The following is a 64,794-nucleotide window of genomic DNA, read 5'->3' as shown; positions in this document are numbered from 1 at the left end:
CAAGTTTAGTGCGGGCGGGCGCCGGGCGGGCGAGCCGAGTCTGCCGGGCCCCGCGCTCGGGGGTGGGAGGACAAAGGGGTGGGGGGCCGCGCTGGGGCTGGGGGCAGGCCGGGGTGCCGGCGAGGGCAGCGCGGCAGCTGTAGGTCACGGATAATGTCACTTACGAGGAATGCCCCCTCCCCCTCCCCTACTCCCGAACAGGGGAAACTTTTGTCTTGCGAGGGAGGGGGTTAGAGGCCGGGTCCCCGCTTGGGGCAGGGTGAGGCGGCCGGACCGGTTTTCTCGGGGCTGCGAGCGGCCTGGTCTCTAACTCTCTTCCTCTCTCAGGTTCTCGGAGAGAGGAGCCTCCTCTTTGAACGCTGCCCTTTAACACCCCGGAGTGGGGAGGGGGCACCGGGACAGGACGGCAGTGTGGGGACTGGCCTCCTGGCTGTTTCCTGGATTGAGCACAGGGGTCAGCCAGGAGCCATGCAAGGCCCAGGGGAGTCAGAACCCCACCCCTGTCTCGCGCGCCCCCCCCCCGCCCCCCCACCCCCCCGCGCTCTACTCCCTCGGTAGCCTCCCAGTCATTCAGAATGGCCTCAGGCAATATTGCCCCTAGTCTTGAGATGCAGTCCGACCTGGATGTCTGTCACTTCCCAGCTCTGTGACCTTGGGCTGGTTCCTTACCTTCCCCTCACCTCAGTTTCCTCACCTGTAAAATGGGAAAAATATAGTATATTCTAGAATAAGAGTGAAATGAAAACCTGTGGTACCTCCCTAAACTGTGCCATGTTTATATTCAACAAGTATTTATTGCATGTTTACTATGTGCTAGTCACTGGGCTAATTGTTTTGCTTTGTTTTTTAATGTTTGTTTATTTTTGAGAGAGGGACAGAATAGGAACAGGAGTGGGGGCAGAGAGAGAGAGGGAGACGTAGAATCCCAAGCAGGCTCCAGGATCTGAGCTGTTAGTACAGAGCCTGACTCGGGGCTTGAACCCATGAACCAAGAGATCATGACCTGAGCCCGAGTTGGACACTTAACCAGCTGAGCTACCCAGGTGCCCCTGGGCTAATAGTTTTACATACATTATTTTATTCAGGTCTCCCACTTTACTATTAACCACATTTCACAGAGGGGTAAACTGAGGCACAGGATAGTAAAGGTGACACAGGTGAGAAGTGGTAGAACTTGGATTTGACTCCCCTCCCCTAGCCTGAGTCTCCGCCACAGGTCTCTATAAGGTCCTGCTGTGACTGAGCTCATGGTGTCATCTTCAGTTGAAATTATGAGGACACTTGTCCCCTCTCCCCATTACCTTTACCCCCAGGTGATGCTCCTTCTGCCTGGTACTGGTTCAGGGTGAGACCTTGTGCCCTGGCTTTTGTTACTGTGGGCAGCTGGAGCAGGAGGGGAGTCCAGCGGCGCCCGTGCCTGGAGCTGTGTGGTGGTCCGACTTCTGTTGCTGGCTGGCTTGGTGGCCGGAATGCTCTCCTGGTGCGGGTGGTGTAGGGAGGAGCTGGTCTCCCTGGCTTTAGCTAGGGACAGCTGGTGGCTTTGTCAACAGGCCTGTCCCCAGCACCCAGGGGAATGCAGAACCTTTCATCTCCATTCAGACCAGGTCACTTTTAGATCAGCAGGGGGCAGAGGTAGGACCTGAGAAGCCGAGCCCTTGGGGCGATGAGAGACAGAAAAGGCCAAGGGGTTTATAACTCAGGTATCCACTTGTGTGACTCATCAGCAGGGTCCTTATTGCTAAACTAACGGCTGCCCTGGGTGCTCCGGTCCCAAAGGTCCCTGGGGACAGTGATGGGGGGTGGACTTTGAGCTAGTGTCAGGATTACAGAATCCTGATGGAAAATGCATGTGTGTGTGGCGTTTCTGAGCCCAGGGCACAGCGTAGGTCCTCAGAAAACACTCTGAGTGAATATGCATTGTGACCCAGACTTCTGCCAGCTCTGTGCTGGCCCACTCTTGTGGTGAGGGTACCATCTCATGCGTGCAGATCAGGCTCTGTTTGGGGGCCTTGAATGATTGCTTTAAAAATGGAAAACAAATTGCTAGTTAATAAATGACTTCTTAAAACAATGGAGTGGGGGTAGGGAATGCAAGTTCTTGGGAGATGAAAGCTTACATGTTACTGTCCTGGCTGATCCCAGGGCTGGCCAGCACTGCGTCTGGGATATGCAGGGTCTGTAGGTTTTTGCTAGGTTCCATGAACAGGGGGCACTCCAGGGCTGACAGACCATTGGCAGTGTCTAGGAACAAGAGTGGAAATTCCACTACTAGCTGGACTTTGAGGGGACTCTGAAATGTGGGGCAATGAGTGGAGGAACTGGGTGCGTGAAAGGGACCCTGAGGGATGGGGATGACCCTTTGGCATGTGCCCAGACTGTCCTTGTCATCGTGATCAGAGCAGGAAGAGAGGCCTCTGGGAGAATCAACAGGTGAAGGCAAGGAGCCAGCAAGCAAGAAAAGATGGATAGTGAACCTCCTGTCAGTAAGGGACATGCAAGAAACAGTTTTAATTCACGAGTTGAGGATGTATGTGGTTGGGTATGAAATCATAGGCTGAGAGTTGGCCCAGGAGCCAACTGAGAAACTCTGCATCTAAGACACATAGAAATGGACTCTGGTCTCAGCAGCTCCGAGCTCTCTCTGCCCCGGGCTCTGGGAATGCTCGACCCATCTTCCATACTTTGGGACCAAAGCCAGGCCTGCAAGTCCCTAGAGATTGGGCAGACTTCTGCTGGCTTGGAATTTGGTTTTGGGTATGGCTCAAAATATCTGGACTGTTTAGAGGACTTGGACATGCTTTACATGAAATGGAACATTAGGGTAATTCGTTAAGTATGTATGGAAATTTGTCTGCGGAGTGGGGTGACGGGGAAACGAGATGGGGTGAGGTGCCACTTGTTTCTGAGCGGAGAGGCTGCTGGTCTGATGGGGGAGGGAGGATGAGGATCAGTGACGGTGAAGAGGCAGGACGTGGTCAGTGATAGATGGGCTTTGGAAGGTCTGTAGAGGGCAGAAGCTCTTCTGGTTGTTAATGTCAGCAGGGCTTCCTGGGGGAGGAAGTGTTTGTGAGGATGCAGGCTGTGGGAAGGGGGGCAGTGGAAGGCAAGGCTGGGTTGTGGGGGGTTTGCAGCATCCTGCTCCGGAGTCTGGATTTTATTCTGTAGCTGGTGGAGAGGACAGAGGGTTGTAAGCAGCTTGTTGAGTCGATGCCTGCTCCTATGTCTCGTGCCAGGCTCCTTACAGACGCCCCATTGAAATCTCACAATACCCCTGCAAAGTAGCTGCTGCCACTGGTAACCCCACCCCTGCCCCATTTTCAGATGGGGAAATGGAGGCTCAGAGGGGTTGAGTCACTTACGGAGCTGTATTGGAATGCGTGCCAGAACTGTTTTCGCCGTAGTGTGTTCCTTTCAGAAGTCATTTGGCCAAAGATGGTGGTGAGGCTGGTTGGGTTGAGACCAGCTCAGAGATGGTGCTGATTGTGGTCCTGCAGAGAGCTGACCAGAGTCTGTCTCAGGCCGTGGGACTAAGGAAAGGAGGAGGGGGAGGAGGTTGAAGGACTTTGTAGCTGCTTTGGGGATCGGGGTCATTACGGGTGACCTGACGTTTGGGGAAGGACGGTTAAGTGAGTGTCACTACTTTCAACCCCTGGCAGGGCTCTCTGTGGGCAGAGGGCATAGTCTTGTCCTGTGCCTCCTGAGGGCAGAGACAGCAGCAAGAGCAACAGGAGGCTAATGGGAATGAGATGCCTGAGGAGAGGCGAGGTCCCCATTGCTAAAGGTGTGCAGCAAGTCTGAAGAGTGGGAGAGGATGCATGTGCCAGGAGGGTCAGGCCTGGGTGACCTCTTTCAGTTCCCTTTTCTTCCGAGAATCTCAGTAGCTTGGGGGGGGAGGGTGCTCGGCCCAATTCCACCCCCTGTTTTTCTCATAGCTCTTCAGAACTGCCCCTTTCTGTGCTTCTTGAGCAGTTCCCCATACTGGCCTGGCCTGCAGTGCTCTGCCTGGGAGAGGCCTTCCCCCCGTGCAACACACTCAGCACAGCTGACCTCCCAGGAGCCCCTCGGGATGTCTGGACCAGCTGCCAGAGCTGGAGCTGCCGGGACTGTGGTTTCCCAAAGGACTGGAACCTTCTGCCTCTGTTTCCCCATCTGTGAATGGGTCTGGTCTCTCTTTCCTCAAATGTATGGAAAGCAAGCTGAATCATGAGTCAGTCTGAATCAATAGGAGTTGAAGGAAGGAGCCAATGGCTTTGAAAGTGAGGAGGGGGAGGGGCTGGGGTAGAGGCAGGGCTATCCCCCTCTTCCCTTCAGTAATGGTTAATGCAGGGTCTCCTGGTCTTGAACGGTCACCAGCAGAGGTGCTTTCTCCTGCCTGTGGGGCTGCTACGAGGTTCTGCCCGTCAGCCTCAGCTCTGAGGTTTGGAGCTTGACGGAAGGTGTGGATGTGAACGTCTAGAACTGTGCGGCCTCTGGGGTAGAGACAGTCTGCGACCAAAGGAGTCACAAGGAGACCAAATCTCTCTCTAGGTGGAGAGAGTTTATATTAAGTCCCCTCCTAGCCCTTTTTATTTCCACCTTATTTCTTGATGCAGATTGGGTTAATCTAATTTAATAACATGCATTGTAAATGAGCACTTGTTTGTTGGGAGAGTAAGGCATGGGAGGTACCCCACTGTGTGCCCCTGCCCCGTCCCCTCCCACCCCCCCACCCCCGCCTCAAGCGGAACCTGCCTGTTTTCCCTGCCCATATGTGCCCGTCCCTGCCTGCCTGCCCATCTCTGCTCATGGTGAGGATGCCGCACCCCAGTCACTTCCCCTCACCCCTCAATAGTCCCCCACCGAGGCCCAACGCCAGTGTCCTCTCTTCTATACAGTCATTCCTACTGCCACAGAGCTGACATTGTCTGCTCCCTGCTTTTGCATGGGAGGAGCCTACTACTATATGGCCCTCTCATGGGGCCCTTCACACACCTGGCTTTGAAGTCTGGTTTCTAGGGAAATGTCTCATTTCTTCTAGGCTCCAGGCTTTGGAGGCAGGGGCTGCCCGTGGCCCATTCCACTAGTGGGCGGCATTGCGGAGTGGAGTCAAAAGTCATGGGTTCGATTCCCAGCTCTGTCATCATTAGCTGTGGGATCAGACAAAATTACCTAAATCTGAAATCCCTCTAGGCATCAGCAATGAGGATTGTAACAGCCCTGTTTCGCTAGGAGAGTTGAACAGATCAGCCCTTTACCCAGAGTAAGAGTCCAGTAAGTAGCTCTTCAAAGGTAACAATGGGTATTCTTATTGGTTATACCTAGGGGGTGGTCTGTCCTTTCAGAGATGGAAGGAAGAACTCTTGGGGTTTGAGATCCTGAGCTTTCCATCTGATGGCCTGAGAAGGTTTATTCGGAAGAGGAAACTGAGGCCCAGAGAGACAGGGCAATTTGCATGGGGAGGGAGCCACCAGTCTTACCCAGGAGGCCTGACAGGATTTCTTCTGTCGCACCTGTTTTTCTTCTTCTGTCCTTTTCATCAGGTTAAGGTGCTCAAGTTCTATAAGGCCCAGTGCCCTCCCTGGTGGCCATGTTGAATGGTATCTAAAACTCACGCCAGATAAGGCAGCCTGGCTGGCAGGTCCTGGGCTGTCCTTGAGAAAAGAGCCCTGTACCCCAGACTGTGCCCGCTGTGGGCTGGAGCCTCCAGAGGCCTCCCTCCCAGCCTCCTTGTGCCCTGGGAAGGGGGACAGGATGATGGCAGGGAGAGGTGGTATGGTGAAGGTCTTGAGGCAGGTGACTAGGGCACAGACAGGGCAGAGGCTGGGAGCCAGGCTCTAGAGCCAGATGGTCTGGGCTCCGATCCTTGCTGGGTCGTTTCCTACTTGTGGCTCCTTGGGAAGCTCTTTGGTGTCTTCATCTGCACAAAGGGGATCAAACTGTCCCCATCTCACAGTGTCTGGAAAGATACTGCAGGGAAGGTGCTTACCTGCAAGCTGAGTCCGTGTGAGTTATGATTATTGTTGTAGCTGCTGATGTTGTTATTAAACGGGGACCTCATTTCATCCTCCCCAGAGCAGTAGGAAGTAGGCATTGTTCCCCCGCCCCCCGCCCCAGTAGCAGATGTGGCAGCGAAGGCTTAGTGAAGTGGTTCAGCCTGGGGAGTTCAGGCTCAGGGGATCCCTATCACGGCCTGCCAGTCTCGAGGGGCTGCTCTGGCCAGACAGAGCAAGACAGAGCACACCTATTCTGCAAGGCCCTGGAAATGAGGAACCGTAAACCAGCTCAGAGCCAGCCAGGAGGCTGGGTGGTGTGGGGAGGGGTGGAGCGGAACCCCAGCACTCACGCAGAGGCTCTGGCCTTGTTCGCACCGAGGTATGGCCATATGCGGCAGGGCGTGGGTTCTCCTCACCCCTAGGCCGGCCACGCATCGGCCTGTCTGGGCAGGTCTGGGGTGGCTGTCAGTGGAGGTCTGCTGTAATCACTGCTCTGTGGCAGCCACCTCGGGTCTACACTGCCTGCCCAGGCAGAGGCCAGGCAAGTGTCGTCATCACAGGGCCTTCCCTTATGCATCACTCACTGCCCAGGTTCCCTTCCTCCTCTCCTCAGACCATGGCACTACTGCTCACACTTTTACAGGAGCGTTAGCGCCACCTATTCATGAGAGCTCTTCCTTATTCAACCTGCAGGTTAGGTCAGTGGTTTGCAGGGTTGGCTTCTGGACTAGTAGCATTACCAGGGTATTACCTGGGAATTTGCTAGAAATGCAGATTATCTGGCCCAATCCCAGACCTACTGAATCAAAAACTGGGATGAGGGGGGAAGGAGGAGGCCAGCAGTCTGTTTTAAGAACCTACCAAGTAATGGGGCGCCTGGGTGGCTCAGTTGGCTAAGCGTCCGACTTTGGCTCTGGTCATGATCTCCTGGTCTGTGGGTTCGAGCCCCGCGTCAGGCTCCATACTGTCATAACAGCTTGGAGCCTAGAACCTACTTCAGGTTCTGTGTCTCCCTCTCTCTCTCTGCCCCTCCCCAGTTCTCATTCTGTCTGTCTCTCTTCATCTCAAAAAATAAATAAATATTAAAAATAATAATAATTAAAAAAAGAACTGCCAAGTAATGTCGTTGGATGCTAAAGTTTAAGAAAAACATGGTTAGAGGCGCCTGGGTGGTTCAGTCAGTTGAATGACCGACTTCAGCTCAGGTCATGATCCCTTGGCTCATGGGTTAGATCCCCGCGTCAGGCTCTGTGCTGACAGCTCAGAGCCTGGAGCCTGCTTTGAAGTCTGTGCCTCCCTCTCTCTCTACCCCTCCTCTGCTCATCCTCTCTCTCTCTCTCAAAAATAAACAAACAAATAAAGAAACACTTGGTTAGATAGTTAAAAAAAACCCAAAAAAAACATACTTCTCTCCTTGGGCTTTCAGCATATTCAGACACCCCGCGAGTATTGAGGAGACAGAGGAAAGCCCAGTTTTTCTTCACATTGTCTTCAAGAAACAATCGTCTTACAACAACAGCTTCCCGTCTTCAGTGGACTATCTTGTGGCACAATAATAAGGTTCAGTAGAACCCCAACATAATCACAGGAGACAGTGCTGGGCCACTTGAGGAAGGCGGGATCAGGGGACTTGAAGGGTGGGAGGGCTTTGGGGAGGCAAGGGTAGGTGCCAGGAACAAACCAGCTGTGTTCTAGGGCTGGGGCTGGGCAGAGAATGGGGGTCCTGCTCCAGAGAAGGGTCTGTGTGTGTGTGTGTGTGTGATCCCAGGGGTGGGATGTGGTCTGAGAGGGTTTGGGGGCCTTAGCTGGCACCAGTCCAGTGGTTTTCAGCATCTGAATAATTTCATTTTTATTTATTTTTATTTTTAGAGGGTAAGCACTGTGAGCGGGGGAGAGGCACAGAAGGGGAGAGAGAGAGAGGAGAGAGAGAGAGAGAGAGAGAGAGAGAGAGAGAGAGAGAGAGAGAGAATCCCAAGCTGGCTCTGCACTCAGCAGAGTCTGATGCAGAGCTCAATCTCATAACCCTGGGGTCATGAACTGAGCTGAAGTCAAGAGTCACACGCTCAACCAACTGAGCCGCCCAGGCACCCAAACTATGTCAGTGATTTTAATGAAGATGATCATATAGTTTCCACTCAGCATTTTTTGAGAGCTTGTCAGTGCTTACTAGGCGTATTCCTATAAAGTGGGCACTCAGTGTCCCCATTTTATAGATGAAGATTCTCAGGCCACACAGCCATAAGGTGATAGGTCTAGGAATTCAGTAGAATTCTATAGGGGTGCTTGGATGCATGATCTCTTTGGAAGAAGGGAAGTGAGAAATTGTCTTGGAATGTTTATGTAGCAGGCCCCACTTAGAGTGGTTTTTTTGAAGATGCAAAAATAATATCTAATATCAAATGAATGACTCCGGTTGGGGCGGGGTGATGGGCTTGTGTTGCAATGACTAGAGCCAAAGCCTCCCTGTTGGGGCCTCCACTTGCAGGCACTGTCATTCTCTCTGTCTTATGGATGGCCATGTGAGGCACACGGAGACCCACTCAGTGCTGAGTTCAAGGTCTCACAGCGAGGACAAGAGTCAAATCAGAGAAAGAAAAGTGGGTCTCTTCTGGTTCTAGGAGGAGGGGTAGGGGTGGGGGTCAAGATCAGGCCCCTAGCCTGCTGCTCTTTTCTGCCTCAGTGTCTCCAAGGTACTGCCGAGGACCTGGAGGGCTTCCCTGACACAGAGTGGGAACCCCTTCATTTCTCAGCGGTGAACCCAGGAATGGGGACTTGCCCACAGAGGGCCATACATGGCATCGTGATGGGGACAGGAACCCAGAGCAGTCTCTCTTCTGACCAGGGAAGGGTTTGTTTCCCGAAAACCATCCCTGCCCCCACCCCATCTTTGGCAGGCTGGGTAGCCATCGCCCTTGGTGGCGGGGGGGTCGGGGGGTGGCCCAGGGCAGTGATGGGGGCCGAGACGGGTGTGTCCTGGGGAGAAAGCTGCCAAGGAGAGGCGGAGCAGCTTCCAAGGGAAGAACATTGAGAAGCCCCAACCCCAGACGGAAACCCAGTGTGTTTTCTAGGTCCTGGGAGGATATTTGGAACAATGGAAGTAGGATGAGGGAAGCTGGACTATAAAAAGGGCTTCTTGATATCCTTTAAAAAAAAAATTGTCTTTAGGTTTGACTTTTGTTTCTCTGAAGGATGTTTATGTAACTTCCTGAAAGCAGGGTCCTAGGGCAGCACAAAGTTTGTCAGATGCCGCTGTTTACGTACTCAGCCGGGAGCTAGGAAGGACTTGATAGGGTGGTCTCCACATTTGACAATTGGTGGAACTGAGGCCCTGAGAGGCAGGACGGGCCTCCTTGAGGTCAAGCAATGAGACAGCAGAAAACTTGGCACCAGAACCTGGGTCTTCTGGGGCTTTGCTAGGGGCTGTCGTCCTGACCAGGGCTGTGGCTGGCATGGGAGCCAGGCAGGGGCGACAGAGGGGACCCCCTGGGAAATGCTCTGAGCTGTGGGGTTAGGGCAAGGCCAGGGCTGGTTCGTAGTGAGGTGGGCTCCCTGCATGGTGACTTGCGCAGTGGGCAGGAGGCTGGGATGGTGTGCGTGGTGATGCCACCCCCGTCCAGATGCCGGGGCCCAGCTGTTCCCCATCTGCCCAGCAGCTGGGAGCTGTGAGTCACATTCAGTGGGTACAGTGGCGAAGGCTATTGTCTGTCGTGATTTATTCTGTTCTCCTAGCCCCGAAGGCATGACCAGACCCTGAGCCCTGATTTCGGCCCAGGCCTGTGAACTTCAGCAGGTCTGAATTTGGGCTCCACATTTATAGATACGAGGCGTCCCAAAGGGCTCGCTTGGGGGAGTCCTTTCCCTTGGCCACCTCCTTTCTCTTGATCCTATGTATCCTATCATCTTAACTCATCCATTCTCATCAATGCAGGAGTCTGTGTGCCCCTGAAATCATGCACAACATTTCTTGGGCTTTTCTATGCATTCTTTCCCTGGAGAGAGAGTCTGGAGGTTTCATCAGGTTTTCAGAGGACTCGGCTCCCCACCCAAGTGCTGACAGGAGGACAAGGGGCCACATGCATGTATTGCCTGGAGGAGGTTGCTGAAGAGGCCGGGCGGTTCTGGTGTTCTAGCAGAACGTTGCCTGGTGGCAGCAGATGGTGCAGAGTGTGGTCTTGGAGGTCAGTATTGGGGTCTAAGCCACACCACTCACTTAGGAGGCCTGTGTCTGGATAGGTTGCTGTGTCTGCACTTTAGTTCCCTGTCTGTAAAATGAGAGTAATAATAATTGTCATCTCATGGTGTGACTGATTTTTATTTTTATTTTTTATTTTTTAAAATATTTTTTATCTCTTTATTTAATTTTGAAAGAGAAAGATAGAGCATGAGCAAGGGAGGGTCAGAGAGAGAGGGAGACAGAGACTCTGAAGCAGGCTCCAGGCTCTGAGCTGTCAGCACAGAGCCTGATGCGTGAGATCATGACCTGAGCCGAAGCCGGATGCTTAACCAACTGAGACACCCAGGCACCCCTTTTCTTTCTTTTTAAAAAACTTTTTATTTATATATATTTTTTCTTTTGTAGTTCATTGTCAACTGACTTTTAGATAAGAGAATCCATGAAAGCACTTACCCCAGTGCCTGCTACAGGTCATTACTTGGTAAAAGTTTGCTATTATTATTATCAGTTCTAGCTCCAAAATCCTGTGAAGTGCCTTACCGTGGGGTCTTGGTCTCCACCTTTAGCTCTGTACTCTGTGTTGGGCTTTCCAGGCGCTGCAAGGCAAGGTTGGAGAGTTGGGGTAGACAGGGAGGGAGGGAGAACCCTAGCCCAGGCCCTCCCTGGTGCCTTGATTGTGGCTTTGTCCTGAGGCAGGCTTATGTAACCAGCCAGGCCTGGGCAGGCAGGACACGATTCTTAACCTCATTTTGTCCTCCATTGTCTCTTCCTCTGATGGAGCAGTTGCCGTTAGTTGATCTGTTCCTCAAGCTCCAGGGATGAAATTAACCTGTGCTGTCCTGCCACCGAGAGATTTAATCCGGAGACTTGCTGGGCAGGCGGCCCCTCCTACCAACTGGGGATGTTCAGAGCAGATGCCTCTGTTCCTGTTCTGGGGACAGAGACAGGGGCTCTTTTTTTAAGAGGAAAGGCAGGCCATATAGGCTAGGGGGCCCTTGCCTCGCAACCTCGGTGGTTCCAGTAGGTATGCGTTCCCCTCCCCAGGATTCCCTCCCAGGAGTGCCCCCCCCCCCCCAATCTGGCAGCCCACACCAGTCCTTCTCACCCAGGACACCCTCCCAGGGACCTCAGCTGCAGGGGACTGGGCTTCCACTGAGCTCCATGGCATGTTCTGTGTCCCTTTCAAGAAAACAGAGGCCACAGACTGGCAGGCCACATCTGCCCCAGGGGCACATCATACTTAGCCCATGCCAAACATAGAGCTAATTGCCAAGAGGAGATTTTACCGAAAAAAAAGTCCCGATTTCTGGCTTTATTTCACAAAGCAGAAGATCACAAAACTTGAGCCTGCGTTCTTCACACACCCTTACCTGGTGCTTCTGGCCCTTCAGGTATCTGAGTTTGTAATCCTCTCTGGGAGGCAAGAACTACTTTTACTTTCTCTCTTGTGTTATGCAGTATCGTTCCTCATCTGTCTGCTTTGTGAGCTCTTTGAGAAGGGGGGCGGGGAGGCTGGCCCATCTCTGCTCCAAGGGTGGTGCTCAGCTTCAAGGCTCCCTATACAGCAGGAGCAAATTAAATATCTTTATGAATGAAGGTGTGACAGTGGTGCTCCCACCCACCTCAAAGGTTCCATTTAGTAGAGGCCTCTGGACCCGCTTGCCCTGTGGCCCTCCAACCCTCCTCCCAGATAAGCTGAGGCTGCTTAGCCACTGACCCAGGCAGCTTCTCAAGCTGCGGATACACAGTCACTGAAAGTGTCATCCTCATGCCACAGTATCACCACAGGGAGGGTCACGGCACCTGCAGCTGTCCTACGTCTCACTTTCCCAGTGCTCTTAGAGGAGTTTGAGGGGAGAGGGAGGCCGGGGTCAGCAGCCCCCAGATGGCACCAAGTCCAGACTTCTGCGTCCTGGGGGTACAGAAGGAAGAGGGGCATCAGTTCAGGTGTTTACAGGGGTGGGCTTCCCCTCTTTTGAGCCTTTCTCTGCTTTACTCTGCTTTCCTCTGCTGCTACAATACGTGCTTCATCGGTTGGCTCCTCTGTCCAGATGTCTGTCTGTCCAAGGTTTATTTCACTTTCAGCAGAAATCTTGAGGCCAGCGAAGCTGTCTTTTCCTGAAAGAGGCCTTGACTGAGAGCTTACAGTTCTGGAAGCAAGAAAAAGCTGGGAAGCCTGTAAAAACCCCATGCAGATTTCTGTCCCCCATCTTTGGTTCCTTCAGTCTATGGTACAGCATCCCTTCCCCAGAGGGTTCAGACATGGGGCTCTGAAGACAGGTTTTGAGCACCCTGTCTTAACTTGGAAAGCCCAGGGTTGCTAGGGAGGACCCGTGGGTGGCAGTTGTGCTGTGTGACATCAACATGCCCCTTTCCCTCTCTGGGCTTCTCTTTTGCCCTCTGTGTGGGTTCTTTTCTGTAGGTGTGCCTGAAGGGGCCTTGTGAGCCATCCTTGGAGAGGATGACAGAGGTGATCAGTGCAGGTCTCGGTGTCTGGGTGGGGTGAGGCCATCAGTCACTGGGTCAGGCCCAGAGAGGTTTCACATTTGTCAGGTAATCATGGGAGGAGGGAGGCTATAAGCCCGGGTCAGAGTGGGCAGGGGCTGTGCCCTGGATATCAGGCCCCACTGAGCGGACCTGAGCCCAGGGAAGTTGAAGTCTAGCCTGTGTGGCCCAGTGACCTGGCCACAGGCTGAGAGGTACCCCACTGTGTGATCCAGTGGCAAGCAACCTGAGGTTTCAAAGTGCAAGCCTGGACACCCCGTTTACAGATGGGTAAACTGGGGTACAGATGGGTCACACACAAATGCATGGCAAGTCAAGCCTAGATTCAGGTCATCTGACTCAAGCAACACCACATTCCTCTGTCCCCACCTCCCTCTGTGCAGGGTCAGTGCCCGATCACCCAGTGGGGACAATCCTCTGATTGTCTGTGTCGCCCTCCAGGCCAGGGCCTGGAAAAGTGAAGTTACCATCGTCACAGCCACCCTGGAGGCATGAAACCGGTTGGGTGTGCAAATTAGCTCTCAAACATTCTCCATCCCATTGTTTTGTTTTTCCTTAAACTGTCTCTGATGGGCCAGCCCCCTCGGTGCCCGTTTCCGCCTGGCACTGGGCTTCATGCTCTTTATTCTGGAGACAAAGCTTCCTTCTGATGGTGCTCAGTGCTACAGCAGGAAAAGGGCAGGCGTGGCATGGGGGGGGTGGCTCTCCTCCGCCGCCTCCTGCTGGGAGTTGGGGGCTGGGGTGGGGAGGAAACCTCTGTCAGACACCGGACCCAGGACCAGCAGCACCGGGGAGGGGTGGCTGTTGGGAGAGCTGGTAGTCACAGCCCAGTCTCTGCTCCTGCCAGTGGCTGGAGCAGCCCCATGGGCCCAGCTGTCAGACCCAGAAGTTCTCCCCACTGGCCAAAAGAGTGGACAAAGGCACCAGACCGGGGCCAAGGCAGAGGCCTGTTCTGGTGCAAGCAGTTAGTTGTCCCAGGACAGGATGGGGATTGGGCCAGGAACCATTCATGTGACAGCCCTCAGGGTTTCAGCTGGCACAGGTGACCGGCCTCCAAGCGACACCGGTCTCCCGGGGCTGCAGAAACCAAAAGATGTGTTCAAAGAAATGCTTTTTTTGTCAAGTATTCAGCTTGCTTGGGTGCTTTTCCTCGCCCTGCGACACAGCGGTGGGCAAAACAGACCACGTCCCTGTTTTGGACTTGGGGCTGACATTCTAGCGGTGGGGCAGAGTCAACAAAGCAGCAAATACCAGTTCAGTCCTGGCTATTTTTCAGGTGCAGGAGGTGCCTGGAAGAAAAATACAGCTTGGTTGGGGGTTGAAAGAGTGACTTGAGCAAATGGCCCTGCTGTGTTGGGCAGTGGCAGGCAGGCCCCCCGGGGGAGCTACGGGCTGTCTGGGGAAGAGCATTTCAGGCAGAGGAAAGAGCACTGCAAAGGCTTTGAGGCAGGAGGGTGTGGGGTGTGTTTGAGGGACAGCCAGGAGGCTGGCGGGGCTGGGAAGGAGAGCAGCAGAGCCATCCTGGCGGGAGATGGGGCCGGAGCCGGGTGGGCAGACTGTGTCCCCGAGAGGACTTTGTTGTTCAGTAGGAGTACAGGTGGACCTGCTGAGGGCCTGGACCAGCGGCACCCTTGTTTCCGCTCACATTCAGGAAGGACTGAGTGGGCCACTGCCTGATATGTGACAGGAGGGGTGAAAGCCCCTGCAGGTGCTCAGATGACAGCGGGCTCAGTGTGACTCCTGTGCGGGGGGGCAGCCAGAGGTGGGATTCGGATTGATTTCGCTGGATAAGCTGGTGGATTGGGTGTGAGGTGTGACAAGAAGAGGGTGCCCACAGTACGGATTATGGCCTGATGCCCTGAAAGGACGGTGTTGTCATTTACTGAGACAGGGAAGGCTGCGTGACAAGCCAGTTTGGGGAGAGAAACAGAGATTTCAGGCCAGATGCGTTACGTTGGAGCATTGGCCCGAGTGGAGGGGCACGGGGGCAGAGATTAGTCCTGGGCCAAGTATTCCTGCTGTCGAAGGGGAAGTTCCTACGCGGGTGTGAGGAGTGCCCTCCTGAACCTCGATATTCTGTTCTCTAAGAACATGTTTCCCGGGCCCTTCCGGTTCTTTTCTCTCTTTGCAAACCTCCTCCTCCTTTTCCCTTCGAAGGAAAAAGGCAGATTCTGACAGCTCATTGTCATGGTGGTCGCTGCCTTTCTACCCAGCATGGCTCTGGTGGGGGCTGGAGGGGAGCCCTGGAGGCCTCAGGCCTTGGCTCTGCTGCCCACAGAAAGAGCTCTCATGCTGGGCCTTGGTTTCCCCTCATGTACACAGAAGTGGGGAGCCGGCCCTAGGGTTCTCAGGGCGGCAGGCTGTGCCTGAGGAGGCCGCTGAGCACAGTGGGTAAGGACCTCGGCTTTGGAGTCCAGGTATGGCTGTGAATCCTTGCTCTGTTGCGTGGCTGTGAGACTCTGGGCTGGTGATATAACCTTTCTGAGCCTTAATTTTCTCACCTGTGCAAATGAGCCAACCGCAGTCCCGAGTTGCGGTGCGAGTTAAATGAGAAAATTCACCTAAAACATTTAGCAAAGGCCCTGGTGCATCCCATTGTCTGTTAACTCAGGCTGTTAGGAACTGAGACCTGTGTGGTTGGTCAGGGAAGGCGTGTTGCCTGGTGCCACAGGTCATGTGAGAGCAGTCGTGTGTGGAGACTCGGCCTGAGTCCTCTGGGTAAGTCCCCGACCCCTTCTACCCACCAGAGTGAGCACTGAGGGTTGGCCCTGCTCGGCTCTCCTGCCTTCCCCAGGTGGGGGTCTCTCCTGACATGGAATGGACAGCCTCTGCCTTGCTCAGGGCCCCCAGGGATGGAGTAATTATTTCCCTTACATTCATTTACAGGACTCTTGGGCTGTCAATCCCAGTGGCTGACCTGAGGAATGAATGTGGGGCTTCAAGGGGTGGGTGACATTGAGGGGACTTAAGTTACATGTAGGGCTCTGGGCTGGGCTGGTGGGGGCAGGGCAGGTTTGGAGAAGCATTCCACGGGGCACTTGACTGTGCCCTCAGTTCCTGGTCTGGGTCCAGAGGAGCCGTGGAGAGGTTGACAACAGGCGGAGGAATGTAGCTGCCTCAAGACCACACTTCACTGGTGCCCAGGCATGCCGGCTGGGCCCTGGGCCTTTTTTTTTTTTTTTTTTTTTTTTTGCAAGCCTGTTTCTCAGCAGTTGAGCCATGCCAGGATGGTCAAGGACATTTCAGAGACCCCAGGGCTCACAGCCAGGCTGTCACCAGGCATTGCTTGTTTTCCCAGGGTCCAAGCGTTTTTAGGGCTGGAGGGGGCTCTGGAGATATTCCAGGGACTTTTCTTAACAGCTGAGTAAATTGAGATCCAGAGAGAGCAAGGCACTTGACCAAGGTCTCACAAGGCCACCTCCCTCCTATCTGTCACCTCCCTTTGTTCCCATGTCCTTTGCTTAGACTCCTGGCCTTCTGCCCAGATATTTGTAACAGCCTCTGTCTTGTGGGCTCTCTGAGAGCTTTGTTTATTTTCCTATTATCATACTCTTGCCTAACCTGTCAGGCACACGTGCAGTTTGAGTGTGTCTGGTCCCAGACAGAGCAGCACAACGCAGAGGTTCTGAGCCAGCTCTGTCCCTTCCTAGCATGGTGACCTGGGGCAAGATAGCCACAATTTCAGAGCCTCCGTGCCTCTGTGAAAGGAAAACGTGGTAGCACTTACTTTATGGGAGGGGGGAGTTAAATGAGATAATGTGTGAAGTGCTGGATATACCAGCATGGACTGAGCTCTCAAAAATGGTCATTGTTATAAATGCTGATGGAACTAAAGGTAAAGAGCACAGAGGAGTCGATAAAGCTTTGGACTGGGAGACAGAAGATGTGGCCTCCAAGTTCACTCTCAAATACTGCCTCACTGTGTGCAATTGGGGATGTCACTCCTCCTCTGGGAATCCCACTTCCCTCATTCGAGAAAGGTGGAAGAGATGCCCGCTATGTTCTTAAAAGGCTGTCATGTGATGCTGAAGCAAAGTCTGGGAAAAAGCTTTGCATCTGTGTAATGGTTTAAAAATGGCACAGCAGTGGCTGTGGTGTGCTAATGGCGATGAGGACATTGTAGCCACAGTGACGGACAGCGGGCTTGGCTGCAGGCTGGTCAGTCTAAATGCTCAATGCCCACACGGGCTTCCCGTGCCTGCCTGCCGGCTCCCGGCCTCCACCAGCCTGCCTTCCACAGTAGCCTCACCACTGCACACTCAAAGGTGTGGGAGGTGCAAAGACCCAGTGGCGTCTTCCAGGCCCTAGTGGGTTTTGGGTTATCTGTGGCTAATGCCATGGAATGTTGGATTATACCAGACACTGGTTTGAATCTCAGCTGAGCACTTCCCAACTGGGGACCTTAGCAAGTTGCTGCATTTCCATGAGCGTCAGCTTCCATGCTTATAAGACGAAGCCCTAGTGAAGTGGAGGCCAAGCATTTAGCAAAGGGCGCAACACATGGTTATCTAGGACGGTTGTGTAATGTGTGTTCTGCCTGGAGTTTGAGGACTGATGGGAGAAGGGACCGTTGTGCCCATTTCTGGGGATGAGCTGTAGAGGTCAGAGACCAGCTTGGAGGTATAGCAGGGCCCTCGGGGTCCTCTGGCACCGCTCACTTTGCTGGTGAAAGAAAGCTAGTTCTTGAAGGGAGCAGGTGCTTGGCTGGGGTCACTGGCAGGCTAGAGGAGGGCTGGGCCTGGGGTGAACCTTAAGGAGCCCCTCAGTCTCAGGTGCTACTGGGAGGCAGTGCTCCCTCTCGGCCTGGGCGGGTGCACACAGCAACAGCTGAGACAGCGCCTCTTTACCGTCTGTGCCTACTGCCTTCCTTGCCTCCCCCCAGCCAGGCCTGGGACTAGAACCCCGGTCTTCTGACCCCAGGAACTGAGCCCCAAGCCTTGGGAGTGCAGGGACACCTGCGAGGCACCTTCTAAGAGTCTCACAGAGGTCCCTCGGGCCCCTTTGAAAGGAATCGGCCATAAGTAGGTCACCGGATGCTTTTTGCTCTATGCTCTCTAGTATCTGTGTTCCAGAGAAAGCGAGGCCCTCCTACCTGCCTCCCGCCACCTCCTACCCCTTCCCCTGCCAGCCGTGCCTCCAGGTAAGCATGTTGAGCCCCGCACGCTCAGTGCACGGTCGTGGTGGGCTCCTGTCTCGGTGACAAGCCCCAGCAAGCCTAGAGGGATGCAGCCACTCTCAGGTGTGCCCTGAGCAAAGCTTCCCCCCCCCCCCCCCCCCCCCCCCCCCCCCCCCCCCCCCCCCCCCCCGCCCCCAGTCTCAGCAGGCCTAGTGAGCTGTGCCCACCAGGCCCCCAGGAGATTAGGGAGCTTCTGCCGCTCTAAGTGACTCAAAGCTTACCCTTCCTCTTTGTTGTCCCCAGTACATCTGGCTTCCCTCTGTGCTGGCCACAGGGCCTGGGGCGTTTTCGGTTTCCCTAAGGCTTCCCTGTCCTGTGAGCAGTCCAGTCCTGGGACATCTGTCTGTGCCAATTTCCCTGTCACCCTCGGTGGGCCTGTTGGCTAGTCCTCAGGTGGTAACTAAGAGGTAGCCGAGGCCACTAATGCCTGCAGGAGTTCTTAGAGTTTATTCAGGGCTGGAAGGGTCCTGGGCCACCCTTATCACGTGACCCAAAGGGACTTGGACAATTAGCCCAATCTCTGTCCCTGGGCCCACACCTACACACTTATAAAAACCCCTATTTTTTTTTTCTACTGCGACTCCTAAGGCCTGAAATTCTGCCTTTGGTAAGTGGCCTTGTGCTCTCCTTGACGTCCTCTAGAAAGGCAAACAGTCTTGCATGTGGCCAGTCCTGCATGTTTGCTGCTGAAGAGTAAAGCCAGGCGAGCTTCGCCCTTTTCCAGCTGCCTGTATGACCACAACCATGTTGCTTCTCCTCTCTGGGCTACGTAAGGCCCTTTCACCTGACCCCTCAACACGCTGGCCTGGATTCTACACCTTCCACACTCTGGCAGTTACCTTTCCTCCTCCTCTGTTGGGCGGGGCAGTGGGAAGGACCCTGCAGCTGAGTCGGCATGGGGGCAGGGCCCAGAGGCCAGACACTTTGACCACCAGCCGGCCCAGATAGCCCAGATAGCAGATATCAGGCCTTCTTCCTGTTCTTTTCAGGACAGGTGGAGAAGCAGGTCTGGAGGGGGAGGGAGCTGCTTCACACCGGAAGTCAGGCTGAGTTGTAGCCAGAGTGCAGATTTCCTTATGGACAGTGAGAGTCCCTCCAGGCCGACTGACACCTTTCTTGAGAGTGTCTGGAGGGGCCATCAGCATGAGAGCCAGGGACTTGCTTTCTCCTCCTCCGTGGAGGGGGCCTCTGGGCGGGGGCTGTTGCCTGCGGTGGGGCCCCTTAGCGTGGGGCAGTATCAAGCAGGACATCCTCTTCCTGAGGTCCAGGAGCGGGGAGGGCGGGGGCTGGTGGCCTCTAGCAAGGAACCTGGTGGTGAGGGGCCTGGAGGCTTCCGGAATGTGGTTGATGGCTCAGGGTGCCCTGGGCCACCCCTCCCACCCTCCCTCCCTCCCAGGGAGGGGACTGGCCGAGAGTAATGCCATTTGTCCTAGCTCTGGGATTAGGTGCGGCCGCCTCAAGTGAGGAGTGCGCAGCCATTAAGAGGATGCAGTGAAGGGAAGCAGAGCCCAGCGCCGCTGCCTGGAGGTCTGGTGGGTCTTGCCCTTCTCTCCCCAACCTTCCCTTAGCCTTTGACCACAGCTCTGAGGCCCCTTCCTCCTGTCCAGCCCTCAATGCGGGCCTGTCACAGCCACTCAGGAGGGGCCCGGGGGTGCACAGAGAGGGGCAGACTGGCCCCAAGCCTGGCACTGGGTCCTGTCTGCATTTAGATCCAGCAACAGGTTCCTCAAGGGTCCCAGCCCCTGGGCCAGCCCCAGAGAGACAGCTCAGGGCTGCCCTGGCAGACTCCTGATGGAGGAGAAGGAGGTGGTGGCTGAGGGATAAGAAGGAAGGGCTTAGTTTCTCTTGAGAGATAGGTGAGCCTGTGAACCCACAGAAGCCAGCAGGTCCCAGAGTTAAAGATTTACTGCAGGGCCGTTGGGGGGAGCCAGAACAGTGAGGTCCCAGGGTGCTCAGAGGTCACATTCATGGCTTCAGTCTCGTCTAGACTGTGAAAGCCACAGCATGTCAAAGCCAGAAGGACCCCTAGAGAGTTCCCATGTTCTTATTTGTTGTGTGGTGGGGGCTGGTCACAGCCACCCTACATTGTTTGGAATGCAGCATCTGTCTGGGGAGAGCTCACTAACAGCTTTCATAGATTCCGAAAGACCTAGGAGGTCACAAACTTCTGATCTAGTGCACACCCCTCGTTGTCCAGTCAAGGAAACAGAGGCGAGGAGAAGGGGGCGGGTCTTGTCCAGGGGCACCTAGGGAGCCAGTGGGGGCGCTGGGATGCTGATGTGGGCTCCAGGCCCGCATGGGTTTTGGCTACCACATCCATAAGATAGGTTCCCCTGCCCCCACCAGTATGCCTGGCCTGCGTTTTGGAATCTCTGGGGCTGGGGAGTAGGGGGGGGGCATCTGGTGACCCGGGATGGACCTGTGGAGGGACAGGGGCTGGGGCTGACCAGCACCGCCTGGCTCCTCGGGGGTGGCAGATAGGGGTGGGGAGGTCCAGGGCATGATAAACTTGTTTCTGCGTCATCGGGAAAAAATGATGAATAAATGGGGTCGTGGTAGGTAGGTGGTCTGTAGCAGACCCGCGAGGCATGCCAGTCACCATTTACCTTCGAGGTGGCCCTCGAAGTTGAGATCGCCTACTTCTTACCCTCACTCCTGCGTCTCTCTCCTCTTCCTTCACTTGAGGCTGCTGCCTGGGCCCTGGAGGCAGCCCTCTTTCTAACATAGACACCTGCTTGTCAGAGATGACAGGCCTCTGGGGCAGGGGAAGGTGAGGACCGTCTGGCTGAGGTCTTGCCTTTCTGGGAACCGTGGTGTCCTCTGCCAGTGCAGACTTTCCCATTTCTGGAGAGATTGGGGCAGCCTGTGTGTAGGCAGCTGGGTCATCTGCAAGAAGCCTCTCTTGGGACATGCTCTAGGCCACAGACCTGGCTCAAGAATGGTGAGGAATGCTGGGTATAAGGACTGTCGAGGTGTTACAAAACAGGGCCTCCAAGGTGGGCTGGTCCGTGGTCATTCTAAGCTCTGCCTCTGCCTAGCTGTGTGACCTTCAGTCAGTTGCTTACCCTCTCTGAGCCTGGGTTTCCTCATCTGTACAGTGCATTTATCAGTGACCCCACCTCTCTGAGTGTGAGGATTGGGTGTGACAGATCAGAGAAAGCTCTCAGCAGCAGGCCCAGTGTGGGGCTGATGAGTTATCAGGAGCTCAGCCTGTGCTGGCTGCCGTCAGAGAGGGAGGTTATGAGAGTTGCAGGGAAATACCATTCCATTCCTTTTGAGTGCCTAAGATCTGAGCCTAAGAAAAATCAGAATGGATTTGACTCTATCATAGATAGATTTGGGGAAGCCTCGTGGGCTAGTGAAGAACATACCCTATGATGGGTCTGTGTTAGGGTCTGTGTTAGCTCTGTCTGTTAGGAGCTTTGGTGGGACTTGGAGGAGGGGGGCAGCTGGCCCTGACCTGTCTGGTTCTGGACTCTGCTCCTCCCTACAGGCTGCCTTGTTTGTTTGCTTGGTAAACCCTTTCTTCAGAGCCAGTGCAAAGGTAAACTCTCAACTCAGGCCCTGTTGGAGGAAAGACAGATTCTCAACAAGCAGGGTCTAAGTTCTTGAAGTTTTTTGTTGAGCATTCCCTGCTGGGGAACCCAGAACAAATCCCAGGTTGGGAACCTGGGAGTAAACAGCACTTGGTGCTTTGTTTACATGTTGATTGATGGCTGATTTGTGGGTCTTCCAAGACGGATAGTGAGAAGATGCTTTTGATGTTAAAACACACATAAAATGGATGAAAACAAAGACAGAGCACCATTCAAAGGGGGCAGAGAGTAGGGTGGACAGAGCAGTAGCGTGTAGTAGCCGTCTTGCGTGAGCACATCGGACTCATGTTGCTGAAAGATGAGGCGCATAGACTCTGGAGCTGGGTGGCCTGTGTGAGATCCCGGTCTCCCCCTCGTTAGCTCTGTGGGCTGGGGCAAGTGGCATGCCTCCTCTGGGCCTCACTGTCCTCATCTGTAAAATGAGGAGAAGGCAGGTGCCACGCTAAGGGTTAAATTAGCATGTCGTACAGACATATTGTGTCTAATAAATGAGAGTTCCTATTATTAATGCATTTAGCTCGGATCCACATAGGAGAAGGTAATTGGCAAGGGCGCCTCTCTCTTGAGCACCTACTATGGGTAGGAGACCACGTCTGCCTTGCAGAGCTTTTACTGAGGTTGGGGGACCAGTGTTCTAGTTGTAACAGTCCCCCGCATCTGGCAGCAGAGATTCAGCACTGCATGCTGGGACACAGAGCAGGAGAGCCCATTTAGGACTTTAAAAGCCACAGCTGGCGGAGCCCCATGCCTGACCGAGGCTGGCCTTGGAGGAGAATGGGCAGGCTTTTAGTGGACAAGAAAATGGGTCAAGGTAGGTGGGGGCGGGGGCCGGGGATCCTTTTCTCTCTCTTGGGATCTCAGTGTCCCTGTGTGCTCACCGTTGGGTGGACTACACACTGCAGCCCCGAGGCTCTGAGCCAGACTGCCGACCGTCCCTCGGTGGCGGCTCCGGACTCTGGGGTGACTGATGGGCAGTGGCTGGGCCCTTGGCCAGGCAGCACTGCGGGCCTGTGGGGGAGGGGGTGTGCAGCGAATTCCAGCAGAGGAAGGGATTTGCTTCTGGTTCGACCTCCCAGGGGCGTCATCGGGCTGGAGAAACTCCTGCACAGCTGGGAAGCAAATGTGGAGGATTTTCTGTGCCGTTCCATACGTGGTGGGTGGGGCATGGTGGGTGGGGCAGGCTGACGCCGGGTGGCTGGTGGAGCTGGGCAGTGGCGGGGCGTGGCTGGGTGGTGGGTGGTGGTGTGATTGTGGGGGGGGGGGCGGGCCATGAGGGGTTGGGTCAGCTGTGGGGAGTGGCCCTGGGATTGCCTGTGGGGCTGCCGGTGCCTGGGCCTGCAGCCAGCCCTCCTCCCCCGGCGCCCATTCACATACTTCTGAGGCTGTTTGCTGGCTTCTTCGTGCACCTCAGTCAGCTTCCCACCCCGCACTTGTGCCTGTGGCTCAGATGGTGACACCATTTGAACATGTCAGTACCATGTGAGTGTGCCTGTTCATTTGTGTGCATATGAGTAGGGGGTATCTGGGGAGAGTGTGGGGACTCCAGGCAGGAGATAAAAGCTGGGTTTAGGTGAGCACCCCGGGCTGCAGGGACCTTCCTGCATTTGACCCTGCAACAGCGTCACACCAGAAACATAAAACCTTGGAGTTTTAGTAAAGCCTGCATCTCAGTGCCCAGGGCCATTTTCAGTGCCTAGGAGTGCTGGGTAAGTAAAGAATGAGGGGACCAGGGATGGGCCATCTGCTTGTTCTCAACTTCCAACATAATCCCAAGTCTGCCCCCGCTTCTGCTCTTTCTGGATCCACTGTGAATTTGATATGTGGCCCTGGGCCAGTTGCTTCAAGAGCCTCAGTTTCCAAATCTGTTAAATGGCTAATCATTTTATGAGCCTATATCGCCGTGTGCCAGGTGCTGAGCTCTTCGGCACACATTACCTCTTCTGGTCTTGGCAGCAGCCCTGCAAAGATATAAAGCCTGTTTTACACTTGTGGTAAGCAAAGCAAAGCTCAGAGAGGTTGAGGGATTTGCTCAAAGATCACAGGGCTGGTAAATAATGGAGGCAAGATTCAAGGCCAGGTGGGCTGGCTCCAGTCTGAGCCCTTAACTGTCATGCTAGCAGCTGGTGCATGGCTACTGCACAGAATGACGCGTGCGGCCCTTCACAGGAGGTCTGCTGCGAACAGTAGGCGCCAGGTAAACATGAGAGCTGGGTCACTGGGTGCATGTCACCATGAAAGGCACAGGAAGCTCAGCCTCTGAGAGTTCTTGGTCCTGCTCCTGGTGTCTACCTGTCCATCCAGGGCAGAGACGGACCCTCTCCCCAGTCCTGATTCTAAACAACTTGGTTTCTGGATTCTAAACAACTTGGTTTCTGGAAAGCCCTTGGCCTTTCTCTCCTCTCTTTCCAGGTCCTAGAGAGGACTATGGGGGAACCAGGGCATTTTGGAGTAGGGGGTGGGTGGGGAAGGGAGTGACTTTCAACTCCAGAGCAGTGGCCACAGTTACCGTGGTATTTCCCGAAAGTGCAGCGTTGCCATGGCATCTCCATGACAACCAGAGCATCTCATTCATTATCCCCAGCACCTTGGCAGAGAGAGCTGGGTCTAGGGCTGGGAGAGCACAGTGGGAGCCTGGCTGAGGGCTAGGGGCCTCAGTGGCTGAGGCCCCCTCCTGCTCTCCTCATCCCAGCTAACGTGTCCCTGCAGGCCCTGGAGCCACCTCTGTCTCCTGGGGTCTGGGACTAGCTGTGTGATTTGGGGCAAGGGACGTAACCTCTCTGAGCCTCATTTAATGTCAATAATGACAGTAGTTTAAGGCTTAAATGAGATAAGGTATGTAAAAGTGCTAAACACAGTAGCAACTAGGGTACTGGTAAATGCCTGATATGTGGTAGCAATAAAAATAACAATGGTGATAATTATAACGGTATCATTGTTGTTATTATTTTTATTAAAGAAGCCCGTGAATTTCATAGAGGACTGAAAGACCAAATTTGAAGTTAGGGAGGAAACCTGTTTGAGTCATGATTTAGTGATTTCCTATGTGACTGTGGCAAGTCATTTCACTTTGGAGTCTCAGTCTCTTTATCTGTACATTGGGAGTAATAACAGCTCATTATGAGTCATTCATATCTTGACTACTCAATTAGAACCTCTGCCTGGGGAGAGTGGTGGGGGCTTCCACGATGAATCAGACTTGTCTCTGCCCTTTGGGGCACCCAGGCGTGTGGGGAAGGAGAAGGAATGAAATTAGTATTTGAGGAGGGCCTGGGTTCCAGGTGCCAGGAAGGGCCTCTGTCCCTGTGGAGGTCAGTCGGTCCTGCGCCTGCCCCCTGGATCTGGAGCCTAGAGGGTGCAGAGTTGTGTCTAGAAACACCTCGAGTCTCCTCTGCATGGACCTCACGCTCAGGTGCACCCAGGGACTGGGCAGGAAGCCAAAGGAAGGAAGGAGGTCGGCTGTGGGACTGTGTTAACTGGGGAATACATACCTCAGCTGATGGTGGCCTCTGGGTGCCCAGTGTCAGCTGAACATGCTCTTTTTTTTTATCACTCATTCATTCATTCATTCATTCATTCATTCATTCATTCATTTATAGGTCCAACTAAGTGAGGGGCAGATAGAGAGAATTCCAGGAGGGGCAGAGAGAGAGAGACAGACACAGACAGAAACGGGCTCACCTGAAGCAGAGCTCATGCTCACCTGGTGTGGGACTTGAACTCACTAACTATGAGACCATGACCTGAGCAGAAGTCAGATGCTTAATGACAACCATCCAGGTGCCCTGAACATGCTCTTTTTGTTGTTGTTGTTTATTTATTTATTTTTGAGAGAGAGAGAGCACAAGCAGGAGAGGGGCAGAGAGAAAGGGAGACACAGAATCCAAAGCAGGCTCCAGGCTCTGTCCTTTCTGAGCCAAAGTTGGACACTTAACTGACAGAGCCATCCAGGTGCCCCTGAACATGCTCTTTTTTAAAGAGAAGTTAGAAGTCCCAACTTTTATGTGAAATCTCCTGATTTTAAAATAATGATAACTAATTTCAAATTTAAGTAAAAAGCTGTGCAAGCCAAAGAATGCACATTTGCGTCTTGTCTTGGCCTGAGGGTCCTGGTTTTCCTGGCTGGCATCACGGAGAGGGATGGGGCTTGCGGAAGCCTGAGGAATGGGGTTTGAGAGCAGGAAAGGGGGTGGTGGATAGGAATGACTTAAGAGAGGTGATGACAGTGGAACCGGGGTCTTGAAGGATGAGTAAGTATCCCAGGGGCGAGGGGGAGGCATTCCGGCAATGGGAACTTCATTAGCAAAGGCCTGGATGCATGACCAAGATTGGTGACTGCTTGGGCGAGGCTGGAGTTTAGGAAAACTGCTGGTGATGTCGGCAAGACCCAGGCAGGCCCTGGGCAGCAGCGGGAGCATTGGGGCCTCAGCCCCCAGCTGTCCTGGAGGACTTGGTGGCTCCAAGGGGATTAGAAGCCCCCCAGCTCTCCATCCCTTGAGCCACAGGGGCTCTGGAATGCAGGTGGGGGTGGAGGGTCTGGCGCCAGGCCTTTGAGAGGGCTGCAGTGGGGGATAGTGGCAGAGGCACCCCTTGCCTGCTGGTGGCCGGCACTTGGTTCACAGAAGCATCTAGCCCTCTCCCCACCCCTACCCCAGAGTATTTGGCCTCTCTGGGGACATGGGCTGGTTGGCCCCCTCTCTTTCTCATTTTACCCTCTCCTGGGCCTGGCCTTTGCCCTGCCTTCTCTCTGGCCTCCTGGCCTCTAACCATCTGGCCCCTGCTTGTCCATCTGGCTCTAGGGAAAGGCCAGGGCCTCTGCAAATGGGGATTTGGGATTCCAAGGACTGGCTGTTAGAGCCTTGAGAGAGAGCACGAAGCTGGCCTAATCAGGCTTGGTGGGCTCAGTTATACCCACACTGTGACTACACTAAGGAAGCAACAGGTGTGCGAGGTAAGAAGTGCAGCTGACCCTTACTCGGTGCTGTGTGCCAGGCATGGTCTGTGTGCTGTCAGTGTGTCAACTCATTCGATGTTCACAGCCATGAGAGCATGTGCAACTTTGTTGTCTTACAGATTAGGAGACTGGGGGCACAGAGAAGCTAAGTAACTTGCCCAAGATCACACAGTTGCCGGGTGGCTGCGCTCGGCTGTGAATGGAGCCCACCGCTTCCGGTCTGCGTGTGACCCTAAGGCTCTCTTAACAGAGGACTTCAGGTCCACAGACATGAGGTCTAGATGCTTTGAAACTGTTACAAGATTTTTCAGCAGCTATGTGTATTTTTTATGGGAAAATGTTGTCAGATTCCCACAGGAGTCTCTGACCCCTGGGTGCCTGAGACTTGTTTGTGTCATTGGCATGCACACGGAAAGTCTTGTTAATACAGTAGACCAAGGGCCAGTGACTTCAGCACCCAGGCCTGCAGGGGAGGTGTGGTTGGGTAACCGGAGTGGGCAGGTTCCCCCAGGCATGGCAGGCAAATCCCGGGCAGCTGTCCTTCCCCAGGAGCTGGTCCTGTGCATGGCCAAGGGGCAGGGCTCGCTGTGGCCACAGGGCAGAGAGCTGCCCCTATCAGTGGGAAAAGGGACGCAGTAGCAACCTGGAAATAAACAGGACTGTCACCCCAGCCCTCTAGACTCACCCAGGAAACCTGTTCCTTCTTCCCCTGCTCTCAGCTGGAATTGCAAGGAGTCCCTGGAAAGCTTTGCACAGTCCCTTATCTCCAAGCTCAGGCACGTGTTCCTACCCCTGGTCAACTGTTCTTCTGGTCAGTTCGGGAACCACTTCCTCCAGAAAGTCTTCCTTGATCTCCCTCTCCCCTTCAAGGGGAGTTGAGTGTCCCTGAGTCCTCTCAAACACCCTCCTCCCACTATTAAACTCACCCCCCTGCATTGTCGGTGCCTATTTTCTTGGCTGCCTTGAGTTCCCCATGGTGCTGGCATGGAGTAGGGACTGGGACTGAGTTAAAGAGTATCAGAGGTGGAAGAGCTCCCAGAGAACGTCTGGCCCAAACTCCTTGCTAACAGGCAGGAAGCCCAGAGAGGGTTTAGGGTGTGCTCTGGGTCATACAGCATGTCATTGGCAGAAGTGGGAGCAACACTGGTGGCCTAGACATGCCCTCATTTCAGACTCCTGTCTCTTGCTTTTGGGTACATCTTTTCTTTTCTTACCTATCTATCTATCTATCTATCTATCTATCTATCTATGAGAGTGTGAAAGTAGAGGAGGGGCAGAGGGAGAGGGAGAAAGAATCTCTAGCAGTGTGAAGCCTTATGTGGCTCTTGACCCCACAACCCTGGGATCATGACCTGAGCTGAAATCAAGAGTCCGTAGCTCAACCAACTGAGCCACCCAGGTGTCCCCTGAGCACATCTTTTAAAAACATTTGTTTTGCAGGGCACCTGGGTGGCTCAATTGGTTAAACGTACAATTTTTGACTAAGGTCATGATCTCACAGTTTGAGTTTGAGCCCTGCGTTAGTCTCTGTGCTAACAGCTCAGAGCTTGGAGCCTGCTTCACATTCTGCGTCTCCCTTTCTCTCTCTGCCCCTCCCTCTCTCTCTCTCTCTCAAAAATAAACATTAAAAAAATTAAAACAAATAAAATTTTATGTTCACAAAAATAGTAAATGAGTATTATAGAAAATTTAGGAAACAAAGAGAAGAAAATAAAAATCATTCCGAGATAATCATTGTTAACACTTTGGTTTTTTGTTTGTTTCAATTTAGTACCAGTTTCTGGCTTCTGCATAACCATTTTCAGCAGAAATATGGCCATGCGTAGTGTTTAATAAATGTTTTCTGCTTTAACAACATGTATGGTAATCATATTTCTATGTCAGTAAATGTCTTTTCTTCCACATACTGTAAATGTTGTAAGTGGCTGCCTGGGCTTCTATCTAATGCTTGCATTATAATTGCTAAGGACAACCCCCTGTGGTTGGGCATTTGCTACTGTAAATAGCACTGGGATTTGTCTTCTTGTGGGGAAATCATTACACACTTCTGCAATTATAACCTCTGAGATAAGTTCTTAGAAGTGCAATTGTCTGATCTCTGGTATGCTGCGCCCACACCCAGGGCACCGTGTAGCATGTAGTCTTGGACCTCCCAGGACCAAGACTTAAGATCTTCCCCCCTGGGCCAAGTGCAAGTCTAAGGCTTATGTTCACTCCCCGGCTGTGTCAGCTGAGACCCTCACACCTTCTGCCTGTCCCTGTCCCTATGTCTCTCCTGCTAGCTTTAAGCAGCTGTTTCCACTGTGTTCAAGGGAGACTGGAGGGCTGTGGTAGGGGCTGGTGTTTGGGGTGAGGAAACTGGGGCCTTAGTTTAGCGGGTGTGGGTGTGTGGTCTTCACTTACTCTGCAGGGAGATTAATACAGGTAGAGGCTCTGGGCGGGGAATGGGGCAGAGAGGGACCCAGGAACCCCAAGTCCTGGCTGCCTGATAAGGCTGCTCGGCCCATTCAGACAAGAGAAATGGGTGGGGAAGCGCTGTGTGGGTGAGGATGTGGTGTTCAGCTGTGATTCAGAACCCCACCTCTGGCTCCCAGGCCTTACACATGTTTGTTTCACTCTGTCCTTCCTGCCTCTGGAGTTTGTTAGCTCTAGTGTTGGACTCGTGTAGTTATAATAAACAGCCACCACCCTTGTGGACACCCGGATGCTTGGTGACTCTCTAAATGATTTATGCGAATTATGCACATTAGGATCAGGGACCTCATCCCTGAGCCTCCGGTGAGGAAGGTGTTGTTGTCAACCCTGTTTCACAAAGAGGAAAACTGAGGCCCAGAGAGCTTGCATGAATTTCTAGAGCCAGGCTGGGCAGCAGCAGCCCTTGAGTTGGGCCCACCTAGGTCAGGGCCCGCGTGTCCCCACATCCTGTGGACTTCTCACCCCTGGCTCTCCTCTGTCCTCTCCACAGCCTTGGCCCCAGGGGCCCCACTGAGCCAGCGGCATGAGGCACCCCAGGGCCTGCGCCTCTTCCTTCAGCCCACTGCCCAGCCCCCCCAGGAGGCCCTGACGCCCTGGGGGCACTTCTGCTGTGCACAGGACCACGTGGGGGTTTGCCATGGTGACATAAAGGCGCTCGGAGGAAGGAAGGAGCGCAACCGGCCTGCGGACTGTGCCCCTGGCTGGGAGGAAGGGCCGGGCGCCTGGGTCCTCCACTCCTGCTGCCCGCTGAGGGCCGCGCTTGCCAAGTGACTGAGTTCGGTGGTCAGTGGACGACTGTGTTCTCTCCTCCTGCTCAGGGCCTGAAGGCAGCCAGGGCAGGCGGGCCTCCGGAGGCCAGGATGCCCGCCCTGGCTCGCCTCCGCAGGCTGTGTCGGCACGTGTCCCCGCAGGCTGTCCTTCTGCTGCTGTTCGTCTTCTGCCTGTTCAGCGTTTTTGTGTCAGCCTACTACCTGTATGGCTGGAGGCGCGGCCTGGAACCGTCCTCAGCCTCAGCCGGTGGCCCTGAGCCCGACTGCGGGGACACGCCCCCGGTGGCCCCCAGCCGCCTGCTGCCACTCAAGCCTGTGCAGGCGGCTGCCCCCTCCCGCACGGACCCGCTGGTGCTGGTGTTTGTGGAGAGCCTCTACTCCCAGCTGGGCCAGGAGGTGGTGGCCATCCTGGAGTCCAGCCGCTTCAAGTACCGCACGGAGATCGCGCCGGGCAAGGGCGACATGCCCACGCTCACCGACAAGGGCCGCGGCCGCTTCGCCCTCATCATTTACGAGAACATCCTCAAGTACGTCAACCTGGATGCCTGGAACCGGGAGCTGCTGGACAAGTACTGCGTGGCCTACGGTGTGGGCATCATTGGCTTCTTCAAGGTACGCAGCGGCGGGAGGGTGGGGGGGGCTGGTTCCCAAGCAGACAACAGCTCTGGCTGAGTCTGAAGCCCATGTCTCCCCTCAATGGCTGAATGTCTGGCTTTTCTTATCTGTAAAATGGGTATAATGGTAGCCCCTACCTCCCAGGATTGTCATGAAGGGTAAGTGGGTGAGTATATGTAAAGCGCTCGGAGCACAGAGTGCCTGCTGTCTAATAAGTGCTTTTTTTAAACAAAATTTTTTAGTCTTTATTATTTTATTTTGAGAGACAGAGAGAGAGAGCAGGGGAGGGTCAGACACAGAATCTGAAGCAGCTCCAGGCTCTGAGCTAGCAGCACAGAGCCCGACACGGGGCCTGAACCGACGGACCGTGAGATCATGACCTGAGCCAAAGTCGGACGCTTAACCGACTGAGCCACCTAGGCGCCCCCTAGTAAGTGCTTTTTAAGTATTAGCTTTTCTTAGGAGTACATGGCAGGGGATTGCATGGGACCTGGCACACCGCGGGCACTTGCCCAAAGGAAGCCCTGGGAATGGGTGTGCAGTGGGAGAGGCTAGGTCCCTTGAATGTCATGGCAGCCCTCCCAAGGGATGGGGTATGCCCTCATTTTGCAGAAGGGCAAACCGAGACTTGGGAGGGTTCTGTGTCTGAGGCTAAGTAGCCTGGAAGTGGGAGAGCCAGGATTTGAATGCAGACTTAGATGGTCTGGGCTCTGGATCCTGTGCTCCTTCCTCTTGGCTGTTATGGGCTGTGGCGTTTATGCACCTCCTGAACAGGGCCATTTTGCATTGGAGGAAAGAGGAGAAAGAAATCCTCGTGGGCAGGTGAACCCCCCTGGGCTCTGTGGGGGCACCGAGAATGACTGCTGGGATCAGAGTCCTTGCTGCATGTGCCGTGGAGAAGCTGTCTGTGGGGAGGAGGAAGTTGGGAATGGCTGGGTGAGGGGAATCTAGAGGCTCTGGCCAGAGAACTCTCCTCTTCAAGGTGGGTGGTAGGAACTCTAGGGAGGCGCGTGGGGACATGCATCTCTTCATTCAGCACATTTTTACAGAGCACTTACTGTGTTCCAGGCCCTTTGCTAGGCATGGGGGACACAGTGGTGATCAGAGCATGCAGTCCCTTGCTGCTGTCACGGAGCTGACATTTCAGTGCGGTGGGGTGGGGTGGGTGGCAGACAACGAGGAAGTGCACATACCAAGTGGCAGGTGGTGACAAGTACAAGAAGCAGTAAAGCCGGGAAAGGGCATGGGGGTGAGGGGGTGGGCATTTGACACTGTTTCTGATGGAATGGGCAAGAAGGTTATGACAGAGTGCTGGGAGGAAGTGAGGCAAGGAGCCGCATAGCTGTCTGTGCAGAGGGCCTTCCCGGCAGAGGAGACAGGTCCTGAAGCAGGCTCTTGCTTGGTGGGAGCTGGGAGAGGAGCAGGTCAGAAACGGCCCATATCCGCTGATGGGGCCTATGTGTATGTGTGCACTGGGCCCTGTGCTCGGGGTAGGGAGGAGCCTGACCCAGGGGAGGAGTCCCCCGGTGTGTCCTTTCATGCATTAATGCAGCAGGCTGCTCTGCCACTAAAAAGGGTTTTGTGGGCGGAGAAACTGAAGGCCCTTAGAAGTCCTGCAAGTAGATCAACCTGGTGAGGTTTGTTTCCCAGCTGGCCTGATCACAAAACCCTTTATCTCAAAGAGCAGCCTCTAGGAAATGCTGGCCTGATTTCTGGCTTTACAGAAGCCTAACCTCAGACTCCCTTCATTGTCTGCTTTTTTTTTTTTCTTTTCCAAACCTGGACTCTTCCATTCCCTGCCATGAACTTCATTAAGTTTGATTCAGAGCCCCAGGGCTGGAAAACATCTCAATGGCCGACATTTATTGAGTGCTCACCCAGAGCCCTGCACCGTCCATGGGCTTTCTGTGAATGAGCTCATGGAACGTCCCTCCACTGGCCTCTAAGGCAGGTGGCTATCATCCTGATTTAAGAGAAAAGAAAACACTGGCCCAGAGCAGCGAAGAAATGTCTCTAATCGTCTCTCTAATGAGTCCAGATCGAGGATTTGAACCCAGGAAGCCTGGCTGGAGAGGCTGTTGTCTCAACCGCACTGTGTAAGGAGTCCAGGGCCTCAAATGCCATTTATGTAGCAGAAATTACGTCAGCGCACGGCTCCCCCCGTAGTCTCTGGGGACCAGTCAGGGGGCACAGTTGGTCTGCTGGCGCTTGGATTCTATCTAGCCCCAGTTCTTCCCTGTACAGAAGGTGAACACGCGCCTGGGGAGCAGGGTCACATTCCCAGTCTTCCTGAAGGGTCACTGGAGAGTCTGGTCTCTGCATTCTTCCTACCATATTGTGTAAGACAAGACCCCTCCTTGGAGGCCTGGGACTTTCTGCTCAAATGGAGCCCTCTGGTGGCCAAGCTCCGTCTTCTGGCTCTTCACACAAGGCACCCCTACCCCCCCCCCCCGCCCCCCGCCCCTCATCCGTGCATGCGCTGGGCTCACAGATCCCAGAGGGTTTGTGGACCCCAGAGGTCTCAGGACTCTCGCTTTCCAGTACCCACTGGAAGTATAAGAGCAGGTGCTGGAAGATTCCAGACCTAGGTTCAGACCTTTCTGTCATTTTCAAGCAGAGCGACCTGAGGCAGGATATTCAACCCATCTGTAAAGTGGGGCCCGTCACAGCCCCTGCCTCACTGGGCCATGTTGAAGACGGCAGTGGGTCGCACCCTCTGCCATCCGTCGATGGCAGCTGCCACACTTTGTCATCTCCTTGTTCAACAAACACAGCTTGTGGTCGCCTTTGTCTGTCTCGTGGCTCTGACCTGTGCCCTTAGGAGGTCCTTGAGGGTGAGAACCCTGGTTCCTGCCACTGTCGCATCTCAGCCTCATGGTTCCAGGGGCCCCGGGGCTGAGCACATCCCAGCAGAGGAGTGGCAAGGGCCACCCAGCCTCTCTCATTGCACCCTGTGTGCTGCACACTGAACTCAGTGCTTCGCAAGCCTTACTGTGTGTAATTCTCACAACCGCCCTGTGAAGCAGGCACTTCATTTTCAGGTGAGAAACAGGCTCAGCAAGTGAAATGGCTGTCTGGAGTAACATAGCTGAGTCAGTCAGGGCTAGGATTTGACAGCCACACTCATGCTTTCCAACCCACCACAGTTGAGACTGTCCAAGCAAACGGACTGACAGATGTGGGGACCTGAGATGCGCGGAAGTGGTACCTTGGGAACCTTGGGCGTCCCGAAGTTATCCAGCTACTTACCATCCGAGTCTGTGTTAGGGCAGTCCCAGGGCAGGGTCCTTCCTCTCTCTACCTGGATGGCTTCGCTGGGAGCTCTACTGGGGTCCTCAGTGCTGAGAACAGGAGGGGTCCCCCTCAGATTGGCTGACGCTTGCAGTATGGGTCAGTCTCTGGGATGCTGAGGCTTACTCTCCATTCCTTTTGTTGCCCACTGGGGTGGACGATCAGCAACTTGGCTTTCTCTCTTCCTTGATGTCTCCCAGCTGGGCAGCTGGCCGAGCTGCCCAGCGCCTGGCAGTCAGCTCAGGAACGGGGCTTTGAAATGGGATCCCCCTGTGCCTGTGATCCAGAGTGGTCTCCCAGGCGACAGCAGGTGACGGACAGGGCCTGAAATGTCACTGGGCCCCACTGCCTCTGCACCCACATGGCCCAAGTAGCTGGCCAGTGCTGGCTTAGGGGTCCTGTGGACCTGGGGCTGGGCGGAGTGGCCTGTCAGGGTGGGACTCTGCGTTGGGTCTCAACACTCCAGGTTGGCTCAGGACAGGGTGAGGTGTGGGCAGGTGCCCTTGGTATGTGGAGAATCGAATGCAGGTCCGGTGTTGCATTTTACAAGGCCAGAGCCCTGCAGAGTCTTTGTGGGAATTGAAAAAAAACACTTCTGCATGGTGGATATCAGCAAAAGACACCCTCTGGGGAGAGGCAGCTCTACCCGGGACACGGCTCTGTCCTCAGCTGAGTGTCCTGGTGCAGTGCTCCCTGGCCAGCCCTCCTGGGTGGTCCTCTGTACTGCCCTACCTTCCCCTCTCGCCTCATGCCCTTCCCTGTGCCCCACTCTGCTCATTCTCCACACAGCAGCCAGATGGGTCTTTTTAAAATGCAAATTGGAACCTGTCATCCCTCTGTTCCAAACCCTTTGTAGAGTCTTTGATGGCCTCCACTGCCACTTCAAGCCTCCAGGGTCCTCAGATCTGGCCCCAGCTGACCTTCCTGTCTCATCTCCTCCTCTCCCTCTTGATCACTCTGCTGGCCTCTTGCTGTTCCTTGAGTCCTCGCCTTCCTCAGGGCCTTTGCACTTGTTGTTCTTTGAATGTAACCCCAGCTTTCCCACTGGTTGATACTTGCTCATTGTTTAAATCTCAGTTCAAAAGCCCCTCTGGGAAGTCTTCCTTGAGCCAGCTGACTATGGCCAGGTATTGACTCCTCCAGGACCATGAAATTCTTCTGGGTAGCATGTGCCACACTGAGGTTTTATACTTATTTCTGCAATTTTGATTGCTGTCTTTCTTACCTGCTTGACTTTAAGGTTCATGAGGGCAGGAGCCACATCTATTTTTCCTCACTGTATCCCTGGCACTTAACATAGTATGTGGTATAGCGAGTAGTTATGGAATAAACAAATGAAACCCATACTGAAAAACTGTCATGTGCCAGGCACTAGGGATCTGTCTCTTCTTTCTTATTCTATTATTTATTTATTTATAAAAGTTTATTTTCAGAGAGACAGAGTGAGAGCAGTGGAGGGGCAGAGAAAGAGGGAGAATCTCAAGCAGGCTCCATGCGGTCAGCCCAGAGCCTGGCACAGGCTTTGAACTCACAAACCGTGAGATCAAGACCTGAGCCAAAATCAAGAATTGGAGACCTAACTGCCTGAGCCACCCAGGCGCCCCTCCTTTTTATTCTTTTTAAAAGTCTAGTTAACTCATCAAACGTGTGTTTGCTCCCACTGGGTATCAAGCCTGTTTTGGGCACCAGGGCTCCAAAGGTGGAAATGATATAGCTCCTGCCTTTGAGAGGGCAGACTGCTGAGACAGAGATCCTGAACAGATACCGCAGCAGCCAAGGCGAACGTGGTGCGGGTAAGGCTCCCACCTGGCTCCAGGGAGGCCAGTGCAGAGAAGAGGGCATTTGCATTGGGTTTTGAAGGATGATCAGGAGTTTTTCAGGCCAAGAATACAGAATGGAACTGGCACAGGGACAAGGACGAATTGTACCATATCCAGAAGCAGGTGGCTGGGAAGGGGAGGGACAGTGTGTGAGTCTTGGGAAGAGGAGAGGGGGGTGCCCTGGGCACTATTTGCAGATCCCAGGCAGCTGGGCAGTGCCAGGCCCTAGGAGTAGAAGGGAGGCAAGAAGCTGGACTCCGGGGTGGGGGCTGGGGGGCTCGGGTGCTAGGTGCATTTGGAGAACTGGGAACTCTAAGGGTCAGACTGTCTGCTCCTGCACCCCCAGCCCACGCCTCTTCTTTGATCTCATCTGCATTGGCTTCCACCTAACATTTCTCCTGAGTAAAGGACTGTGTGGCAAAAGCCAGTGTGGAGACCCTAGGCAGGGGGGCCTGCTGGCCAGTAGTGTGTGGACTGCAGGGGCAGACCCTCTGGCTGGGTCACTGTGATACCTCCCACCTCAGTGTGACTGAGGGCAGCATCCCCTCGGAGCCTCAGTTTCCCCACCCATGAAGTGGGATAATAAAGCCTCCTGAGGCAGGTATGAGGACCGAATGAGCAGTTGGTGATGTTGCCGGCCCCGTCCTGAGCACTTTGCCAGAATCGCCCTCTACCACTCCATGGGGTGTTTGCCATTGGTGGCCACATTTTACAGCAGACGACACGGAGGCCCAGAGAGGTTACATGACTTGCCCGAAGCTTGGCAGTCTGGTGGCAGAGTCTGAGCTCTCAACTGCTAAGACTTTTCTCTGTGTGATTTTGGGCAAGATACATAGACTCTCTGGACCTTAGTTTCCTCATCTGTAAGATGGGAATCACAGTGATGCCTCCATCGTGGGGTCACTGTGAGGATTAACAGCATCCATGCATGCCAGGTCCATGGGTTCCTGGCTTTGGTAAGCACGTCATGCGTGTTAGCCGGTATATGACTGTGATGGGTGGAGCTGGGTTTGCACAGCTAGGTTAGCATGGGGCGGGGGACATGATAAGGCCTCCATGAATGTTAGACAGAATGCTGTTGACACTACTATTATCAGTCCCCACCTGAAACCCTGTGGTCCCTTGGGGGTTCTGGATCTGATGACTCTGCTCTCCCCCCTCCGCCCCCAGGCCAACGAGAACAGCCTGCTGAGTGCGCAGCTCAAAGGCTTCCCCCTGTTCCTGCACTCAAACCTGGGCCTGAAGGACTGCAGCATCAACCCCAAGTCCCCACTGCTCTACGTGACGCGGCCCAGCGAGGTAGAGAAGGGCGTGCTGCCTGGCGAGGACTGGACCGTGTTCCAGTCCAACCACTCCACCTACGAGCCCGTGCTGCTGGCCAAGACGCGCTCGTCCGAGTCCATCCCGCACCTGGGCGCGGACGCCGGCCTGCACGCGGCGCTGCACGCCACCGTGGTCCAGGACCTGGGCCTCCACGATGGCATCCAGCGCGTGCTCTTCGGCAACAACCTCAACTTCTGGCTGCACAAGCTTGTCTTTGTCGATGCTGTAGCCTTCCTCACCGGCAAGCGCCTCTCACTGCCCTTGGACCGCTACATCCTGGTGGACATCGATGACATCTTTGTGGGCAAGGAAGGCACACGCATGAAGGTGGAGGACGTGAAGGTACGGCCGGGGGTGGGGGGGCCAGGCACGTAAGGCAGGGCCTCGCTGCCCTCAAACCTTGGGGTACCCCAGTGTGTCATCGCCGTCTGCATCCCCCCGGTGCAGTTGACCCCCCTCCCTTGGCCAGTTGGCTTTATGAATTGCTTTGTCAGATGAAAGCGTCCCTGAAAGTTATATTGAAGGATCCAGTATAGAGGAATTTTGCATCTGGGGCATGGAACTTGGAAACATACTTCTGGGAAGGGAGGGAGCGAGACCCAGTCACCGAAGTGCAGGGTGGGAGCTGGGCAGGGCTGCCTCTGCGCCTTTGAATCCAGACCTGATTTTTCACGGTCTGAAATGTTGATGTCAGTACTGGAGCCTCCAGGAAACTCTTCAGACGAGAATTAGAGCTGGAATCATACACACGGCATCATTTAACGGAGGGCTGTATAAATAGCGGGATGCATATGTTTATTTCAAAAAGTGTTTGCCAAACAAAAGTGTATGTAAAAGCATTTTTGCAAACCACGAAATTTTACTCACATGCATCACGGCTAAAGAGAAGCCTCCAAATCGAGACCATTAAGGAAGCTTTAAAATGCCGTTTTCATCCACTCTCTGTTTTACTCAGAGTTCTTTGCAAAGGAAACGATCGCTCATGTAAATGAGGAAATCAGTGCCGGTTGTCATAAATAGAGGGCAAGCACAACTGTAGAGCCAAGGAAAACAAAGCCCGGGGATTAAATTCTGCCCAGATACTGCCGCCTGCTGACCCAGTCCTCCCTTACGAGATTAGCACCAATCCCAGACTTCCCTTTGATGTTAGGATAGCGAAGGACACTTCTCAGAGGAGTGCTTTCCTCCTTCGTGAGTCCGCGAGTGGGTGAATGGGTGCTGTGTTCCCTGGCATCCTACAGTTACTGCTGGGGTTGGCACTGGGACCTGGGGGGAAGGCCATGGGAGCACTGGGCCCTGGGCGAGGGAGGCTCTGGGAGCGCTGGGGCCTAGGGGGAAGACTGAGGGAGCACTAGGGCCTAGTGGGGGGGGGGGGGGGGGGGGGGGGGGGGGGGGGGGGGGGGGGGGGGGGAGGCCGAGGGAGCACTGGGGCCTCGAGGGGAGGCTGTGGGAGCATTGGTCCTCCTGCCTGGGTCAGGGGTGAACGCTCTCCTCTTCCTTACACCTCCAGAGGAGGAGAACACAGTGAATGGTGTTGGGAAGCAGGCACTGTCCAGGGAGTCGAGATCAATTTGACCCTACGTTGACTGGCACACCTGGGCGGTCCCTTCTGGTGTCTGAGCCTCAGTGGAGTCCTGACAGGAGGGGCGGATGGGAGGTTGTCAGGCTGTTTCCTGGCACCCCCAGGGGCTTCTCAGCGGTATGTGCAGACAAGCCTGGTTCTCGGAGCCCTCCTGGCTCCCGTCTCTGGGACTGGCTGTCTTTGATCTGCTTTATGCCTTGTGTTTGCTCCCGAGATATCACTTCCTCAAGGGCGGTCCTGGTGAAAGAAAGTGTTAAGATGATTCCTGTTGAGCCTTCCAGCTCGGAGACTTCATGCGATGCCACAGCCACTTCCAACAAAGTAGACTTCGTGGTCTTCCACTCCCTCCTCTGCAACCACAGTCTTGGCTGCCTGTCCAGGGGGGTCCCTGGCACTGGCTCAGGGCTGATCCCATGAGGAAACCAGGCTACTGGGCTCACCGTGTCCCCCGCGAGCCCTGAGTTGCCCTACTTGGTTCTTATCTTCCCCATTTTTACACTGGGGAGGGAGGATAGCAGTTTGGAGCTATTTCTGTCGAAGAATACTTAGACACCCTCTTCTGCGCGCTCTGCTCAGTGCAGACGGCAAAGTGCTTCGCCAGCCAGGATCCCCTTCGCCTTAAACATCCTTATGAGTCTGAAAGGGCAGAGGTTTTTCCCCTCCCCGTGTCCCTTCATCCCAAGCACAGGATACAACTAAGCCTTTCTTTTTTTTTTTTTTTAAGATTTACTTTTTTCTTTTAAAATTTTTTAATGTTTTTTATTTATTTTTGAGAGACAGAGAGACAGTGTGAGCAGGGGAGGGTCAGAGAGAGAGGGAGACACAGAATCTGAAGCAGGCTCCAGGCTCTGAGCTAGCTGTCAGCACAGAGCCCGACGTGGGGCCCGAACCCACAGACAACGAGATCATGACCTCAGCCGAAGCCGGACGCTCAACCGACTGAGCCACCCAGGCGCCCCTAAGCCTTTCTTTTGGAGACATGAATGTCGCTCATCAGTGGGTACAGTACTGGCTGTACAGTGCAATTTACATAACACCAACAGCTACTGCGTGTTCAGCGTCTGGCAAACGCCAGGCTCTGTGCTTCGCTTGTTCTGTGCACTGCCTCATCTGATCCCCATAGCAGCCCTGTGAGGTGGGTATTGTTGGAAGTCCCGTTTTACAGAGGAGGGCAGTAAGGCTCAGAGAGGTCAAGTCACTTGCCCGAGGCCACACAGCTAGAGCAGGCACATCCGTCAGATAGCGCCTGGCCTTGGAGGATGCCGGCGGTGGCCCCAGAAGGGCCAGGACGTCCAGGTTGCAAAGTGCCCTCACAACAGTCTCTTGTGGGTTTCTCAGCGGCCCTGTGCATTGTGCAGGGTGGGGACGTTTGGAGTCCCAGCTCCAGAGTACAAGCGTGTGTTTGTTCCACAGCGTCAGCATCCCTTCATTGACTTGCCGAGAGTGGGGTGTGCCGTGCATGGGGGCACTGCGTTGCTGGGTACACAGCATATCTTTGAAGTCTCTGTCCTGTGACATCAGCCTTGCACTTCCTGAGAGATCCTCTGCATGTGACAGACACAGATAGGAGGCTCCCAGTGGCAGTGCCCACGGACACGGCGATGCCACCTCTTTACTTACTGAAACGTCCAGCAGTTTTACACACAGTATCTCATTTAATCGTCCCAAGAGCCCTTTCAGGGAGATATTATTATCTTCATTTCACAGTTGGGGAAACTGAGGCCTGGAGTGGTTACAAAGCTTTCTCAAGGACATAGAGCAGAGCCAGGGTCAGGTTTTTTCTCGCCCGAGGCCTAGTGGGGGTGGTGGCACAGGGCTGGCTTTGTGGTTGTGGGACCCCACACTCAGAAGGGGCCTGTACAAGGTCAATGCTCTACGGTTGCCTTCTGGACATTTTAAATAATTTTGGAGCAAGAATCTCACATTTTCATTTTTTTACTGGGCCCTACAAACTTTGCAGCTGGTCCTGCAGCAGCAGGGTCTTTCTGGGCCGTCAGTGGGAAGAACAGGGTGCCCCTGGCTTCCCCCCCACTCGCTCCTTCCTGCTCTGCCTCTCCTAGGCCCTGTTTGATACGCAGAATGAACTACGCACGCACATCCCAAACTTCACCTTCAACCTGGGCTACTCAGGGAAATTCTTCCACACAGGTAAGTGGGCCTGGCTCTGCCCCCACGAGCAACTTCCAGGGGCCGTCAGCATCAGTGTCCTTGAGGGCGGCAGGTGGGCTGACATGCCACATGGGGGCCACATTTGACCCTTGTGGCCTCCCCCGATCCAACAGCTCACAGAGCAGTCACGGCCCCAGGCAGAGGACATTTGGTGACAGCAATAATATGATAGCCCCCACTCAGGCCTCCCTGCCCTTCAGGCTATGCTGTCTTTGGGGGACATCTTCTCCCTCTTCTCTCCCCTTTACCTCCATCTTTTAAAATTATTTGTCCTATGTCTGCTTAAAAAGGAATTGGTTGAATTTTAAGAACATTACAGAAATATATAGTATACAAGGTAAGAATGTCTATAATTGTTCCCACCCCAAAGGTGGCCATTGCCTTTTTATTTTCAAGTCTTAAGAGTTGAGGTTGAGGGTGTAGGTTGCCTGATTCATGCCTTCCCTCATCTTTTGGGCTTTCTCTAGTTCCTCAAATGCTGATTTTCTGGGCTGGGCAAGAGGGAAAGACCCCCGATCGGTCCTTTGCAGTACATATTTCCTATAGCTGCTTCCTGCTTGGGCCACGGTATGGAAAGCCCTCTTGAATTCTAGGAAAAACCCTAAAACTCCACAGTTCTGGGGGGGGGAGCGGAAGTGTGCAACAGGGTCCTAAAGCCAAACAGGAGCCATTCTGGGTTGTCCGTGTGCATTTTTCACATTCTCAGCCCACCTGGCATATCAGGGGCAGTGGTGGCAATATGCATGAGACAGGATTAGACATCCTGCACGTGTTTAAAGAACTTCTCCGATCTTTAAGTGAAAGACAAATGCCAAATGGCCCAATAGGAAAGCAGAAACGGGATCAGAGCAGGCATGTCAGAGCTAGGAGAAACCATTGTCATTGCCTCTGAACCATGGGGTGCAGACATGGGGCCCAAGGGCTCAGGGAAGAGAGGGACTCGGCCGAAGTCACGCATTGGGTGAAATCCACATTCTAGGCCAGAATGCAGGGCCCTGGGGAGGGGCGGGGGTCTGCCTGCTCCCCTGCCAAGGCTCAGGTACGTCTCCCAGGCAGTGCTCTCAGGCGGGCTGGGGCTGCATTCCCCCCACCCCCAGGCACCAGCTCTGGTGGGAGAGCCTCGTGGTGGGGGCTGGGCTGAGCTCCCTGTGCTCTGGCTGTAGGTACTGACGCTGAGGACGCTGGGGATGACCTGCTGCTGTCGTACGTGAAGGAGTTCTGGTGGTTTCCCCACATGTGGAGCCACATGCAGCCCCACCTTTTCCACAACCAGTCGGTGTTGGCCGAGCAGATGGCCCTGAACAAGAAGTTCGCTGTCGTGAGTAAGATTCCCTGTGGGGCTGGGCTGGGGGGGCCAGGGGCTGGGCTGGGGGCTGGGCTGCTGGCCTCTCACGGCTTTGGCAGTTCTGTCTGACGGCATTTTATGAGCCGCGGTCTCTCTGAAGCCTCACAGAGGCCCCAAGAGGTGGTTTTCGATATTCTTACTTTTAGACCAGAAAGCGATGCTCAGGGAGGCCACAGCAGCTAGGACAAGGTCCAGTCAGGACTTTGATCCAGGCCTGTTTATTTCCTGAACCCAAACTCTTCTTATTCAGGCCAGAGTGGAAAGCTCGGGAGAGCTGGGGCTGGTGCTCAGGGCAGAGGGAATGGGGCCCAGGTATGGGCTCAGCCTGGGCCCACCAGCCAATCAGAGGCCACGACCCGCAGGAAAAGCGTCTGTCCTTGCTTCTCACTCCTGGGAGCTGGACGGAGTGCAAGAACTCTGGGCTGCCAGTTAAGAGTCCCAGCTTGGTCAGTCCCTCACTCCAAGACTCCGGGCACATCCTTTCCCTCCCTGGGCCTCCGCGTTCCCATCTGTACCGCAAGGGCTTGGACCCACTGTGCTGCCGTTCTAGCCTCTGATCGCTCTCTCCCATTCTACAAAGGGGACACAAGGCCCAGTGGGGAAGGGACTCCATGCTCACCGGCCTTGGCCCTCCTCCCCCCAGGAGCACGGCATTCCCACAGACATGGGCTACGCCGTGGCGCCCCACCACTCGGGCGTGTACCCTGTGCACGTGCAGCTGTACGAGGCCTGGAAGCAGGTGTGGAGCATTCGCGTGACCAGCACCGAGGAGTACCCCCATCTGAAGCCGGCCCGCCACCGCCGCGGCTTCATCCACAACGGCATCATGGTGAGTGGGCGCCGGCCGGGCGGCCACTGCGCACGCATCGTCCGGGGAAGCACGGCTTCGGCCACCTGGCCAGGGGTTTCATACCAGCCCCAGGGACGGTGGGCCGCCAGTCTGGCCTGTCAGGAGCTCCTTCTTAGCTTTCGGGACAGGGGACCAGGAGAGGGACATTTGTTAAAGGGACCTCTGGTAAGGATGGGGGACAGGCCTCGGTCTCATTTGTTTGCTCACAGAGACATTTCTCATGAGCTTCTGCTCTGTCTCCGTCTGTTTTCTAGGCACTGGGGATACAGAAGTGTACAAAACCAGCAAAAGTCCCTGCCCTAGTAGACCTGACATTCTAGTGGCAGGAGATAGTGTGCTCATAAATGTGTAACATAGGTAATGTATGGTCAGATGGTGATGGGACTGTGGAAAAGAGTCAAGCAGGGAAGAGAGATAGGGAGTGCCAGATGAGAGGAGAAGCTGATTGAAGTAAAGTGACTACGGAGGTCCCTCCTAGGAGTGAGCCATGCTGCCATATGAGGAAAAGCATTCAAGGCAGAGAAAACATGTGCAAAGGCCCTGGGGTGGTCTGTGCTGGGCATGTTTGAGGACCAACTAGGAGGCCAGTATGGCTGGAGGGGAGCAAGTGAGGGGGAGTCGAGGTTAGAGAGGTGATAGGCCTGATTATGGAGGGCCACATAAGGCCTTTGGACGGACATTAGGTTTCTTCTGAGATGGGAGGGTTTACACGGAGTGTTGTTATGATCAGACTCATATTTAAAAAAGATTTCCAGGGGCGCCTGGGTGGCTCAGTCAGTTAAGCATCTGACTTCGGCTCAGGTCATGATCTCACGGTTCATGGGTTCGAGCCCCAGGTCGGGCTCTGCACTGACAGCTAGCCCAGAGCCTGGACCCTGTCTTCCAATTCTATGTCTCCCTCTCTCTCTGACCCTCCCCTGCTCATGCTGTCTCTCTCTCTCTCTCTCTCAAAAATAAATAAAACATTAAAAAATTAAAAAAAAATAAAAGTAAAAAAGATTTCCATTGTTCTGGCTCCTGTGAGTCACAGAGACTTCAGAGGACAAAGTGGGAAGCAGGGAGACAGTTAGGAGGCCACTGAGTCTTCCAGATGAGATAGTGGTGGCTTGGACCAGGGTGCAAAGTTGGGATGCAATCAGATTCTGGACTTATTTGGAAGGTCAGAGCCAACAGGATCTGCTAATGCGTTGGATGTAAGGTGTGGGAGGGAGAGATGAGTCAAGGATGGTTCCAGGGTTTTTGGCCCGAGACATTGGAAGGATGAATTGTCAATAGTCCAAATGGGGTCTATGTGGGAAGGCCGGATTCATGCTTTCATCTGTCCATCCGTTCATCCATCCATCCATCCATCCATCCATCCATCCACTGACCTCTGGGTACGAGGCATTCATATTTTCTCTGGGGATAAGGTGGTGACCAGACAGGCAAGTTCCCTCCTCTCTTGGAGTCCAGTTTTATGAGAGGAGACAGGGAATCAGCAGTTGAACTGGTACGTGACTGGGAGCCCTGCCAGGCAGGTTCTAATGCTGTTGAGGGGGTTGCAGGTGTGACTGGAGGGGACCCTTGCTGGACAGACCTTCTTGCTCATGTCTGTTACTGTGGGGTCTGCTCATTTTGTTAACGGAAAATAGCAGTGAAGTATGTAAAAGGCACAGGCTCGTGGTCTTTGAGGGGAGAAGGCTCCCAAGGGTGGGGGCTGTGTGGCCGCACAAGAGGATGCCCTTTCTAAGAAGATACCTGGCCCTTCCCCGAGGAAGGGTCCTGGGCCCGCATCCAGGCCCGAGCCGCCACAGCTCTCCCCGCTCCACCCCAGGTCCTCCCGCGGCAGACCTGCGGCCTCTTCACACACACCATCTTCTACAGTGAGTACCCTGGCGGCTCCAGCGAGCTGGACAAGATCATCAATGGGGGCGAGCTCTTTCTCACCGTGCTCCTCAATCCTGTGAGTGCTCCGTAGCCCTCGGCTGGTGGGGAGGGAGCCGCTGCCGGACAGCCTGTCTGCAGCCCAGGCTGGCTTTCCTGGGCCTCGGGAGGAGGGGGTGGAAGCAGGCAGGAGGGCCAGGAGTCCGGGAGCCCCCTCTGCAGTGCTGGCTCTGTCCCTGCTCGCTGTGTGACCATGGGAAGGGAATCGAGTTGTCTTTTCTTTTTTTCCTTTCATTATCGTGTACTTCAAGGCAATAGTGTTAGCATTTTTGTCTACGTTCTCTTTCCAGCTTTTTGTGTGTGTGTAAATACGTAAATGTTTATATTACTATACATAGTAAATCATGATCTATAAACTACATGTATATATTATAATACATATGTCAATACATATATAAGTATACTGTACTATATAATATTTATATAATATATGTACTACATAGTACATATATAAATATACATATATAAAATATAATACATATATTTTAAACTATCCACGTTTCTGGCCCTCTCTTTCCTTACCTGTAAAATGGAAATAATCATCCACACTTCAGTACTGTTAAGGAGATACCAAGTGGTGGTGTTATTCAGCTTTACGGGGTAACCGAGTAGTCTTTATCTTCCGCGAGCACCCCACCAAAAAAATACAAAGGAACACCCAAGTGACTGCGCAGTAGGTCAGCTCCCCGTTTCAGGGCTGTAATAGTTGGTGGTCAGACCTGGATTCTGCTGGCTGTGCCTCGGCCAAGGCCACACAGCGAGTGTGTTAATGGCCCGAGTAAACCTTGGACAGGTCGCAGAATGAGTCTGCAAGCCCCTGCAAGGCCAGAAGAGCCAGAAGGGGGGTGGAGGGGCCTCTGATGCTGAGCAGCCCTGCCCCCCACCCTCCCTCCCCCGGAGCAGATCAGCATCTTCATGACGCACCTGTCCAACTACGGGAATGACCGCCTGGGCCTGTACACCTTCAAGCACCTGGTGCGCTTCCTGCATTCCTGGACCAACCTCCGGCTGCAGACGCTGCCGCCTGTGCAGCTGGCCCAGAAGTACTTCCAGATCTTCTCCGAGGAGAAGGACCCGCTCTGGCAGGTGGGTGGCTGGGCAGGGCGGTGGCCCGGGGTCCTGTCACACAGGTGAAATGCACACACTCACAGGCCTGCACTCCAGACCTGGGCTTGGCCCTCAGACCCTTGTACTCTCTCGCGTGCAAACTCAGGTGCACACCTGCTCTCCAGTTTGGGTGGACTTGCTTGTTCTCACGCATCCACATATACACCCCTCCCACACAGACCCACATGCACGCATACTCATGCACACCTTCTGAAAAAGCATTACAGTCCTGTAAAGGAACACAGTGTAGATCAAGTATGGGTCAAAGCAACTGCCTGACCTGGTTAGACTATTTTTTTTTTAAGATTAAAAAAAATTTTTTTTAATGTTTTCTTTATTTTTGAGACAGAGAGAGACAGAGCATGAGCAAGAGAGGGAAAGAGTGTGAGAGATTCACAGAATCTGAAAGCAGACTCCAGGCTCTGAGCTGTCAGCACAGAGCCCGACACGGGGCTCGAACTCACTAACTGTGAGATCATGACCTAAGCCGAAGTTGGACATTTAACCAACTGAACCACCCAGGCGCCCCTACGATTTTAATTTTAAGTAATCTCCACACCCAATATGGGGCTTGAACTCCCAACCCCAAGATCAAGAGCTGCATGCCCTATCAAATGAGCCAACCAGGTGCCCCATGGCCTGGTTAGACTCAGATAGTCCTTCTCATGCTCATAGGCTCTGTACCACAGGAGAGGGGACTGATGGGAAGGTTTGAGGGGGCAGCTCTTGGGGAAGTCAGTCCCTGGGCATTGTCAAAATCTGGACACAGAAGCTAAGCAGGAATCGATGGCAGTCTCATAGTTCAGACCAGAGGTTCAACAAACCATGACTCATGGGCCAAATGTGGCCTGCGGTCTGCTTTTATAAATAAAGTTTTATTGAAATCCATCTACACTCATTGTTTTAAGTACTGCAGCGATGGAGTTGAGTAGTTGTGACAGAGACCAGATAGTACTCAAGGCTAAAATAGTTACTAAACACTTACCAAAAGATTTACTAAACTCTGTAGAAAAAGTTCGCTGACAGCTCATTCAGGTAAATTCAACAGGTGCTCATGAGCTTCTGTTTGGTGCCAGGCACGGGGCTGAACTTCTACTAAGACTAACCAGAAGTGGTCCCTGCTTGCTCGCAGGTCAGTGTCCTGAGCTGGAGGTGTGACGAGGACACATGTAGTGACTCTACCTGGCAGCACTTAACGGCCACACATCCATGTGCAAGGGGAGTCTGTTCATTGGGTTTGGGCCCCCACCCCCACCCCAGCATTCCCTCCACTGTTGTTTTAGGACCCCTGTGAGGACAAACGCCACAAAGACATCTGGTCCAAGGAGAAGACATGTGACCGCTTCCCAAAGCTCCTCATCATTGGCCCCCAGAAAACAGGCAAGTTTCTCTCCTCTTGGCCTGTGTCCCCCACTGCCTACTGTCTCAGCCACAGAGTTCTGGAGACCACCGGGCCCTGAGTCCACTCCCAAGTACTCTGCCCCCTCGTTCCCAGGAAGTGAGAGTGAAGTCGGGATGAACATGAACTGCCTGTTCAGTACAGAAGTGGGGAGAGGGTGGAGGATGGCCGTGGAATTTTCTGTCTGTCCTGAACCCCGGCCTCAGGGAGCTCACTTTGCATCTTCCTGGGAGTCTCAGTCTAGGCAGAGAAGCCCAGATCAGCTGCTCTGCAGATTTGAGCAGTGCCAGGCAAAACTGGTTCAGTACAAAGAGAATGGCCATCACTTAGTCATGTCTGACAGAGGCAAAAGAGGGAGAAGGCAGGGTGGTAGGGTTGCTACATCTTTGCCAACAAACACACTCTGCGGCATGAATGAGTCCTCCCGTGTTATAGATCAAAATACCTGAGGCTCAGAGAAGCTAAGTGACCCCCCCCCCCCGCCGACACATTCAGTTAGGAAATGAGCGATTCAAATCTTGGATCCTTATCTCTATGACCCCCAAAGCTTAAGTAAACTAACTCTATAGTCTCCTTTTTTTCTTTTTTTCAATTTTTTTATGTTTTTATTTTATTTTAAGAGACAGAGATTGAGCAGGGGAGGGGCAGAGAGAGAGGGAGACACAGAATCCAAAGCAAGCTCCAGGCTCTGAGCTGTCCGCACAGAGCCTGATGCAGGGCTTGAACCCATAGACTGAGATCATGACCTGAGCCGAAGTCGGACGCTTAACTGACTGAGCCACTCAGACGCCCCAGTCTCCTTCTCTTTCAAGATCCCTCCTCATAGCATATAAACCATAGACTCGCACCCAGGAAAGGAATGCGGTCTTTAAAGGAGGGAGTAGATTCTGTATAGTCAAGTGGGCAGAGAATGTGAGTGAGGGAAGGGCACCCAGAAGAAAAGGCATTTGAGCCAAATTTCTTAGCCCTTCAAGAATTTCTTCACATCAACAGATTGCAGGCCCTGGAGCTTCCTTTTCTCTGAGCTCCTCCCAAGTGTCAGAAGATAGAGCCCAGAACTGGAAACCATCTTCTGGGATTATGAGAAGACACTAATCGATTGGCTGCTGGAGTCCATTGGGTTGGAAGGATTCTGAGGCCAAGTTCCTGTGTAGCATTTGGACTGCCTGATGGATTACTGATTTCCACAATGGATGCAGGAGTTGGGGTGCCCACAGGCATGCCCTGTATTCTCCCCCCTGGGTTTCATAAAATTCTTTGATCATATAGATGAAGAAACTAAGCCCCAGAGCAGGAAAGGGACTTCCCGGGATCTCCCGGTGGGGCACAAAGAGCTGGATTCAGAACCCAGGATCGCAGACCCCATCCTTGAGTTGGGGCCGGGCCCTGGTCTCAGCTGCCTTCTATCCCCACAGGCACCACAGCCCTCTACCTGTTCCTGGGTATGCATCCTGACCTCAGCAGCAACTACCCCAGCTCGGAAACCTTTGAGGAGATCCAGTTTTTCAATGGCCACAACTATCACAAAGGCATCGACTGGTGAGTGGCCCCTTCTGTCCGGAGCCGGATGGGAAGGCTGTCCTGGAGTCTGCCCGGGAGGAGGGCGGTTGTCATAGCAGGAAGCAGCTGGCACTTGCTCACCCCCCAGCCAAAGGTCTTGTAAACAGGGACAAAGCTCAGTGACCCTTGGATCATGATGTTGGCGCCTTGTCACGGGCCAGGACATTTGATGAGGAAGCCCTTTGCCCCTTTGCATTATCGCCTGGGGTCAGAGACTGCTGGAAGACGGAGCCAACCCCTCCCTTGCTTGCCGGCAAACATCCTGAGTTCCAGAGGAGGATAGGGACTTGCCCAAAGTCCTGAGAGTTGAGGACAGAGCAGGGGCGAGATCTGACTGCTCTGACCCGAGAGCTGGCCCTTCTCAGCTGTGTTTGTCTGACAGTGGAGCGGGAGGTGTTCTTGTGATCCCTTCGGAGGGCGCTTGCTAGCTTTGGGGGTGGGGAGGTGGTTGAAATTGCAGCTTCCCGCCAGAACCCGTCACCCGAGGTGACCGCAGAGTGCGGAGCCTGCGTAGGGAGTTTTACACTCCGATTTTTTCAGCGTTTATCTTTCTCTACTCTTTGCCTTTTCTTTTTTTTTTTTTTTTAATTTTTTAAAATGTTCTTATTTATTTTTGAGAGAGAGAAAGGGGAGGGTCAGAGAGAGGGAGATACAGAATCTGAAGTAGGCTCCAGGCTCTGAGCTAGCTGTCAGCACAGAGCCTGATGCAGGGTTCGAACCCACGAACAGTGAGATCATGACCTGAGCTGAAGTCGGCTGCTTAACTGACTGAGCCACCCAGGCGCCCCACTCTCTGCCTTTTCTTAACCCTATCTGTGTATTATTACTCTTGTTTATTATTTTAACGTCAGTGGTTTACCTGGGTGGAGAGATTATGGGCATTCCTCTGTTTGGTTTTTCGTGTTTTTCTGTATTTTTGTCTCTCTCTTTGCTCTATTGTCTCTGTCTACCTACCTACTTGCCTACCTCTAATCTCTAATGTGTCTATTATCTCTTGTGTAAGTCCCAGCTTCCCTCCACTGTTAGGGAGATAATATGGTGCCAGCAGGTCTGGGGCAGCACCCCATTAGCAAGTACCCCAATAGCAAATGCATCAGTTAATGTGTCTGTAGCAAACTCTGTGAATATTTACATTCAGCTGCCAAGCAGCTTTGCTACAAACCTGGGGGAGGGGGGGGGTGCTTCTGTTTTCAGAGCTTCCTCCATCTCGGTGTTACAGACAATGGATAGTGGGTGTACAGATGTTATTTCATAAAGAGAATTCAGAAATACACCTGAAATTAATAGAACACTGCATGTTAACTGGAATTTTTTTAAAAACAAGAAAAAAAAAATAAAATTAAGAAATGGGAGCAAGCTGGCAATTCCTCCGCCCTATTCCTAAGATTTTGATTTTGTAGGTAGGTGTAGGGTGGGGTGCAGGCTCCCAGGTGACCTCCCTGGAGTAACCCTGTCTCACGGATACAGGAGGGAGCCTACAACCTTAGTAAGGTGGGCCTGTGGGCTTTGGCTCCATAAACCCCGGAAATTGTACTTCCTTTTTTTTTTTTAAAGTATTTATTTATTTATTTAGAGAGCAACGATGTGCTTGAGTGGGGGGTTGGGGGGCAGAGAGAGAGAGAGGGTGAGAGAGAACCCCAAGCAGGCTCCACGCTGCCAGCACAGAGCCCGACATGGGTCTGGATCTCACGAACTGTGAGATCATGACCTGAGCTGAAACCAAGAGTCGGATCCGTAGCCAGCTGAGGCGCCCAGGTGCTCCCGAGTTTGGACTTCTTTTTTTTTTTTTTAATAGTTTATTTATTTTTGAGACAGAGACAGAGCATGAGTGGGGAAGGGCCAGGGAAAGAGGGAGACACAGAATCTGAAACAGGCTCCAGGCTCTGAGCTGTCAGCACAGAACCCAAGGCAGGACTCGAACCCACAACCCATGAGATCATGACCTGAGCCGAAGTTGGACGCTTAACCGACTGAGCCCCCCAGGCGCCCCTGGACTTCAATTTTGCATGAGTAGATGCCCCTGGGAGGGTCTGGAGTGTTCATTTAATTTTCCAAGATGCCCTCAACCCAGAGCTGGTCCCAGAGGGCTGGCGTGGACATCACTCTGGGTGAGATATGGGAGCTTTATCTGGGAAGCCGTCTGGACTGACCCTTGTGAGGCCGACAAGGGGTGTGGCTAGGAGGTGACACACTCGCCTTCTCTTTGTCTCCTGGTCCACAGTGACCGCCTAGAAAGTGCCACGCTAGGTCAGGAAAGAAACCCTGTACTCTGGAGGTAGCTGAGGGCATTCCTTGGGTCGGAATGCTGGCCTTTCCTGGGGTCGGAGAGGTCTCAGCTCTCCCCCTAGAAGTAACGGGAGTTAGGGCCCTGTGGTTTAACTGAGAGCATCTTGTTTAGGTTCAAAGACACGACCCCTGTTCCATGCCTCACAACCCAGATTGCTTCCGTAAGTCTTCATATCCTCCTGACTCCAAGGTCCCCCCTGAGAGGAATGGACTCGAAAAAGGGAAACTGCCAGGTGGCAGTCTACGCAGAATCCCTGCCAGAAGCGAGGCCAGGGATCACTGCCCTGCTTGCTCTTTAAAGTTCTACCCCCAGCGACCCTCCCCTCACCCTCTCATGCTGCACCCTCTGCCCCTCCTCATGCCTCTTGCCTGGGGGCTCTGCAGGTACATGGAGTTCTTCCCTATCCCCTCCAACACCACCTCCGACTTCTACTTTGAGAAGAGCGCCAACTACTTTGATTCGGAAGTGGCGCCCCGGCGGGCAGCCGCTCTGTTGCCCAAGGCCAAGGTCCTGACCATCCTCATCAACCCAGCGGACCGGGCCTATTCCTGGTACCAGGTGAGCTGGGGCCGGGGCCGCGCCCTGGCTGGGGGGCATGGGGCTCTGTCCACCACTCCGCCACTCACTCGCGGCGTAAGCTCCTGCTGTGTGTCCGGCCCAAGCTAGGAGTGGGGTGGTGGGTAGGCATGGAGCCCCTCCTTCACAGAGCTTCCAGCCTTGTAGAGGAGACCGGCAGAAACCCACAGTGCCTGCCCAGCCTCCCAGCTCTGTCGCTGCTCCTGCCTCTGATTCTGACAAGAAGACGTGGAGGAAACAGGTTCAGCGAGCAGTGACCATACTAACTGGCCCCCTCGCTGGACACTGGGTGGGGTGGGGGCGGGGATTCAGAGGAGGATAAGGCATAGGGCTCCCCAGTCATGGTCGAGGATGCAAACACCTGATCAGGAAAGGAATTTACCCAGGCTGTTGTCTGTGCTAGAGAGGGTCGGCCTCCTGGTTCCTACTTGACTATGGAAGAGCTAGAACTTCCCGTAGCTTCAATGACCTGACTTCAATTTTTTGGAGCACCATTCCACTAGGCTTACAGGAATGCTGACACTTGAGCCTTTTGAGGGTTTCCTGTGCTGCCTGCCAGTCTTCCTGGGATTACAACCCAGTGCCAGGGTATGGGGGGAGGGGATGGTCCACCAGCTGGTCCAGGAAGGCCTCCTCAGGCCTGGCCACTTGCGGTGGCTCCCTGCCTCCTTAGAGCCTGTCCGCCCGGGTGCCTCAGATGGTCAGCCACTTCCTCTCTGGGGCTCCAGTGTCTCCCTACTTGCTCTCTGGTCCCACAGGGCCCCCTTCTCTCACCCCACACTCTCAGCTGTGTCTGAGCCTCAGTGTGGGTATGGGGGGGCTCGTGAGAGTTATCCCTAGTGGACAGGTTTCTGGTCTCTGGATGCTGACGGCCCCATGACATTGTTCTAGGCGGTTCAAACATGGCATTTTCCCTCTTTTTGATTCTTTCCCAAGCCTGTCTTAGTTGGCCACAACCCAATATCATGGATTGGGGAGCCTAAACAACAGAAATGTATTTCTTAGTCCTGGAGGTTGGCAGATTCAGGTGCTGGTGAGAGCTCTTAGATAGTTATCTGTGTCCTCACAGGGCAGAGTTGGGAGGAGAGAGGGAGGGAGAGAGAGAGGGACAGGGAGGGAGAGAAGGAGGGAGGGAGGGAGTGCTCTCTGGTGTCACTTACAAGGGCACTAACCCCATCATGGCAGCCCCACTCCCAGGACCACTTCTAACCCTAATTACCTCCAAAGGTCCCACCTCCAAATACCAACATTTAGGGGGTAGAACCTCAACATATGAATTTGGGGGAGGGGGTCCCTAATACCTTCTGATTTCTATAAAGGAGACATTCTCAATTTGGTGTAAATGGCTCTTAAGTCCTTCCTAACACTGCTCATCTGTTTTCAACAAAGAGAGAGCAAGCTTTGGGCTCAGGGCCTGTAGCAGACATTCGTATCTGCTACGATTTGAGAACACTGCTTTATTTTGATTGTTTTTATGAATAATCACCTTTATTTTAAAATTTTTTAACATTTATTATTGAGAGACAGAGAGAGACAGAACATGAGCAGGGGAGGGGCAGAGAGAGAGAGGGAGGCACAGAATCAGAAGCAGGCTCCAGGCTCTGAGCTGTCAGCACAGAGCCCGACTCGGGGCTCAAACTTACAAACCACGAGATCGTGACGTGAGCCGGTCAGACACTTAACTGACTGAGCCACTCAGGCGCCCCATGATTACCTTCTTTATGTGACAACTGATCTGTTTTTCAATTTATGGAGGCAGTAGTGAGTTTGATCCTGGAATAGATTTATGTGACTAAGAAAGAGGAGTTGATGTAAATCCAGCGCATTGACATTAGCACACATAGGCGGTTTGTGGACATGGCAGAAATCGGAGAGGCGGTAAGCAGAAGACCAACATCTGCAAACTCTGGTCTAGTCCAGCTCCCGTCTTGCAAAGATGGGAAAACTAGGGCTCCAAGGGGCCATGTCTTCCCCAGGTCAGAGAGTGGTGAGAGGCAGAGCCAGAACTTGAACCCACAGCTGCTGGGTCCAGTTCACAGCTGCTACCCCAAGAAAGCGTCTTCCTTTGTGGCCTTCACCTGACTTCCGACCCCTCCCTTTGCCCACAGCACCAGCGAGCCCATGATGACCCAGTGGCCCTGAAGTACACCTTTCATGAGGTGATCACGGCGGGGCCTGACGCGTCCGTGAAGCTGCGTGCCCTCCAGAGCCGCTGCCTGGTCCCTGGCTGGTACGCCACCCACATCGAGCGCTGGCTCAGCGCCTTTCACGCCAACCAGGTAGCTGCCTGTCTCCAACCCTTGGAGGGGCACTCACAGCACCGGCTTGTGGCAGCTGGCGGGGAGCCGCCAATGTCTTGCATCTGTCACAGGGCCAGAAATCGCCTCATCATGAGCTAGACCTTTGGGGTCTTCAAAGGTTTCATTTTTGTCTGTCCTAAGGCTGATGCATGAGAATTCCCTTGTCCCATTACAAGGGGCTCTGTGTCCCTAAGGGAAGCCTGAAAGCCCTGGTGTAGGGCTACCTTCCTGGGAGGAGGGGAGGCATGTGGTGACGTAGGGGGAGTGCCGTCCGGAAGGGCGGGCAGGGCCAGATCACAGGCACTGTAGGGAAACCCTTGGGGGGTTTGTGCAGGAGATTTGGGCCGGAGGCCTGGAGAGAGGCAGAGAGGTGTGCGGTAGGGCTGTGAGGGGCAGGCTATGCTCGGGCCATAGCTCTAGGAGAGGATGACACTGGTCCAGGGAACCTGGCCGAGAGTTGGACTGTAGGAGACTGAGGTGTGGGGACACCTGCCATTTCCAGGTGGAAGACGAGTCAGAGGCTATAGAGTGCAGAGTCCCCAGTTTGTAACTGTGGCTGCTGTGACCAGAAGGCTGGGAATCTGTCTGCCACTGGAGTAAACACACATTCATATCGCCCCCCCTTCTCCCTCTTCTCTTTCTTCCAGATTCTGGTCTTGGATGGCAAACTGTTGCGAACAGAACCCGCCAAAGTGATGGACACAGTGCAAAAGTTCCTTGGGGTGACCAACACTATTGACTACCACAAAACCTTGGCGTGAGTGTTGCCTTGGCTTTTCACGAGAGTGATTTTCTGAGCAGACACCACACCTGTACCAAAAAGCCAAAGGCTTGAATGATTATGGAAGAGACACAGGTTAATTAGAGTTATAGCAAGTGTTAGAAAGTATGCATATCCCTGATAGCTGTGTAGCAGAAAATCTAATATTAATATGACTTGGGTTGTATTAATAAAGGTATCAACTCAAGAAAAAAAGGAGGTGATGAATATGTTCTACTCTGTTCAGTCCCAACCCTGGGGTCTTCTTTTTAGTCTGTGCTAAATATTTTCAGAATCTTTTATTGAAGTAAGTTAGACTATCACTGAACATCCCCAGTTCCCCATAAGAGTTTTTTTAGCATTAGATTATTATTATTATTTATTATTATTTAATTATAAAAGGAAACTGTAAGTATTATTGACAGCTAATAATCCCACTCACTCAGAACCTGGTGTAAGTGCACGGAGAATGCCCTCCCCAGATTGAGTAGGTACCAGTCTGTGTTGCAGCTCAGGGCTGGGGAGTTGTGTCCCCTAGTGCTATGTCCCAGACAAGTGACTCACGCAGCTGGAGGGGGGTGGGATGGGGTCTCAAGAGAGTGGGAATAAAGTCACCTTCTGTGGCTACCTTTTTGGGAAGGTCACGCAGCAAGACTGTTGCCTTCTCACCATCTTGAAGTTGAAGGTGAAGAAGAGAAGCCGTTTTCCACCTTAAGGCAGACAGAAACAGTGGCTTTGGCTGAGGGCTCTGGCATCCGCAGTGCCTGGGTTAGGATCCCAGGCCCATTGCTTCTTTCGCTGTATGACCTTGGACAAGTCTTTGCACCCCCTCAAACCTCACTTTCCTCATCTGTAAATTGGAGATAAAGGCGATAATTCCTACTGCCCAAGGCTCACTGTATTGAATGTGGAGCTCTTAGCTCCGTGCCTGGCATGTACGGATGCTCAAAAATCATCTTCACCTTCACCATCATCGTCTTCCTCCTTTATGCCTACCCTGTGGCCCATCCAGAAATCCCCGTCTCCCTCACCTGCCCAATGTGAATTCTGTTTTCCGGCTCTTCTCATGCCCAAGGAGCTCCAAATGGTTTCTGGGCTGGGGTTGAGTTCTGATGCCAGTGTGCCTCCTCCCCTCCCCTTGACAGCTTCAGATCTCATCGGCCCCCAAAAAGCCTTTGAAGGCCCAGCCTGACTGAATCCTAAAGGCAGTCTTGCTCTGCCATTTCTGAAATTTGCTCCGAAAGCCAGACTTTCTCAGTGATGGACACACTTAAGGATGACAAAAACACCCCACTTGTTTTCCCTTTTGGGTTCCTGGGTGAAAAAAGTTGCTCAGCCCTGAGTAGGTGAAGGCTCAGAAAAGATTTCCCAGAATCCTCTGGGATTCTGTTATGGGTTGCTGGAGGGATGGACTCAGGCTGCCCCACCAGGTCAGGAGGACTCAGAACATGGGAGCTGCCTTCTGCTAGGAAGAAGGGGCAGGGGCGTTGAGTGTAGCCCGGGGGCAAAACTCGGGCCAGCAGATGCAAACACCAGCCCGGAGAATCTGTCCATCTGTGGTTCCGGAGTGTGCTTAGGGCAGCAGGTTTCATGGTCTAGGCTCTGCCCCTCCTGGGCTCTGTGAACATTGCCTTCAGGTGGGAAGGGGCTGGACTGGGCCAGCTCCCATCCATAGGCTTTCCCCGACTCCACAGGTTTGACCCAAAGAAAGGATTTTGGTGCCAGCTGCTCGAAGGAGGAAAAACCAAGTGTCTGGGCAAAAGCAAAGGCCGGAAATACCCAGAGATGGACCTGGATGTAAGTGAACATGCTGCCTAGGCAGCTGGATAACTGGAGGGGGTCCCTGACAGGTGAGGATCCCCTCCCCCCTTTACCATGCACTTGGCATCTTAATGGTCTTGGCATTTCTTGGATGGTATTTTATTTAATTTATTTATTTATTTATTTATTTAGAGATAGAGCGGGGAGAGGGGCAGAGAGAGAGAGGGTAGAGAAAGCATCCCAAGCAGGCTCTGCACTCTCAGCCCAGAGCCCATTGTGGGGCTCGATCCCACAAATCTGAGATCATAACCTGAGCTGAAAGGAAGAATCAGATGCTTAATCGACTGAGCCACTCAGGTGCCTCTTGGATGGTATTCTTAAAAGGGGGAAATATAAGCTAGGACATGGTGGGTCAGAACTGATTTGGTCAGGAGCCAAGTGCTGTGGGCTTTGAGGACAATGCAGACTAGGGGCTCCTAGTCTAGGAGGGAGGGGAGTCACGCACACCAATAACAATACAAGCAGCAGATGCTTCATGCAGTAAGAGCTGCACACAAGTGTGAAGGAAATTCAAAACACGCAGATGCCACTGGACGTTGACATGGTGGGGAGGGCAGGGAAGGGGCTCTGAAGTTGGGCCTGCAAGCACGGGGTCGACATGCAGACCCAGGCAGAGAGGAATGGCTATTCTCGCAGGAGGAATGGCGTGTCCAAAGGATGAAGGCAAAGGTCACATGCTGTGACTTCCTGTTGCCCCGGTTTTAATCAGTTTTCCCTTTCCTCCCTGTCACAAGAATTTTGACCTTGTGCACTGTATTTTGGTGCCCTGCTCTTTAGGAGGTTTCTTTCAGAAGCTACCATTTTGAGGAAGGCTGTGAATAAGTCATAGGCTGTGGGTTGACGCTGACAGAGTGGTGGTGGGGGGACCCCTCTTGAATCAGCGCATCACCAGACCCGACCTCTCCTTCCTGTTCCAGTCCCGCGCCTTCCTGAAGGACTATTTTCGGGACCACAACGTCGAGCTGTCCAAGCTGCTGTACAAGATGGGCCAGACACTGCCCACCTGGCTGCGGGAGGACCTCCAGAACACCAGGTAGCCGCAGCCACCGCAGCCAGACGCAACGTTCGTGACGGCCTGCATGGCCTGCCGCACGCTGAGCCAGACTGACCTGCGGAGTGGGAGCTGGGCCCGGGCTGGCCGAGCACTTATGAGCAATACTCAGCTGAGGCCCCAGCAGGGCCAGGAGAAGAGCCCAGGCAGGTCCGCAGGCCCCTCAGAGCATCCAGGGCTGAGTCTGTGGCCTCCAGGACCTCCCTAGCCACCGGAGGTCCATTCCGTTCACAGCCTTCCGTGGGGAGGCCACTTCCTGCTGGGGGGAGGCCACTTCCTGGGAGGAGGGAGTCCGTGAGACTCTTTTCTGTCCCTCACTGTGTTCTACCCTGCCCTTCATCCCATCACGCCCTGCCCTGGGCAGGGTACTCCCTCAGTATTAGCTGCCATATAGTCCCTGTCCTCCAGATTATAGGGAGAAGAGCCCAGCCGGGCCTTTTGCCAAACCAGGGAGAGAGACTGGATGGTTCTCTGACTGTTTTGAGCCAGGCACTTCAGAGGGGTCAGCTGGGGACCCAGAGTCACTAGGCTAGATGTGGGGGCGGCCACCTCAGGAGAGCCCTGGACCTCCACACACATTCTGGTTAACACCTCCTTCACATCTCACCTTCCCTTTCGGGTAAAGAATCGCTGATTCCCGCAGTATCCACCCAGTCCTTGGGGCCTTCTTCAGGACCCTGGGGCACTGCGTGCCATTTGGACCCAGAGACCCAGGCCTCCCTACCCCCGCTCACCCTGGGATATGACGTGTGGTGTTTCCTGTGGTAAAAGACTGAGGCGGTTCAGGGGTCTGCCAGCATACATGTCCCATTGTACATATGCTGTCCCCATGCCCCACCCGACCTTGGCCCCTGGTAGACCCTGGGCAGCGTGGGTGACACTGCTGTCCGTGGCTTTGCCCCAGCTACCTGTGGCCAAGGGCTCCTAGAGACCCCATAACCCCCCTCCCGAATACTAAGAAGCTAAAGTATTTTAATATTTTGTTTTTCTCTTGGTGCCAGAGTTTATACCCTGGGTGCTGGGGTCGCACTGTGTTATATATATATATATATAATGTGTATATATATATTATATTTTTTTTGGTTGGGTTTATTTTTAATTCAGTCATACAAAATGGTGGCAAGCCCCAGAGTCATATCTCAGTGCTAGGGAATGAGATGGAAGGGAGGAGGAGGGCGTGTCTTCACATGTCCAGGCCTCCTGGAGACAGTTTGGAGGTGTCCCTTGGAGAGGTCTCTGTTCCTCCCCGAGTGGCATGTTTGCCCTGGGACTATGGCAGGCGAACAGAGGTGGCGAGAGGAACAGGGAACACCTACTCCCTCCAGGAAACCTGGCTTCGTGAAGCTCAGGGACCCTGGAGGAATTCTGGCCAAAGGCAACAGCTGGGCTGGGGCGGGAGGCTGGGGGGCCGAAGGCCAGCCTGTCCCCTCCCCCTCACATGGTGCTAGGTTGGGAGCTGCCCTGGGAGCCGGGCTGCCCGCTGGGACCCTCTGATTGGTCTCCAGGCCCCCTCACAGACCATGGGATCTCGGGGCTGTCTTCTGGATAGGGTCTGCTCCTACCCCCTTCTTTAACAATGTGAAGTGACGAAAGCTGGGCACCTGTCCCCAGCCCCTCCCACTGCCAGGTCGGCTTCCAACTCACCTCCAGGAAGGCCTTTCCGGAGAGCCTCATCCTGTTCTGAAGCCTTCAGCATCTTGGGGCTGGAAGGGTCCTTCGATGGGTATGGAAACAGGCCCAGAAAGGGGAGGTGGCCTCCTCGGACCATGTCTCAGAACTGGGCGCAGACAGAGCTGAGAACTGAATCCGAGGCTCCCGATTCCGAGTCCAGTGCTCTTCTTCCAATGCCACACTGCCTCTGAGCCCATCCGTGGGACCCTACTCTGTGCCACGTTCCTGTCCTGCCCTCAGTCACACCCGTGGTCATTCCAGGATAGGGGACAAACCACTCCTTCCCAGCCAGGGTGCCTTTGAGCCTTCTCAGTCCCTGATCTGCTTTTGCAGGCCTGCCTCGCTCTCCCTAAGAGAGTCCTTTCCCCCCGTGTGCAGGGGGCCGGGTCTGCCTGAGCCCTGAGCCCGCCCCCTCCCCTCAAGTTCTTCACTGGGTGGATTATCCGAAGAACGGCCACGTGTGGGTTCGCTGTCCTGTGAGAGAGGCCTTCCCATCGTGCTTCTCCTCAGGGCCTTTGAGCCTGGGATCTGGCCCAGACTTGCAGAATGGGGTCTTCCATAGTGCAGACCCCAAGCCTCACCCCTCCCCCTGTCTTCGGGTGATGGGCCCAAGCTCTGAGGCCCGTGCTTACAGCTCCCCCATGATGAAATGTACCCTCTGTGTCTGGATGGCTGCCCCCATCTTGGGAGCTCAGAAGGCCTGGTGGGCAGGCAGCCCCCTTTCCCTCTGCCTCTGGCTCCAGGAAGGAGCGGGCAGTGTTGAGACCTTGTGAGAGCAGAAGAAATATCAGACAGTTTTTGTCCAGACCCTTCTGGGAGACCAGGGACTTCACCTGCCCCGTCTTAGGTCCATCTGGTCACTGCTACTTCCCTTCCTGCTATAATGAATCTTTCTTGTGGACCTACTGCCGGGACCTGTGTATATTGGGGAGGGAGCCAGATAAATCCCTCTAGGGGCTCACAGCCACTTAGCACACAGATCCTGCACGTGAGAGGAACAAATGGGTACAACACCTCAGCATCTCTAATGTTTGCTAATTCACTGTGTTGGGCCAAAAAAAAAAAAAAGAGAGAGAAATAGCTCAAGTCAGGTAGCCGACTCCACCATCCATTCTGCCACCCCCTCCCCCCATGAGCCCTTGCAGGGGGTGGGCACAGGTGTGAGGGTCTCCCTCGGCTGCCTGAGCCCCCGGGCATTCTAGAGCCATCCGTAGTGCAGGCATCTTGGGCTTAGCGGATGAGCCTGAAGTTTGAAGATGGGTCCCTTCCAAGCCTGTGAGTCGGCGCCTCCCGGGCCCAGCTGAGGGAGCTGTGATCTGTTCCCAGGGGAGGAAAACGAGGCTGACCCCCCAGAGACTGGCAGTCTCAGTAGGGAAGGGTCCCCACAGGTTTGTTGGTGAAAACACGGAGCAAATGAAAACATGTTTCACCAATTATTTTATTTTGAATGCCCACAACCCTCCATCTAGGTTTAAAATGAACCTCTTGTTCCACTTGTTCTCTGTACATATATGTTTTTTTCTGAATTCGTTTAAAAGTAAGTTGCAAATATCCAGAGACTTCACCAAAATGCTTCCACCTGTGTCCCCGACGAGTTAGGACGTTGTCCTTCATGTTGGCCTGTTTCACACTCAAGACCGCAGTGATGTCCTAAGAATGTCTGCTGTTCAGTCTACACTCACTGTCCCCCAGGTAACTCATACCCGGCTGGGGAATCAGGATCCTGTCAAGGTGCATACATTGCATCTTATAGCCGAGGTTTTTTTTCAGTCCCTTGAAATGCTGAAAAATCCTCTCTGCTCACTTTGAATTTTTTTTTAAATGCCATTATTTCTGAGGTGAGCAGGCCTGCTGTCCCATCGAAGTCCCTCATTCTGGATCTGTCTGATCGTTTCTTCATGGTGTCATAGAATATGTTCATCCAGCCCCTGTCTTGTCAAGGGTAATTCAGGCTGTCTGGATTTTTGCCTTTTGTGCTGATGCGTCAACTTCATTCCAGCCTGAGATGCCCCTCTATTGTCACCTGTACCAAGTGCCAACCCAGCAGAAGGGCTGGGTGGAGATCCAGGAGCCCAGGGGAGGGCAAGGGGCAAGGCCGCTGCAACTGGGGGGAGGAGCCCAGGCCTGCTGGGAAGGAGATTTCTCTGGCTCAGAAGACCCTGTTCTACCCCCTCTGATCCTGGCGATGGACCATAGGGCACCAAATAGCCTCTCTCTTACTCTTTCTCTCTCTCTCTCTCTCGCTCTTTCTCTCTCTCTCTGTTTTGTGGCCTCCTGGTGTTTACTTCCTGGAGGCCCACAGTCTGTGTGCACTGGAGCAGAGCCAGGCCCCTGGGAAACACCAGGGAAGGACCCAGCTGGGGTACTGCCGCCCCCCCACCCCAAGCTGTGGTCTAAGGAGAAGAGCACTGGGCTGGAGGCAGGAGATGTGAAATTTCGTCCCAACGGGGTGCATTTAGTAGCTGTGTGACAGTTTTCCTCCCAGGGCCTCAATTTTCCCACTCACAGCATGAGCAGATGGGGCTAGAGCAGGGGTTTGCAGATGTCAAAGAAGGAAACAGGTCTGCTCTGGGTGTAGTGAGGATGGAGGGCCCAGACACCGCCCGCCGCCCCCCCTCACGGCTAATCCCCGCCCCCGCCCCCACCAGGGCTTGTCCTTGCCAGCTCGGACAGCCAGAGGTTTTTGTAGTTCCCACAGGGGATGGGCATGGGCTTTGTGAAGGGTCAATGTCAAGGGTCTGGGGAGACTCTGGCTGTGTTTTATCCTAATGAGTTCATCCCTCCCTCTTTCCTTCGTCTCTCTGGCCCTTGAGGAGAATGAAGGAGGAGAGGGTTTTCTATGACTGTGCTAGCTTTTATTATAAGCAAGAGGGCTCCTTTTGTAATTTGTGCATGAAATTCATGTCATTTCCTGGGGAGAGGAGAGGGCTGACTGGAGAGGGTGGGGGCACGCTAGGGGGGCAGACGGAGGCTTCCTTCCCTTGTGCGGGGTGGGAGAGGGGGGAGAGGGGATGCTACCCAGCTCACCTGATCAGGGCTCTCGAACCAGCCGTTTTGGGTTGTGTTAAAAGCGGGAACCTTCCTCCATTAATGTACAATCTCGAACTAACTGCTAATAAAGTGGGGTTCTATTTGTACGCACTGGTCATGTCTGTATGTCTCTCTGAACTTTTCAAAAGGCCTCCAGGGGAGGGCTGGAGATAGGGAGGTCGGCGCCACAGCCAGTGTGGCCGCCCCTGTGTGTGGTGCTGGGGATCAGTGAGTTCACTGTCTCCCTCGCCTCTGAGGGATTTGGAGGAAGTGGACTCACTGTTCCTGGAGAACTTGCTTAAAATGCAGATCCCCAGGCCACACTCCCAGAGAGTCGTCTCTGGCAGGTGTCAGGTGGGGCCCAGCCCACCTCCCGCACACTGAGGCACCCCCCTTAGGAAACCCTGGCTTTGATCGATCAGTCCTATGGATTCTAATTAGTTCAGAGAGTCCCACTGTCTGAGCAATCAAAACTTTGGTTAAAACACATGATTGAGTCTCCAGCCCTCCAAGCCTGACCGAGGACTGAGCTTGAGGAGGCCCCCGCCTGCCGTCTACAACACGGGGCTCCAGACCTGCTCCCTGAGACCCCTCCCTGCGAAGCTTTAAAACAATGTACCTTCCTGGGCTCCCTGAAATCCACTCTTCCAGAACCTTTGGGAGGGGGACCCAGCGACGTGCATGTTAACCCCCTGATACACAGGAAGATTCGGGAATACTGAATCAGGCCACTGAGTGCGATCCAGAGAAAGTCCACCAGAACGTGGACGGCTGTCAAGGGCACACTGGGAACACAGCAAAATGCCAGCCTTTGGGCACGAGGGCAGCACCTGCAGGGACCCTTGCAGTTTGTCAGCCGGGAGCCCGGTACCGGTCAGCAGTCTGTGGCTGGAGGCTGCATTAATGGGAGCAGTTCTAGAAGGTGTGATACAGAAAGGAGTCTGTGATAGGACTCTCCTATCTGAGTCCAGGGAATCTGATACAGTCTGGGCTCCCCAAGTAAGCACCTCCCTCAGAGAGGCCCTGGATCATGTGGATAGAGCAGTGTGCTTCATAATAGCAAAATACTCAAAATAACCTAAGTGTCCATCCATAGGGGATCAGTTATGATGATGCAGTTGAAAATAATTACATAATAATTACATGAAAACATTTTCCCCAGCTCTCACATCAAACTGGGAACTGGTTACTTTTGGAGGAGGGAGAAGGCATTGGGAAAGGAGGAATGTTCAAAGGAGACTTGAGCTTTGGCTGTGACACTTTTGAAAAAACAAAGATAGGGCAGGGCACCTGTCCGACTTTGGCTCAGGTCATGATCTCACGGTTTGTGAGTTCAAGCCCTGCATCAGGCTCCACGCTCACGGGTGCAGAGCCTGCTTGGTATTCTCTCTGTCTCTGCCCCTTCCGTGTGCACATGCTTTTTCACTCTCTCACAATAAATAAATTTAAAAAATAAGGATAGGGGTGCCTGAGTGGCTTAGTCGGTTAAGTGGCTGACTTCAGCTCAGGTCATGATCTCACAGTTCGTGGGTTTGAGCCCCACGTCGGGTTCTGTGCTGACAGCTCAGAGGCTGGAACCTGTTTTGGATTCTGTGTCTCCCTCTCTTTCTACCCCTCCCCTGCTCATGCTGTCTCTCTCTGTCTCAAAAATAAATAAAACTATTAAAAATCTTTTAAAAAATAAGGATAGGACATTGTGTATTGTTTGTGGAATGGAAACGGGTACATAGAAAGGGGGCCTGTAAGGATGATGCCATGGAGGCCACACATCTGGCCTTGACTCCACTGTAAAGGCCCCCAATGGAGCCCTGGGCAGTGGAGGGATCTTCTTGCTTTGCCACAGCTCCCCTGAGCACTTGTCAGGATCCTGAGCTGAGGGACCTTACTTAGCCTGAGACTTGCCTCCAGCCCCCAGCCCTGCGAGCCCAGCGCCCACGCGCTAGCAGGTGGGGGTGTTAGAGCCCCCTCAGCAGCACGGGACAGCAGGACGTGGTATGAGACTGAGGCAGGTGGACACCTGTGAGATTTCTGATAAGAGCATAGCATGAGTCTAGCCAAGCAGATACATCTCTGCTGAGAGACAGTTTACAAAATAACCAGCCAGAACTCTAAAAGTGTCACAGTCATGAATGATAAAAGCTGAGCAGTGGTTCAGAATGAAAGAAAACTAAAGACGTCTGGCAATTGCGTGTCATGTGTGACCCTAGAGGGGCCCGGGACCAGAAAACAATCAGCTATGAAGGACACCGAAAGGATGGCTGGCAAAATGTATAGACTGTGTGGATTGGATAGTGGTATTGGATCAATATTCAGTGTCCTAATTTTCATTGTTGTAAGAGTCTGTGATTTTTCTTAAGTTCGTGCTGAAGTGTTTACAGGTAAAGGGGAAGAAATGGAGCTTGTATTCTGACTCACTCTCCAGTGGGTGACTTATCCGGTGCAGTCTAGAATATGTCCACCTAGGGGCAGTATCACCTCAGCTTCACCCAGCTAGAGTGGGAATGTCTACGCGGAAGGCTGGGCTGGTGGTCAACGGAGGTGGGTTAATACTCGTATGAATAATAATAGCAATAAATTAAATTTCGTGAATACTAAAAAACATTCCTCCCTGCGTCAGACAGGCCCTCTGCTTGTTAAGGACTACCTCTTTTCATCCTCACAACAACCCTCTGAGGTAAATCTTAGTATCATTCCC

The 64,794-nt window shown here is 53.7% G+C and overlaps 1 protein-coding gene across 2 annotated transcripts; it reads left to right on the top strand.

Moving 5' to 3' along the window:
* The first annotated feature begins 7,415 nt into the window (after positions 1-7,415).
* NDST1 (N-deacetylase and N-sulfotransferase 1) lies at positions 7,416-62,206 on the top strand. Of its 2 annotated transcripts, none has more exons than XM_029943036.1 (15): positions 7,416-7,532; positions 29,340-30,231; positions 36,516-37,010; positions 40,311-40,398; positions 41,583-41,737; positions 42,408-42,593; positions 44,428-44,556; positions 45,441-45,623; positions 46,928-47,024; positions 48,459-48,582; positions 51,274-51,448; positions 53,575-53,745; positions 54,414-54,523; positions 56,221-56,323; positions 57,265-62,206. In XM_029943036.1, the coding sequence occupies exons 2-15, from the start codon at positions 29,710-29,712 to the stop codon at positions 57,382-57,384; spliced, it is 2,658 nt and encodes an 885-aa protein (XP_029798896.1). In that variant the 5' UTR covers positions 7,416-7,532; positions 29,340-29,709; the 3' UTR covers positions 57,385-62,206. The 2 variants fall into 2 exon arrangements, with proteins under 2 accessions (XP_029798896.1, XP_029798897.1); XM_029943037.1 differs by lacking the exon at positions 7,416-7,532 and adding an exon at positions 19,305-19,359.
* Positions 62,207-64,794: the final 2,588 nt, after the last annotated feature.

Source organism: Suricata suricatta, chromosome 6 (genome assembly GCF_006229205.1).
Source record: "Suricata suricatta isolate VVHF042 chromosome 6, meerkat_22Aug2017_6uvM2_HiC, whole genome shotgun sequence".
NCBI classification, from domain to species: Eukaryota; Metazoa; Chordata; class Mammalia; order Carnivora; family Herpestidae; genus Suricata; species Suricata suricatta.
Note: the sequence above shows the minus strand (reverse complement) of the source record. Positions and strands in the feature narration are given on the sequence as shown.

Coding starts and splice junctions, on each gene's coding strand:
- NDST1 (XM_029943036.1), top strand. CDS start 29,710: ATGCCCGCCCTGGCTCGCCTCCGCAGGCTGTGTCGGCACGTGTCCCCG. Junction 37,011..40,310: donor TGAAGGTGGAGGACGTGAAG/GTACGGCCGGGG, acceptor TGCCTCTCCTAG/GCCCTGTTTGATACGCAGAA. Junction 53,746..54,413: donor GCGCCTTTCACGCCAACCAG/GTAGCTGCCTGT, acceptor TCTTTCTTCCAG/ATTCTGGTCTTGGATGGCAA.